Below are 72,089 nucleotides of genomic sequence, written 5' to 3'. Positions count from 1 at the left end.
ACACACACAGATAACAATTAGAAGTGGAAAAAAACATGATTTCCTTCCCATATCTTTTTATTTTTCTCCTCATATTAAGTATGTCAGGCCCTTCACCAATCCCCATTGTAGTCAGCAGGAATCTTTCCTTTCACTTTAGCGTGAGTTGGATGGAGCCCTAAATGACTTTCATGTACCACATCACGGCTCTGGCTGTCCATCAAGATTTCTATTTTCTCTCTACTAATATAACTCAGAATTGGTTCCCACTTTCCTCTAGCTTCCTCTTTATCCCACAGATAAGTTTATCCAGGATTTTTAATGTAAACTACAGAAGTGAGTTGCATAAACTCAGATCCATTAAAATACCCCAATCTTTGTTAATGTGCAGTCTTTTTTATCTCTAACTTATGAACTTGCCCAGACTGGTTGTAAGGGACCCAAGGTTGTTGCTCAGACAGTTTTCCAGTTACTGCTTTAAAATCAGTTTATTCCAAGTACATGTTCTGGTGAATAACTGTCCACTATCTCCAATACTAACCATGGAAGATTACACTGCTTTTGCCCAAACTTGAATTTGTTTGTGTGACCTCAGGTTCTTCTTCTGGGCAGCTTCACTATGCAGGCAGAAATCCTGGAAAGAAAACAGACAAGGGGACCTGTAGGAGCTGTGCTTCCCACCTACAAAAAATGGTATTTTGGGGTCAACAGCAGGAAGTATTCCCTTACGCATTCTCTTGATAACTGAACTCATAGCCTTCTTAACGGTACCTAGACGCTTTCCAAAGCCTTCCATCTCCTCCTACTCTACATTCATCCTCCAGGAATGCATACTGCATCCAACATTTATAAAAAGAAAATGATTGCAGCTCCCATCAAGTTATTTACAAAGCTAAATATATCATAGGATTACTGTGTATTTAGTGAAAGGAGCTGTAGTGAGTGGCTAGTTCTTCAATTCTGCCTTTCTGTCCAGTTCACTCCCTGCTCAAGTTCACCTAGCAAAGCTATTGTATAGGAGCTATGGCAGCAATGTTTGTGTGTGTAGTAGAAGAGGGAAATGTGCCTTTATTTTGCACCATGTTTCATGTCCCCCAAAAAATCCTATCTAAAGGCATGACTTCAAGTGGAGCAAATCCTGAAATATCTACTCAGGCAGATCTCTCATTGACTGCACTGGGAGTTCTGATTCACTGAAAACTGAAGGCCAAGTTCTGTTCTGGGTAATACTAATGTAAATACTCACAGCACAATTTTCTCCTGATAAAGAATTCAAGATCTGGCGTTGTATTTTCCTTTCTGTTTGACTCCCCACCACAAAGTGCCGTGGTTCATATGCTTTCTCCCAAATGCAGAAAAAAACAGCTTTTAAAAAGATCAATATTACAAATTACATTATAGCTGTCTCCTGGTATCTCCCAATATTTACAAACTGGAAAATAAAAATAACCTTCTGATTTAATATAATCTAATGTACAGAAAAATATCAAACTATTTTTTCATCTCTCAATTAAAATGCTGTCTTAGAATGAGCACTTAAAGATAACTCTGCGTGAGCTTTTTTCTTGAATAAAACAATACCTACTGTATGCAGCAAGCTATGCAGCAGATATATTTATTATATTTGTTAGGATGTTAAAAAGCCAGCAACTATTTTTAATTTTGAAGGGTTATATTAACAATTGCTTTATGACATACTTGCTTAAGACTGCAGTTTATAAACATTAGAGACCATTTATTCTTTTAACAGTGTTATTCTCTTATCTGATGTTTCCTAATGGAGTACTTTGTTTAACATGTAGCATTTGCATTAACTGCACTACAATAAAAGTATTCTTTCTATCAGGTTCATCTTTTTAGTAGGCAGTCATGTGTGCATGTATGTATGTTAGCAATTACTGATCCCTTTAGTATTAACCTAATCAGGCTTCAGTTTGAGATTATCTAATCACCGCTTTTGGTTTATGCATTTAGTGAGACATACTAGCCTTTGTACATTATACGGTTGTGTTAATATGTGTAAGATAAAATGCAACAAAAGACAAGATGTACTTACAGTGTTTTGTTTTTGTACTTCTTTCCCTGACTGTTGTCCTAAATATATTTTCAGGCTATGAAGCAAGAAATAATTACATTCAAATTATATCCATGCTTGAGACTAAATATGCATGTAAGCTATGTGTTATTTTAAAACTCCTTATTCTCTAATCTTTGTTCCAACTGCTAAAAATACTGTAAGAATGCTGCTGAAAACTATTTACAGGAAGAAATCCAGTTAGGCCTGCAGAGGGATACACATGATAGTGTCTAAAAGCCCCAGTCAAAGAGTGGAAGAAATGAAAAATTCTACTGTGGAAATAAAACCAAGACCTGGACTGGATGCAATCAGAGAAAGAGCTAAACATATAAAAGAACACTTAACCCTATAACAAAGATTTATTATTTGTATGTACTGCATCTGAGAAGAACTGTTTGTTATGCGTACTCATCTGGAGGCTCCCTGAAGAGGTGTTGACATACATCAGCATTGTGGCCTTACCTGCAAGAGACAAAGAAAAGGAGGCTATACTGGTCATTAATTATATGATTCATGATATTATGGTTATTATTAAACAGCAGACCTGTTTGAGTCAGAGACCATTATAAACTCCACATGAACCCTAGTAGTGACCAATAGATCCTACAAAGTTTGAACAGTGGTTCTCAACTGGACTTGAGACTACCCTTGTTTAGCTTAAAGAACCCCTTGCTTGACTTAAGGCATCCCTCCACACATTTTTTGTGATTGAGCAACACCCCATTTCAAGAACTAATGTATTTATTATAGCATTTACCTCATTGCAGAGGCACTAGGCAGTGGGAGCAGGGTAGTGGCAAAGCAGCGATAAGCCTGAGTCGTCATTTAACTCTTCACACCTACTCATCTCCTTACACTTTGAGGCACCCTTCAAAAGGTCTCACAACTCCCCACAGTGCCCTATCACCCTGGGTGAGAATCACTGGTTTAGAAGATTCACTAGTGCAGGCAGAGTAAAAGCACCATCTGAAGGAGATCCATGAAAGAACCAAAGTATTTTTATTAGTTGAAGAATATGCAAAAGGGAGTAAGGGGTAATTATTAATTAGAAGATGAGCAACTTTCTCGGAAAATTGCTCTCTCCAAAATAGAAAATTTATGATGTCATCTGTATCAAATGGCATCACATGCCCAATACTCTTCTCCAACAGTGGCAGTCAGAAAAAAATAGAAAAGGAATATTTTCTTATCCCCTAAGCAGGGTTCAAATTATGGGGGTGGGGGTGGGGGTGGGGGTTGAGAGGGTTGAGGCCCCTCCCCACACCTCCATAAGAGACAAGAGCTCCCCTGCAAGATTTGAAAGTCACAACCTGGGAGGGTCTACAATTTTATTGGGGCAGCCCAATATTTTTTGCAGACCCCTCAAGAGTCTTGCCCCTAAGTAGCATGTACTGTTGTTGATCAGTACACTAGTCCTTATATACAAGATGCCTTAGATACAAGTTTGTTAGGGAATGTGTGGTTTTCAGTGGTAGGAGTCTGAAATCGATATTACCAAATTCTACCCAGTTTGAAGATTGATCTTGGGCTTCTATCTATTCTATACCAGGTAAGTCTGTAGTACTGTACCTGGTACAGTGCACAAGATCATGGAACAAGTTGAGAATTATAAATGTGTTACAAGTATTAGCTTATTTAGATGATCTAATTATATCCGGGAAATCAACTGATAAATGTCATTTCTGCAGATCAGCTAAGGACATGTATGCCTCTACCCAAGAAATTACAAAGAGCTCAAGTTCTTTCTAGGAATTAGTGAATATAGTTTTTAGCAGCAGCAGCACCAACATGGATTCATAAAGAACTACATACGTTGAAAAGCCACTGAATGTCCTCACCAGGCCAGGAGGAAGAAAAGTAAAACGTCCATAGAACCATCTGAACAAAAATATTAAGATCCCTTCAAATCCTTTGGGAATTGATAGGACAAAAAGATATTGGAAGGCGGTTTGAGAAATCATGACCCAATTTTAGTCTCTGTTGAACTAAGCAAATCTTTTTGTCCTACATACAAATGCCAGTGTGGAAGGCCTAGGAGCAGTTTTATACCAAGAAATTGAAGGAAAGCAAACTGGTGGTCTTTTCCATCTAAGGGTCACAGCCCCAGTACAATGCATAAAGATGCATAGTCATATCTTCTTGCCCATCCCCTAAAAGTGTTACATTAGCATTGGAAAGCTACATTACATTAGATGATTCCCCATTGCTCAGGTTTAATGGTGTTCCTTGGCAAAAGACCTAATTGTACATAAATCATGTTTGTGGTAAAGTAATTCCTATAAAAAGAAGTGGGGAATTCCAGAAAAGATTATCCTATCCCTTCTGGGGGCTAAACTACAATTAAAAGAATGCAGCAGAGAAACCAAACAAGGAAATGTAGCACCAAACACCACCAGACCCTCTATAAAATCAGCTAGACAAATTGTTGCTATCAAAAAAGCCAAAGCCTATGAGCACATTCATTTCAGATATTTGGGAGTGGAAGAACCCTGAAACTCTTGTGGACTTACTGTATTGGCCTTGGATGCTTGAGGACACTTGTAGGAAATATGAGATATGTTCAATGTATTCGAAACTTTATCTACTAGAACTGTGTATCTGGGAAATATCATCAACAGCAAACTTTTGGATCTTATTTACATCTATTTCCTGTCTGTAAACAGACCAGAAACACATGGAAAATATTTTAGTTTCACCTGCCACTTTATCTAACATGCTCAGTCATTCCCAACCAGAAATTACTGTATGCCACAACATTTACTCAGGTATTGTAGAAAAAATACTTTTCAGTATATGGATTTCCAGCGTGATTACACTTAGACCAAAGAAGACATTTTGATGCTCCCCTTTTGATGTTCCCCCTTTAAAAGAAGTACAGTCGGTCACGTCAATCAGATGTTTAAATACGTTGTAGACTTTATGTCCAGAGCAGAAGTCAAACTTGCATATATGACCTAGAAGTTCCTGTCACCTCACCCAGATTGTCTCTTAGGCTGCTACACTTCCTGGACACTCTGTGTATCCAGGGGGAATTACCCTATGTCGTATAAGGCACAAACAGAGAAATCCTCAAAGAACAAAGCTAGAAAATTTACATAATTTTTCTTGATGTCTGAGCAAGAAAGCCAATTACCCAATTACTTATTCTTTGGCATGTTTTAAGTTGGAAACAGGCATGAAACTCATCACTGCCATGTTGCCATGTTAAGAGAGGAATGAAGAGTGGCTGGGACTCATAAGAATTCCGATAAAAATAAGTATATATATGATGTGCTTATTTCAGAAGCTCCTGTCAACGAAAAGAGTTTTGTTATAAAACCTGGCTATTGCCAGCAAGAACAAAATAGGTGCTCACAATATTACCTGTCTATGAAAAGATTATGAACTGTAACAGTCTATAAGGTAAAACTTGAAACTGGGCCCAGTTAAATAAAAAAAGTAATGTGTAAAACCTCCAGTTCATATCCATGAACTGAAGAACACGCTCCATGTACTTCAGGACCACAGCAGAAAAAGGATGCTATGAAGGGCACCACCAAAGGCTTACTGTAAGTTCCTAGGGCCAATTGACTATTGGCTCCTATGGGCAGCCTAGACAATGAATTTAAACAAGAGGATGATAGCACAGTATAACCTGAAACAAGATTGTTGTCTCTAGCTTGAGGTGACCTGACCAATCTCAGTCATTTAAATCTAAGAGAAATAATGTAAATTCACTCCTTTTGGTTTCAGATCTCAAAGTAGAAGTATTTGTGTTATAATTTCTTGCTATAATCCCTGCCAAACCAGCCATGAATAGAGCCAGACAATGCAGATGAAGGACTTCACTAGAAAAGACAGAAAAGAGCTCCACAGCAAGGGTGAAAATAAAGGCCAGCAGTACAGATGGATGGTATTCGTTGAGGCACATCACCTTAATAAAACAAAATCACTTTGCTCAGTTAGTTGTTTGCATCTCCTGGAGGGTTCAGGGGACCAATTCCCTTGAGAATGGAGCCAAACTTACAAAAAGACTGTTGAACCATTCCTGTTCACCAGCCTAAACTTAAATGATGTTTGGTGGATGGGTAAAATAATGCAATCAATTTACACGTAGTACATGCTCACTGGCAAGTATGAAATTAGATGGACTTCTACCAAGATTACTGCAAAAAATGGATAATTTAATCCCTAGAATTTCTTGTACGGGCTCCAGACACTTTAGCTATTTGTGAAGCTAGATGATGGATTCATTGAACAATACTGTGCAGAAAGGGTACAATAATGAGATGATTCCTTTGAATCGAACCTAGTCTTAACTGATTAAAATGTGGTTAAGGAATTATTGTGTCTCTTCCAGTATCTTGCTGCAAAAAATGAAACCTAACAGTATCTTCCTTTCATTAGGAGAGAGCTCCCTGGTTTATAGTTTAAACCTAATCAGTACTTCAATATTTTCAGTTAGTGACATGACCTCAAGTCCCCATTTATGCAAAAGGCTTATAGCATCAAACAACATTTAGTCCTGTCAGAGTTGTATCCCAAGGGACAGTTTGTCAAATAATAATTTTATTGCCAAACATTAGTCCCACCATTACAAATTCTTCTACAGAATGAAATGGGTCACCCATATATGTAAAACTATCATTTCTTTATTCCAACATGTATATGCCAGATTTTGTAAGATTTTTTTAAATCATCATGTCATCATAAGGCTAGTGAGGATGCCACCTTGCTGTGATACAATTTAGAAATCCTCATATTAGATAAATAAATTAGGTAGATAATTGGTTTGTAACAGAGATCAGATCCAAGAGTGCTTGGAATCCTAAAATGTATATTCTATCTCTTTGAATAGAGATGTTAATACCCCCTGTATTATTTCTATGCAAAATGAGGCTAGGATACCTTTGCCTAGGAGATGTAATTGTCTTTTGCAAAAGAGAAAAATGTATAAATTCTAAAGCAAATGTAATATCTTTTGACATAGTTTTAGACCTCCCACACAGTAAGCTATGGGAGCCAATAATCTAAAACCAAGATATGTTTAAATCACTGAACAAAGCTTTTGCCTTTTTATACATCTTGTATTGTGTAATAGAAACAATATGAGCTGGTTGTGGACTATCTAGATTTCTTTAGCCAACTCTTTGTCCATTCTATGACGCAGTTATTATTTTTCCTGATATAAAATCCATTTTAAGTAAAAAGATATAATCTAATGTAGTCTGCCAGCAGACCACCAATATAGTAATGAAAAGAATGTGGTCTATTTTTAGTACCACGTAACCTTTTAGTACCTGATATTAGGTCCAAAATTGCAATGAAACAAAGAATTGATAGTGATACCAGGGCAAGAAAACATTTTGCTGGAACCTGTTTCCTTGTCTACAAATCAGAATCACAGTTGAACCCAATCCTGCAAATGCTTAATATAAAGCATACCACTTATTACTGCCACATTGGTCCCATCAAAACCTCAAAATACAAAGCCCTATGCTCAGCCTTAAATTTTGCTGGATCAGGGTCTATGGAAGCTTATAGATCCAGGTCTATGGAAGCATCACTCGTTGCTGGACCCTGCAAGGGGTGATCTCAGTGGTTCTGGAAATGAATTTGAGTCCATAACTCAGGCTGTAGACACACTGGATGGGGTAAATGTGGAATTAGTTCCTGATTCAAAGCCCATTCCAATCAATAGAATGCATCCATTGTATAGTGATAAAAGTTATAATTTAGAGATACTTCCTAACTTGAAAGTGTTGGGAATTAGGAAATGGCCTCAGTTTGGAAATAGCTGTGAGTCCATTAGAGTGTGGGTTGGCAGCATACAGCCCACAGGCCCAACCTGCAGAGGCACTCCATCCAGCCCACAACACAGGAGGACTTTACTTGTGCGCATGCCAGGCCTGGGCAAAGGAACTGTGCCAGTGCTGAGCAGCTTCCAGCTGCACCCATGTTACTACCAACACTCATCCGATGTGGGCCAGATGGTTTCAGTGGTGCACTACATACATGCTGGGGCCAGGCAACTAGGGGATGCAACTGTGCCACTGCCACGTCTCCCAGGCCCCCACTCACTGGCTGTAGCACAAGTGCAACTTCCAGCCCATGGGGAGTTGTGCTGCGACCAAATATCTCCAGACTGCATCCTTGCTGCCATCACTTCTTCTGTCACCCCCATCTGTGGCATGAGCGCAGCTTCTAGCTAGTGGGGAGTTGGGCTGGGCTCAGACAGCTTCCAACTCTGCCTGCACAGAAGCCAGGGTGGGGAGAGGGAAAGCAGGGAGAAACAACAGCAGTGCAGATACAGTTGGCAGATACCTGGGCCCAGAACAGCTCCCCACTGGTTAGAAGCTACACTCAGACCACTGCCAAGGAAGAGGGGATTTAGGGAAGCAGCAGCAGAATGGGTACAGCTCCCGGTTGCCTGGCCACAATGTGGGTTCAGGGAAAGCCCCCCACCACTGACATGCCGTTGAAGCCACGTGCCCCACATTTGGCCAGAGAGAGATGAGTTGTTCCAGCCAGCGGCTCATTAAAGGTAGCAGGCCCCTGACTCAGAGAGACTAAAGAACTACAGAGGCTTAGCTACTACTCCACAATAAAACTTGTTAGTTCTTCTCATTAATTGTATTCCTGCATTTATTGAACACATTGAATTCAAATCAGCTTTTGATGAGATTCCCAGACATGAAAGAAATGCAATAGAAAAGATCAGTAAACAATAAATATTTATCCAGTTGTACTTCTTTGTTAAAATATAAATCAATTTTGGCTGACAAATATGTTCATCCATCTAAGTTCTAGGAATGCAATATACCTTCTCATGGCTAAATTCTGATACTCCTACTCCTAGGGTGCATCTACACGAGATGCTTTATTGCACATTAGATTAATATAATGCACAGCAAAGTGTCACTATCAGCACGTGCACAACAATTACTGCACAGTAGATTAATCTAATTGTGATAGTGAGGAGTGCCAGACACACTGATACCAGCATGGAAGGATCCCAGGAAGCATGCTAGTCTGCTTGCAAAGAGTGACCGTAAGCCCGGTAAGGATGGGAAACAGATATTCCCTACCTGCAGGTGCAGCGATGCCAGCAATGGAGCAGCATGCACAGCGACAGCCCCATTTCATAAATTTGTGCTCACTGAAGGTTGGCAAGCACATTGGTGCAGATGTCATAAGCCCGTGCCCTGAGCACGCGAGCAGAGAAGGAATGGGACAGCGTGGAGGCAGCATCAGGAGCTCCATGGCAACCAGACTCCAGCTACCCCAAGGCAAGCAGGAAACAGGACCTCCAGAGCCTGGTGGCACAGCCTATTTTGGCATAACTGCCCACACTAATGCATCATTTTCTAATACCTGTAAATACAGGTACTAGAAATAGGTGCATTAAACTAATGCACCGGAGTGCACATGTAGACACTGACTGGGAGCAAATTGCTCAGAGTCAGCCTAGGCAGCAGGGGGCCACAGGGAGTGGAGACAGCAGTCCCAGCTTGGCAGAACACTGCCTGTCAGCCACATGGAGATCGGGACTGGCCCCTGTGCCCCCTATCAGAACAGGGCTGGCACCAGGGGCAACCTGGAGTTCATCCTGGCTGCTGCAGAAGGGCAGGGCAGGGCAGAAGCAGCCCTAGATTTAGCTGCTCCCATCAGGAGCAAATTTGATCCCAACAGGCATACATTCAGATGTGTGTGGGGGCACAGTTTAATGTGCCTGAATTTTTTGCACAGAAAATTTAGGCATATTAATTTCACCTGTAGATGTGCCCACTGATTAGTAATGTTACTATATGAGAAGTCACCATTCCTCTTATCAGGGAATTTTACTATTCGTGGGAAAAGGTACAGTTCAGTGCAATGAAACCAAATTGAGTCAGACCATTACTGTTTTATTTATTTGTATTATCAGCTTCCTTTATATTTATCCAAGGAAGATTTATACTCTTAATACTGGACTATGAAGGCTGATGAAGGAATTGTTTTTATTTATTTTCCCCTCTACTATAAGCATAATAAATGTACTTGTTACATAAACACTAATACTAATAATATAAAAGGCTTCCAAGATAATGTTCCAACATTGTGCCAGAACTTATTCTGGAAAATGATTTCGCCTACCAAACCTTCCCCTTTTGCATAAAAGGTGCTCTCTGTACTTTCTTCAGCAACAAGGCTTTGAGTCAGTCATCACTTATCCAACTAAGAGACAGTACATAAGCTTGGTTTAATCTCCCTAAGTTCAAAAAGTAGAATAAAGTTTAGCTTTCCTTTAATAAAGAAAAAAAAATGAGCTTTTTAAAGGAAGCTTTAAAGTAAGTAGTCTGAATCAGGTTTTAGTTGTGACGTCAGGTATTGCTCTTTCTCCTTGTTAAGCCTAGGACTTGCATAGACTTTGGCAAAATTTTCAGCAAAAGTATAAATAAACCAAATGTTTTGCCACAAGTTATACTAGGGAAACCCAACCACTTACAGTATGTAGATGAGAGGGAAGATGGAAAAAAGGAAAAAGGAGAAGAACTAAAGGTACAAAAACAAATATAAAACAATTCTAAACTTTATGTTCCTCTTCAGTTATCTGTTACAATGCAAATGGAAGATGCACCAAAATATGAGATACAGAGAGCAATGATATGGCTGACCCTGATCAGATCAAACATGACTTAGGGCTCTAAGTGCAAGGGTAAAGAGGACAGGGGCTTAAGTGGTATTCTCCTTGATCGTTCTGGTCAAGTAGAAGGGCCCGGGCAGGGACAACTGCTTCCTGCAGGTCACTGCATGGCATGGGCAGACGTTGTCAGAAGGGCTTTGACTTCTTTGTTCATAGGATGTTGTTCCAAGAAGAAGGATGGCTACGAAGAGACAGGATCCACCTCATGAAGAGAGGGAAGAGCATTGTCACAGACAGGCTTGCTAACCTAGTGAGGAAAGCTTTAAATTAGGTTCTCACTGGGGTTTGGAGACCAAAGACCCGAAGTAAGCGGGAAAGTGGGTGACCTGGGAGAACCGCAAGCAGGAGGGGGCAACAGGAGAGGACTTCTCATTCTTCCTGAGAAAATAGGTCAGTTAGGTAGTTACCTCAGATGTCTGTACATGAATGCACACAGCCTGGAAAAAAAGCAGGAAAAATTGGAAGTCCTGGTACAGTCATGGAACTATTATGTGATTGGAATAACAGAAACTTGGTGCAATTGCTTGCATAACTGGAGTATTGTCATAGATGGCTATAAACTGCTCAGGAAAGACAGGCAGGGGGAAAGAGGAGGAGGAGTTGCAGTTCATGTAGAAGAACATATGAGTGCTCAGAGCTTCAGTGTGAAACTGGAGATAAGCCTGTTGAAAGCCTCTGGGCTAGAGTCAGAGGGGAGTTCAACCACGGTGATGCTGTGGTGGGTGTGTGCTATAAACCACCAAACTAGGAGGATAAGGTGCATGATGCTTTCTAGGGCTGTGTGAAATTTCACCAAGTGTTTCATTTCAAAGCTATTTCAACTTGTTTTGAGCTCAAAACAGTGAAATCAAAATGAAACAAAAAGCTTCAAACAAAATGAGGGCATTCGAAACGTTTCAAAAGTTTTGAAACGTTTTGAGTTTTGAAGCAACCCAGTGGCAGGAGGCAGGGGAGAGCAAGGGCTGCACTCCAAGTAGTTCCACAGCCCCACGGAGTTCAGCCCAGTGGTGGAAGGCTGAGTGCAGCCCTGGCTTTCCCTGGCTCCCACCACCGGGCTGAGCTTCATGGGGCTGCTAGAGCTGATCAGAGTGCAGCCTTGGCTCTCTCCACATCCCACCACTGAGCTGCATCAGAGTCCAAGCGACTCTGCAGCCCCATGGAGCTCAACCTGACAGTGGGAGGTGGAGCACAGCCCTGGCTCTGCCCACCTCCCACCACTGGGTGGCGCTCTGTTGGGCTGCGGAGCCCCACAGAGTGCAGCATGGCAGCGGGAGGCAAAGCACAGCCCTGGCTCTGCCTGCCTCCCACTCCACGGGGCTCCACAGCCCCATGGAGCACAGTCTCATGTACAAGTCCATGATTGGCAGATGTGATGTACATGAAGGTGCTGAGAGAGTTGGCTGATATGATTGCAGAGCTGCTGGCCATCATCTTTGAAAACTCATGGCAAATAGGAGAGCTCCTGGATGGTTGGAAAAGGGCAAATATAATGCTGATCTTTAAGAAAAGGAAGGATGTTCCAGTAAACTACAGACCAGTCAGCCTCACTTCAGTCCCTGGAAAATCATGAAATGGGTCCACAAGGAATCCATTTCTAAGCACTTGGAGAAGAAAGAGGTGATTAAGAAGAGTCAGCAAGGGCAAGTCATGCCTGACCAACCTAATCAGCAATCACCTTCTATGACAAGATGACTTGCTTTCTGGATGTAGGTAAAGCAGTGGATGTGATATACCTTGATTTTAGCAAGGATTTTGATATAGTCTCCCGCAGCCTTCCTGCAAGCAACCTAAGGAAGTATGTGCTGGATGAATGAACTGTAAAGTGGATAGAAAACTGTCTGGATCATTGGGCTCAAAGGGTAGTAATCAATGGCTTGATGTCTAGTTGACAGCTGGTATCAAGTGGAGTGCCCCAGGGCCAGTATTGTTCAATGTCTTAATCAATGTCCTGGAAGAGGGGATGGAGTGCACTCTCAGCAGGTTTGTAGATGACACCAGGCTATGGAGAGTATTAGATACACTGGGGGGTAGGGCTAGGTTTCAGAGACCTAGACAAATAGGAAAATTGGACCAAATAAAATCTCAAGGGCCACATCCAAACAAGCACAGACATTTGGTTCCCTGTGGTGGCTGCTTTTCAGAGGCACGTGCTGCCCATGCATGCGCTGCTCCAGTTTTTTTTCCCATGGATTCTTTGCAGTATGTGGCCTTGCAAAAATGTTTGTGACACCACATACTGCATGGCTGCACTGGTCTGGACACTCCCAACAGGTTCAAGAAGGACAAGTACAAGGTCCTGCACTTAGGACAGAACAATCCCATGCACTAGTACAGGTTGAGAACTGACTGGATAAGCAACAGCTCTGCAGAAAAGGACCTGGGAGTTACAGTGGACAATAAGATGAATATGAGCCAACACTGTGCCCTTGTTGCGAAGAAAGCTAATGGCATATTGGGCTCCATTAGTAGGTGTGTTGCCAGCAAATCGAGGGAAGTGATACTTTCCCTCTATTTAGCACTGGTGAGGCCACATGTGGAGTTCTGTGTCCAGTTTTGGATCCTCCACTGCAGAAAGGAGGTAAATAAATTGAAGAGAGTCCAGTGGAGGGCAACAAAAAGGGTTAGGGTGCTTGGGCACATGCCTTATGAGGAGAGGCTAAGGGAGCTGGGCTTATTTAGTCTGGAGCAGAGAAGACTTAGGGGGGATTTAATAGCAGACTTTCAGTACCTAAACGATAGCTCCAAAGAGGATGGAGCGAGATTGGAGCGGTGGTGGCAGATGACAGAAAAAGGAGCAATGGTTTCAAGTTGCAGCAAGAGACGTCTAGGTTATATATTAGGAAAAACTTTATCACTAGGAGGATAGTAAAATACTGGAACAGGGTACCCAACAAGGTTGTTGAATTTCCATCCTTAGAGGTTTTTAAGACCAGGCTAGACAAAGCCTTCACTGGGATGGTATAGTTGGTGATGGTCCTGCTTTGAGCAGGGGGTTGGAATAGATGACCTCCTACCCTAATTTTCTATGATTCAATCTGGGATGGTATATTTTTACTCTTCTGCTAATCTTATTTTATTTTATGCAATGAAAACACATAGCAGTATGTTAGACATTATCAATACTTTGTAAAGTATGGTTGTCTAAAATTCCTCAACCATGGTCCAATTAACTAGCAATGTGCCAGGATCTTAGGAGCTATACTTCATTTCCATAAAAGAGAACAGATGGCATCTCCAGTAATTTTCAGTACTAAATGCCACCCAAGGAGTTTCTGTGAACCACAGCTCACTATTAAAGATGTGAGACAACACAAGACGCATTCTAGAGTTTGTTGTGTAATGGCTGACCACTCTTCAGACATCTATGCTTTAAGTGTAAATAAAAGATGTGGAACTGAATGAAGTCAACCTGTTGGACTCTGAGCTACATCCTCTGCCCTATTTGAGTCCCATTATACTAGTACATGAAGGGCATGTCTACACGTCACCGTATGACAATGTTACTATGGCACCATGCTTTAGTACTTCCTTTCAGAAGTACTAAAGCACAGCTCAGTATGGGTGGTTACTGCACCATGTGCATGGCACACAGGTAGATTTCACTGCTATGTCACTGTAGTGGCACACTATACCTGGGGAGCACACCATCATGGCAACGTAGCTGGTGATCATGTGTAGACACATCATAGGGTGACATGTAGACACACCCAAAGAAGACATCCAGCAATTTCCCCAACCAGTCAAGATACTTTTTGTGCAGAAGAATCCTTATATGTTGTATTATAAGAATGGCCAGATGCATAACCTTTGCAGTCCCATTGCATAGGGGGACGTGCTACTTGCCTGGGGGCTAATCAAATCTACATTGAATTCTATCGGAAACTTTGACATCATTGATGTCTGTGATCTTTATATCTTGTCCAGGGATTAGAGAAATCAGACTTTCTACCATAGTAAAAGTTTGTACCATGAAATTACTCAAGAAACAAGACAATTCTAATATATGATTTTTTAAATTAGTTTTGCACTCTAGAGGAAATAACTGTAAATGAAGCAAAATATCTCAGTCAAACTAGGTTTTTTTTTTCTGTTATCCAGCCATTTATTTCCCTGTTTCTCATCTCAATAGTCCCTTGATACAAAGCATAGTTTATGTTTTACATTACTTTTCATCTTCTGGTATTTATACTATTTTGCTTCATAGTCTTCTCAGCAAAGCCAGCTTGCTACATGCCTCTGATCTGATGGGACACTTACAGTTTTGTGGACAGATGCTTCTGATATTTCTTGGATCTTCTAACAGTGGGCATAATTTAGAAGTTCTGTAACTACCAGGCCACACCACCCCAAGTCCTCCAATAGAAGCAGACCACTGGGCAGCCAGGAGGGCAAAGTTCACTGGAACAGAAGGGCAGAACAAAAGAGGAAGTGAGATCCTGTAATTTGCTGGTTATGGCATTTCTCTGGGATGGACAAGTCTTACATTCTGGTTCCTGCTGCCACAGTTTTTAAACCAACAACTGTGAAATATAAAATGCATAATCACTCAGGGAGGTAGTAAGAAGGAGTATGATTATGTTGGTCAGTAAAAAAGTCAGTCATCCAGGAGGTGGAAGTTTTGGGGTCTAACCCCAGATGCTCAGGGGGAGCATCATACCTAGCCCACAATTTGGTGGTTAGAGCATTCTCATGTAAAGTATAAGACGTGGCATTTATTTCCCTTAGGGTCTATAACCCAGATTTTCACCACACTCCTATGGAGTGCCCTTCCTATTTGGCAAAAGATCAGCACCAGCACCTTGTGCTGTGCTTTATATTTAGTTCCATGCATGCTCTCAAACACATACTTAGCATGCTTAAATCTTGCCTGCAGATTGAGAATTAGAAAATAGATGCCTCCTAGCACCAATCTGGACTACAATGGAGCTGAGGCAGGAGGAACGCACATCAGCAACAAGTCTGGGTCTCTTCTGGACATGCTCAGTAGCCTAAGTTTAGGCATCCAGAGATCTTTTCAGGCCCACATGGAAAAACCTAATGAATCCAGGTGTTTATTGTGGGTACCAGCCAGGTTAATTTGAAATGCTATTTTGATTTATGTAAGAGAAAAGGAATTTTTTGGATGATATATTTTATCAGACCAACTGCATGGTTGAGATAAAGTTATACACTGTTTTGAATCAAAGCATTCTTAGGCACCTTAATCACATCTAAGTCCTCTTCAGGTGCCTAAGAAGTCAATTAAAACTGCTTCAGTAACTCCAAATTTAAACAGAATTTCAGATCCAGAAAAGCACCCCAATTTTAGTTCTAAGCACCTAGTAGTCATGTAGCTGCACCAGGTCTAGTCAAATGCTTAAACATTGGCATTTGCTTAAAATTTTTCTGGATTGGGACTTTCCACTCCCTTGGGATTCAGGAGAAAACTCCTCCCTTCCCCTCTCCCTTCCACCCCCCACCCCCTCACCCCCCAGTTCCAAAACTGCAAATTCCTCTGCTTTCTCCAGATATAGTTGCCATCACAGTACATTACTTCTGCCCAGGAAGGTGTAGCAATCTGCTTCAACAAAAGAAAAAACATATACCAAACCTGGAAAAGCCTACAAGGTGCTCCAGTGTCAGTGAAAGTCATTGTAAAAGATTCCTTTTGATTTCAACGTGCACTTGAATTTTCAGCATGCAACATTCTTAGGATAGCAAGGTGCAGTATGACAGAGCAAACATAGCTCTCCTCGTAGTTCATGTCAGAAGGAGTTCATGTCTCTACAAGGTGAAGCCACACTTCGGAACATTTGTAGCTAAAACAGCACCAGCTAACTGCAATGATTAAGAGCCTGAATCCAAAAGGAACCAAATAGGTTACATTTATAATCCCTGGATACAAAAAGGTAATCACGCACTATACCAGCTATTTGAAGTTTAGCACTGCATCAATAATCTATTCACATCATACATCTAGCCTATCTTGGTATATAGCATGAGAATCCCTAGAACATTCACAGACAGTTTTTGTGCCTGCCTTTCACCTACCACCTTTTAAACGCAGAGCAGAAAGTATGGCATTTGTGTGCATTCCCCAAGACCCACACAGATTCAAAGCATTGTAACAGCACACTGTTGTTTTTACCAATTACTTTACCTTTTTAAACAGGACAATGCAGCTCTGGAAATAGAGAGGTTTTAGGGTAGATCTGTTGTTTTTTTTAACAAAAGATTTTTATATGGCAAAATAAATCTAAAATCTGTACTAGGCAGGAGAGTGGCAGGGGATAACATGAGCAGGGGGAATAAAAAGAGCTCTGAAGAGCCCATACCAGTTGCTAATACTTAATCTCTTTAAATAATGAATTAGCTGCTCATATCTACTGTCGCTGCTAAGAGAAAGCACTTTCTTTGTGAAGTGAAGTAAAGCTTGAATACCCATGAATTATTCAATATAAAGTGTGCCAGTTAAAATGCCTTGATATTGGAAGTCAAGTGTAAGATTATCTTTTGTCTGTCAAAAAGCATCTCTCCCATCTTACTGAAACTTGAGGGGGTGGATATAGGGGGGCAAGCAGTGCACAAACACATAAAAAAGGGGGAATCATTGTAGTAACACATGGGAACCTCTTTCACTTACAGCTGAACTTCAGTCATACGCCATAATAATACTTTTGAGCCTTATTCTATTTACCATTCCTATCCAGTTCCTTTTATTTAATGATGGGTTTTCAGTCTGTGACTTCAGTTGAATCACCAAACAATATAGTGATGCAGCAAAGTTGCTTCAAGGTTTCTTCTAGCAGAGACACTACCAGGTATTGATCCGTCAGCCTTTGCTGACTTAGAGAAATATATTTCCTTACTCAGGTTTCTAACAGCTTCTAGAGTTGAATGATGACCTTTCTGCTGTATCACAATATGTAATCTAGAAGAATGCATGATGCATCAGAGATTGTTAGTACCATATAAAAAATATCATGCCCAAGCATGTTTCACTATTTACAAATATACCTAGGTCATCTAGCACACCAGTGTGACAAAGAGCCAAACTAAAATATGTGCTAGGAAACTGATGTGGCTTGATTCAGCAAGGTGCTGAGTGCTCTTGCTGAAAACCCATATATAGGGACTTGGGAATCAGGTGTCCTAAGTTCTGTTCTAGACTTTGCTGCTTTCTTGTATTTTTAACTTTGTTTTGTCCCCTGTGAAATGAAGATATGCCACACAATATGCTAGAGGCTCTCCAGATGTAAAGCAATATAAAGCAATATCATTATTAAAAGATTATTTGTAGGACATATAAAGAACACTTGATGAATAAAGCCCTTGGTCTTTTTTTCAGCTGGCTGAATGGTCTTACTTTCTCTAAGTTGTTTACTTTAATTTTTTTTCATTAGTTTTCTATGAATTTATGGAATATATCATTCCTCTATAAAAAATAGTTCATAGCCAGAGGATCAGCTAAAGCAGCAAGGGGAAAGGTGATAAACATCTTTCCTCTACTATTTTGAATAAATTTATTGTTAATTTAATCTAACATTCACCCTCTTTTTAAGGCTTCCTCTTCCTGTATGTCATCTAGTCACTTTCAGCCTCTCCCAACTCAATTGTAATTTTTTAAAATTATTTTATTTTTTTAAAATAAAATGCAATAATGGAACATTTTTTGCTATTCTGTTTTGTCCAGTGGAAGTGGAACTCAAAGTGGCTGTAAGTGTAGAAACTGAAACTAATATATATCTTAGTGGTTTGGGGGATAATCTCTAACTATTCCTCAGCCCTTTAGTTCTTCCCCCACAGCCTTTTTCTCTTCATTAATTTCCCAAATTCTCACTGTGGACTTATGGATTTTGTTTGTTTGTTTGTGTTTTGTTTTTCCTTCAAATACCAGCTATGCAGCCTTGGTAGTTGGTGCACGGATACAATATCAAAATGGCTTATGAACATATGGTCCAATCAAAATGTGCCTCTAGACATTATGAGTGGTATTTTAAAAAATACTCAGCACTGATATATCTCTATTTCCATTGAAGTCAATGATAAAACTTTGATGTCAATGACAGTAGAGTTTGGCCAATGATGAGGATTACTGAAAATCTAATTCTGATTGGGTAAGAGAGCTTTTAATAGAGAGATGATATATTTAAATACTTTAAAAACAGAACTTTGGGTGCATGTGTATTCTGTAAAGTCCTCCTAAGAGTGATCTCTGAGAACTACCATTTTAAATTTCAACTGAAAAAAATGGATAGAACACCAAAAAAGGATATAATCCTAAAATGTTATATGTTCCTTTAAGAAAAACATCTGGAGATTGTACATTAAACTGATTTTTTTCTTATGCTGAAAAAGATATAGAGGATTTATTATATACCTTATAGAACTGGCTTCGCATCTTTGTTTTTCAGTATATTTAGCATAAGTGGGGTTGCCTACGGGACAACTCAATGATACAGTTCAATGCAGATTTGGATACATTTTTAATTAAATCATAATGTATCTTGAAACCCGGTAGAATCACCCTTCTGAAAACTCTATATGCATTTCCAAGTTCATAGGCAGAATCAAGCTCATTAACATACAACAGGCCAGATTCTCTGGCTCGGCAGAGCTCTGTTCAGCAAAGGAAAGGAGAAGGCTTTAAATCACATTCGCACATTGTCAGCCCTATGGCTGCCTGCAACATGTACAGAGGAGCCTAAGGAATCTAATCATGTAGTCTTGAAGCCTGAATGAAGAATACAATAAAATGTCTGTTCACAAATATTACATTAGCAAACAGAATAGGTAAGAAAGAGAATGTTAAAAAGGGGAGATGCTGTCTGGCATAAAGGACCTTTTTTTTTTTAATATTTCAAAATGATCATTCCATGGTCCATTACAGGGGGGCTGAACCTCCAGCCTACAGGCCAGACACAGGTCCAAAAAATTGGTTGTATGGGAGCAGTGGCCTTACTGCTGCCCTCCCCCCACTTCTAAATACTCATACCATGGGGCTGAGCCATGCCTCTTCCCCCCACCCCCACAGGACTGGGCTACTCCCCCTTCCTTTCCATGTGGCCAGGTCATGCTCCCTCCCTCCTGCAGGGCCAGGCTGGGGCTAAGCCATTCCTCCCCACCTGCAGAACTGGGTCAGGGCCAGGCCATGGCCCCTTCCCCCATCCAGCCAGATAGGACTCCCCCCACACCCACCCTGAGTGCCAGATCAGAACCACAGGCCAAATCTAGCCAGCAGATGGACCAGGCATTGCTTATCTGGACCAGGCATTGTCTATCTGGCTATTCCATTTCTACCCCATTTTTACATTCAGTTAGATTGATGTAAAAGACAGATCTCAGTCAGATTCTGCTATCACAAGTGGTCAGTGGGACCACGGATAGAATATGATACTAATTACATGAGAGGAAGGGATTTCAGTCTTTGTTTCCTAATGTCCAGTGGGTTAATGGAGTTTATGGAGTTTTGCTTCAAACCTCACTTTTTAAAAGTGTTTGGAAGGTTCAGCACAAAGATAGTGAGATCAGAAAGGAAGTGGTTGTTCTGTGAAAAATGTACCCTCCTGTGCCTTTAACCTTTATATATATTTTTGTGAAAGTTCATTCTGGTGTATAGTTGCTGTTTGTTAACCTATGTAGTTACCATGAGGGCATTTGGTACACTGGATCAGATGTGTCACATTTTGGGAAAAGCATGTGCAGCGTTCCCTCTAAGCTGTGTGGCATCCATGGCCACGCAGGCGCACCTGGCAGCGTGGCATGAGCGCACCTGCGTAACTGAGCACGCTGTGTAGCTTAGAGGGAACGCTGGGCATGTGTACAATCCATAAATTCTGATGCGTTCGTCAGGCTAAGGAAGCATCTGCAGTTGGTGTATGCTCGGAAGTCTGAGAATAGGATTGCAGGCTCCCCTTGCACTGGCAATATGGCATGATGGGATCTGATACTAGACCCCACAATCACAGACACAAAGAACTTTGTCACTAGAGAAAATTAGTTTCAGCTCTTCATTTTTTTCCTTCAATTATTGTTTCAGTTGTAAGCATATAACTCACTGGAGAGAAGAGAAGTCGTACACGTGCAACTACCTCAATAATCAGGACCTTTTTTTGTTTCTGTACATGAGTCATATGAGTTTCTTCTTGTTCAAATGAGGAAGCACATGAGTCTAATCACTACAGTGGCATATCATTCTCTTGTCTCTAACAGTTCTAATGCTCTAGTTGTGATTGTACCTTCTTTCCATATTATGCTGAAAAAATTCATTTGACTTCAATAAAGATAGTCACATCTTACGCTCATCTACAAAAGAACAGAATGAAGCCCTATGTCTTTCTCACTCCACATACAAGATCATTTCATAGGTAAATATGCATGCTGTATTAGAAAATAATATAGATTCAAAGAAGATGTGTGCATTTAATCTTACTGTTAGGTCATCCGTATTGCCACAATGACTGGAACATCTACCATTTCATACAGTTTTATTTTGTTTTGTTTTTAATTTTACCAGCTCTCACCACTCTTCCTTACCAATACATTCTCATTTGCTAACACAAGTGTACGCGGTTCTGTGATGTCAAAATCCACTTTTGTGGAGACTTACTTTTTATTTGTAATTCATAGCTCATCATTGTTGGTCTCAACTGATGCCCTATTTTGCACTTGTCAAAAAGGGAATGAATCAAACTCTAGTTCTTGACAGTCAGCCAGAACTGCTCTTAAAAGAACCCCTTCTTTGACTAGACCTTCCAACATGGCACCCACCTACTCATACTTGTTGACCATTTTTTGATACATGCTGGCCTTTGACCTCCATGGCTAGTGGGACCTTCCTTCCTATGCCTGGAACTGTCTATACCAGATTTGGACAAATAATCCATAATTTGTAATTACTTGGGCTTCATTCTGGTTACAGTAAAGATATTTGCACCCAACAAAATTCATTTTAAAAATTCACTGAAAAGACATAATAACGCAGAAGAAAAATACCCTCAAAATGAGGGGCCACTCTATGTGCCTCAACTAGCACCAGGGGAAATGTGCTACTGGGAAAAGGCTTTGTGGCCCTCCTCCAAAACTTGATGCTAGGGAGCATGCAGCTATAAGGGTTCTAACCTCACTTCATGTGACCACTGCCCCTCTGGAGCTCTACTAGGTGCACAGACCTTGGTGTTCTAGGAGTATCAGCATTCTTGCTGGTCCTGGATATATAAAAAAAGGGGCAAAAAGTCCCTTGTGCCTTTTTCCCCCTTAACAGACCTATATAGCACTGTCCAGGATTTAGCTCTAAGCTAGGATAGTCAGCAGCTTGCAGGTGTGCAGATGTATACTAACTTATAAACACTTTATTAACCTTTGCCCCCCTCATTTGTTTCTTCTGTCTGCTTATCTATATTTGTATAGAGCCTAGTTTAATGAAACAGAGACCTATAGGTATTACACCACCAGTAATAACAACGATTGCAGTGCATAGATTAATGCATTTTCGCATATACCTTTCCCTGAAACAGGTTTTTTTTATAAAGACATAATCCTTTGGCCCAAGAAAAGCCTCCTTTTGATACAAGGCTCCCTACACTTCCTGCTTTCTGCTATTTGTTAAAATCCGTTTTTCCAGGAAAAGGTAAGAGGCCTTTCTCAGATGTGGATTGGGATGCAGTCAGTTTTGGCAATTATTATGGAAGCACTACAGATTCTGAGTCAACCAGAAAAAATTGTCTTGTTATATTTTATATTTTGTCCTAGGTTCCCATTCTTCCTTCTTGTACTGATGTACACTTTGACAACCAAGTTCTCAGGCTCTTGAAGAAGCAATTTCATTGAAGACTTAGTATAGTATGATATGATCACACATTCATGGACTTCAGCAGTGCAAGAATGGCAGAACTCAGCCTTTAGTTTGCACAGCAACTGTGTATAAAAGGAGTAGGCCTTTGTGCTCCTCAGTCCATCACTGTGGCAAATGGAGGCAGTGTTGTTTCTCCTACTTTTGTGAAATACTTAATGAAGCTACCTGAAATTTTTGGGGTGCCTCCTCTGAGGAGTTTAAAATCACTTGCAGTTGCTTTCTACATACTGACTTACTGACTCTTCCTTACTATTTACATACTATCCAATATGTACGTCTGTTAGAGCAACCTAGTATTGAAATTATAATGCCAGATGTCTTGTGCCTGAAAATACCCACACTAATCTTATTACTACTATCACTATTTGTCTATGTATTAATCAGTTGTCATGTTGACAAGTTATTTACGTTTGGATTGATTTTGACCTAGGTCTAAAAGGTAAAAAGAAAAAGCATGCATCTTTAGTTGAATCACTAACATTTTTGCATGAGATTTTGCAAAATCGAGTCCTCAAAGTACTGGATCATTTGAAATCTACTGTACTGTCTTAGAAAAAAAGATGCACTTTATAAGCATTGTGCAAACATCTGATTATAACACTTTACACTTTTCCTTGGGAAGCCTAAAGTTTGGAATGGTCTTTTCTCTTTGGCATTTTTTTAAAGCAAATATGAGATTTTTCTATGTGTTTTCCTATGGGAATTTAGCCCTGCATATTATACAGATTTCTCTCTGTTGGCTGATCTGACTGATTTACCTGTATTTCTCTTGATTCCTGAGATGCAAACATGGTGAGTTAAAAATAAATTGTGAAAGGTTTAAGCACAAGGTTTGCTCACCAAACTAGAATGGGCCTGTAACCAACCTATTCAGGTGTATTAAATATTTTGAATAAAGAAAGAAAGAACATGTTACAATAACTCTAACAAAAACATTCTATTTCCTCGGAAGCAGCATTAAGAATTCTCTGTTCAAAATATCTGCTAAGCACAAAGAATGAAAAGGATCATATTTGAAGATAACAGTGTTGAGCTCTTCATGTATCAGTATGTTATCCCAAGACCTGGAGATTATAGCAATGAGCCCTCAACCTTAAAAGGTATTGATCTCCTACATAACTGAAGAGGCTGCTGCTATATTTCTGTTTCTTCTCATATAAAGGTAGCATCAGATAAAGGATTTAGCTTGGGGGTACTTCTATAGCAGTGGTTCTCAATCTTTTTATGCTCAAGGCACCCCTTGTTGGATTCAAGGCATCTCTCCATAACTTTTGTGAATTAAAAATGAACTTATTTATTACAGAACTTATCTCCTTGCATAGGGGACAGGCTTTGGGATAGAGGGATAGCTAGGCAGGGAGATCATGAGCCTGCCCTTATTGGCTTGTTTCCAGTGGTGACGCGGAGGGGGCACACAGGGATGAGAGCACCCCCTGAGAGCACCGGTGCACCCCCTCACCAGCCTCACTTGCCACTTAGGTGACAGGCAGGAGGGCAGGCAGGAGTGCTGGCGCCCCCCCTGCAAGCACTAGCCAGGGAGTGGAGTGCCGTGGCACTCCCAGAATCGGCCACAGCCATTTCCAGAAGCGGCCGCAGCAATCAGACTGATCAGCTGTCTTGTGATCAGCTGCAGGGGACTCCCCCCGACCCTGTCTGTGAGATTGGCTCCAAGCTTCTGTGGTACCCTTCAAAGGATCTCACAGCACCCCAGAGTACCCTGACTAAGAATCACTGTTCTACAGCCGTGATCTGCCTTCTCATTTAGGAAAATTCTTGTCATGTTTTGCTAATAAAGCCATATTTTCACCCATCCATAAACACATGTGCAACCTCTTGCTATTAGTCTTGTTGATTCTAGTTCACCTTATCGTCCAGCAAATTGACCTGTTTAGTCCTATGTCAGAAAAGACTGGGATCTCTGAAAAAGCAGGGGTAGAAAAAGGCAGTCTGCTTTTATAGAAGACTGTCTCAAATCAAAGATACATATAGAAGATGATTACATATAAAAAGAGTTTGCCTTTCCTTTATTTATACTAATCCTACACCAGTGCAATGCCATTCATCTTTATGGAGTTAGTTATTATTTAGTCTGCCATGAGGGACATCAGAATCTGGCACAACACTATCCATTATTATTACCATCTCTCTCCCTTCCCTTCTCCCTCCCACATCCCTTCTTTCCTTCCTCTGAAAATTCCTCCCTTCAGAAGCTCAAGGAGGAGATAGGAGTGCGAACACATACCCCATATATAACTATTTTGACCAACCAGCGGTTGGCGGGCATAAAATCTGAGACAGCTGGTTAACCAACCCCTTAGGGCTAACTGCTCCAAAAAGCACTTTTTTTTCACAGCACACGTTCAGATTCAGTATCTCCAAGCTAATTATCAGGGCTGGGATTCTCAACTTAATCATCACTACCAAGTCTCCAGAGTGTGATGGAATCTAAGAGCCGACTCCTGCCTTCCTGAATCATACACACACACAGATGAAGAGCCAGAACTCAACGTACATTTCAGCTGAGAAGTCGTGTACACATAGGTAGAAAGTCCTTGTACTTTACAAGTGGCGTGTAAACTGAATGACACAAGTCTGAGCAATGATTGAAGATTATAGAATGATTGCAATAAGATTATTAATTTTGCAAGACTTCAGGGGGAAGAAAGTTTTGTTAGGATGCTTTGTCTGAAAGTGAATTTTCAGTGGACTCGCTATATGATTAAATTCATTTTATAATTTAGGTGAATAAGGTTATTTATAAAAGGATAAATAACCATTCTGCTAGGTAGGAGTAACTTTGTACAAAGCACACCAATTCTGGTTAAATTAAACAAGAAATCTAGTACATCACAGAATTATTTCTCTCTTTCAGTCTCATTAAATTTCAGTTCAACTAGGAATTGTATCCCTTAGATATCTATTCTGTTTTCAACTTTGTATTTGAGTGGAGCCTACACTGATACATTTCAGCATGTGCTTGCAGACTTAGAGAATGATTTGCAGCAGTATAATGCCAATAAATACACTGCTTAATTGTTTTGTAATATATTCCACATATACCTTTCTTTTGTCAGAATAACAGAGGTACTCTTATCTTCAGCTGGTGTAAATCAACATTGCTCCTTTAAAGTCAATGGAGGTATACCAGTTTACATCAGCTGAAAATTTGGCCCAGAGTTTTTAAAGGCTGAAGCCAAGGCAACTATTTGGCAAAAAATAAATAAATAAATAAAAAATAAAAAATCGACAAGCAAATCGGAATTGCGAAGTTTCCTCTTAGGGCATTTCAGCAGTAAATTACATTTCTTACAAACACTCCAGCTATCTGAATATAAAATCTTGCTGGAATAACTGTGGTAAATTACTTGGTCTGTTGGATGAATGTTATTTGCTACATCCACTTGCAGATGTTCACTCCTATGTGAGGTTTTTTTGATGAAATTGACTATAACAAGCAAATATTTATCACACTTATAGCTGTCCAACTGCTAACTAACTGTGCTCAGGCGGAATAGGACATTTCCTTTCAAGAAATCTACACTAGGTTATTAAGTTTTTGTTAGTGTTTGAGTGTCATCAGCAGTGTTGCCAATTCACACAATTTTAATATAAATCTTGACATTTGGTGTTTTTTTCTTAAAGCCCCAGTTTCTGGAGTCATGCAAATATGTGAGAATTGCTGCTTTCATTTGAAATATATAACAGTGTAACAATCTTTCCAGTCCTCACAGTTATGAAGAAAAGCTTCAAAACGCCATCTGAAGACACCCTGAATGTTTAAAAGCTATCAAGTAAATACACAGGACTCAAAATGGACTCAAAATGTTATCTTTTTTAGGGTAAAGACATATGATACATTTAAACCAGAGGTGCTCAGCCTCTGGCCTACAGGCCAAATGCAACCTGCAGAATCTAGGTGTCCAGCCTGCAGGGCACCCCCTTAGGTCAAGAAATTTGGCAGTGGGGTAGCAGTGGCCATTAATACAGATACCCTCCCTGCCCAACAAATTCCCAAACCCCAAGCCCCACATGGCCTATCAGAACCGGGCTACCCCCTTCACTCATAGGGCTGAGCCACACTGCCTCCCTCCAGATCTGGAGCAGGGCTAGGCCACTCTGGCTCCTGCACCATGGGGCCAGGTTGGGGCCTCCTACTGTGCTCCCCCTCTGCCCCACCACCTGTGCTCGGGTTAGGACTGGGCCATGCTCCCTTTCCCCCATGGGGCCAAGCCATGCCCCCTTCCCTTGTGGAGCTAGCTTGAGGCTAGGCTATCCCCTGGCCCCCTCCTCATGGCCAAATGTTGCCCATCATACCTGCCCCTGGCACCAGATAGGAACCACTGGCCAGATCCAGCCCAGAAGCAGATGTGGCAATGTCCATGTGGCCTAGGAGGTGGGGAAGTTTGAGTACCACTGATTTAAATGAATGTAATTTCTCCTTACACTGGAGTTAACATGGAGAAGATACATGCACTGCTTACAGATGTTAAAAAAAATGGTGCTTTAGTTTAATTCTGTGCACTCCCATGCTAAGCCCAGTGAATACCCAAAAGAGGCAGCGCTTTAGTTGGACCTGACTTGCCCAATGTCTGTATAGATCAGGTGCTTTAGTGAGGCTTTTGGGTGCTTTAATCTAATAGCTTATTGAATCAGCTATTAGATAAAAGTGCCAAAAAGCCCCACTGAAGTGTCTGATCTATACAGATGTTGTAGAGCCAGGTCAAAATAATGCGCTGCTTCTTCTGGTAAAGCGCTTTTTTTTTCGATTTAACGTCTGCAAGCAGCCTTTATGTACATCCCTACCTGTATAAATCACTACTTTGGAACAGAGTTACCCTTCAGAAAGTGAAGTGTTTAGATTGCGTGTCTGCATCTCTAGACAATTTCATCCCAGCTGCCTTTCCACTGCAGCTGTTTGCTATTTGCAAAAAAAACTATTGGAGTTCAAGATCCTAATGAAAGGAAGGAAGGAAGGATGGAAGGACTTGATACTTTGGAGAAATAGTCTGAAATAAATTAAATGATATGCAATAAGGACAAGTGCAAAGGATGGAGCAATCAAATGCACAAATATAAATTGCGCAATGACTGGGTAAGCTGCAGTACTGCAGGAAAGAACCTAGAAATTATAGTAGACTACAAAATGAATATGAGTCAACAATGTGCTACTGTTGCAAAAAAAATGTTTTAAAAAGCCAGTAGCATCCTGAATGAAGAAACAGGAATGTCTGAAGCAACTCACAGGAAGTGTTTCTTCCTCTCTATTCAGGACTGAGGAAACCTTACTCAGAATACTGTGTCCAATTTTGGGCCCATGCTTCAAAAAAGACATGGGCAAATTGGTAAGAGTCCAGAAGAAAGCAATAAAAATGATCAGAGGTCTAGAAAGCATGAAATATGAAGGGGAAATTAATAACACTTTTCAAATAGAGCAGGGTTTTTTTTATAAAGGGATAGCAGAAGGAAGCTGGGGGGTGGGGGGCACAAGAGCATACCTCCCTTCTGGCTAGAGCAGACAGCTTGTGCCAAGGCTAGCCCACTCATCTTGCAATAAGGGATTTGTGGGGGAAGTACAAAGCATCATGGAGTGCTGGGGGACTGTGAGTCAACTTGAATCTGGAGAAGATCTGGGACAGATGTTCAATACACTGATTAACCTAAATCAGTTAAGTCTGATACTACATCCATCCAAGTTTATCTTAAGTTGGTTTTGGCCATTTTGAAAGTGGTTTATGTGCAATGAACTAGGCTAGGGACAGACATTACACATAAACTGTTTGAAATGATCATAAAATGTTTTAAACTTGTAACAGAACAGATGTTCAGGACACATAAACCAGTTTGAAAATGACTGAAACTGGTTTGAGATAAACCTGGTTGAATATAGTATCAGACTTAACTGATTTGGTTCAAACCAGTTTATGCAATGTCTGTCCCAGACCCCTTGCTGGTTTAAGATAAACCAGACACCCCCCAGCATCCTGGCATGCTCTCTGGGCTGGGCGGGGCTCTCTGCTCCACATCAGGGCTGGCCCCTCCCCTCTGCTCCCTGGCTGAAGCTCCAGAGACTAAGGGCTGCTCCCTACCTCCCCCTCACCACTCCCTGCTAAGCAGGAATTCCCCCCTCTCCCCTCCCTCCTCTGCTCTGCCTTGCTGAGGAGGTGTATGTGTATTAGCTATTAGACCACATGCTGGCTTCCGTCCCTGCTGAATCAACAGGCAGCATCAACAGGTAGCTGGTAATGTCTCTCTGTTGTTTTCTTAAAGGGGTGATAAACACTGAGTTAGGGGGTGATAAAAACTGTTATCAATTCCCTGATGGGCTAATCAAAGCATCCTGCTGGGGTCTGACCATACCTTCACCCCCCTCAGCTCAGTTCTGTGCAAGGGATAGAGGGCTGCTCTAGTACCCCCCAGCTTCTAGCCTGAGCCACTGCAGGCATATGCCTGCATTTCTGGGATGTCTGTCTGGTTACAAAACTGATTTATCCTAGCCAGGTTAGACTTACCTGCAAAGATTGAATCAATTCAAGCACAGGCTTTTTGCATGTCTGTCCCTAGCCTTAGAGACTAACTGGTTTAGAGAGGCATGAATTTTCATAGGCAACAACCTACTTCATTAGATGAAGTAGATCGGTGGATTCTTGATTTCCCATAGACAAGTAACTGGGGAGCATGCATTTTACTAGGACATAATAGTATCCTTTGAAATGTCTTCTATTTACATTTTAATCTCTTGTTTGGCTCTCTGGATTTTCTTGCTGACAGAAATGTAAAAGTAGACTCAGAGTTAGATCTTTATACTTGACAATGATGGGTGTCTCAGCATGCATGACAGAAGTCTAATTTCTACATAACACATTGAATATGCATCCTAATATGTCTTCCTTATAGCTACATATCTCCATGAATTGATTACCATTTTTAATAGCTTCCTGTGGTATCAAAAGGAAGCTCTTGCACTTCTGAATTTAGTGCACTGAAGCTCCTATGTCTAACACAAATGAATAACATGGACACTGGGTCCTGTCTTTGCCTCAGTTGTGGCCTTTTGGAGCCTGGATGTTTAGCAATACTCTCTATGAAGAACTCCACACCTGAAGTACTTGCACTGGGCAGATGCTATGTCACAGCATCTATGGCTCTCTCTGTACTTGCCCTGAAGGCTTTATTTAAAGGTAAATTTTCTGTACTGCCACTTGGGTGCCCAGTAATATGTCAAGCTGGTGACCTGCACAACAACTACATATTCTGTGTGAATATAGGATGGCTTTCTTGTTGCTGTCTCCATATTTTGCCATGTTCTCTTTCAAGCATAGAACTATGGAGAGTCAGAAAGAGCAGTTAGGAATCATGGCAATTAGAAATCCTATAGGAAGATGAGGTGGGTCTCATTGGACCTCCACTGGCTTATAAGTTTGATTAAACTTTTAAAGACTTTCTGAAATATACCTCTACTTGATATATCTTACAGACACCAATTTGTGTATACAGTGACCTAGTTTGTGTAGCTACAAAATGTTGTGATGTGCTTGTACACACAATTACCTAATTGTTGTTTGAATCCTGCTAAACTCTTTGCGTATTCATTTAGAGGGTTACTAGGTAGGTTAATGACACCTAGAAAATTGCTCTGAACGAAGCTGTCGGTATACCGTGATGTATCATAAATATAGATGAATACAAAGTAAGATGCTAGGCATAAAATGCAAATGAGAAGGGAATGAAATTCAGTTAGTTGTTCACTGGAGATTCAGACCTTGATGGAGAAGCCTCTGTGGGGCTACCAAACAAAAAACAGGCTTATGCTTCCACTCCCCAGCTAATATTGAGCAGGCACCACAACCTGTCATAGAACACTAATTGAACAGGATGCTGCTAAAAGGAACTGTGTGTATGTGACAGTCCCCCAGTGGGAAGCCATAAGGTAGATTCATAGAAGAACAACACACAAAGAGTACCTTGGGCCAATAATTTAGCCTTGAATGCAAAAAAAAAAAAAAGAAGAAGAAGTCAGGAGACTAAGCAGCCAAGGGAGAGAGCAACACTGTGAATGAGAAAATTTTAAAAAAAAAAGGTTAAAATGCCCCAAAGATTTGAATGGCCTCTGTGTAAGAAGCAACAGAAGGGCTGCCAAAGGGGATAAAGCACTGTTATGGGAAGTAAAAATTCTGCACAACACAACATTATTTCACATTACATTTTTCATACAAACCATGTCCCAGAACACTTCACTGAGTTAAATACTATAAGACAGCAAGGAGGATACAATGCAAATGACAGAAAGCAGCTGGGTAAGATATTGTTTCCCAAGTAAAGCCTCCATCCAGCAGGTCAATGGCAGAAGAAGACAATTAAATATGGCCAAGTTTGTCAGGAGTGACTCTCAGTTTGGGGTATCTTAAGTACAGCAGATCAGAATTTTTTCATGAAACAGCTTCATTGGAAAATGATGATTCATTGAAAGGAAAACGTCACAAAGAAATATATTGATTTTGATGAACTTCACTGACCCACAGACAGACTTCCATTCATTTTCTACTGGGTTCCTTGACAGGCTGCTTAAGAGCCTAGGCTTCAGGGATCTCGGATCTACCAAATTGCTGCGACAGTTGGCTCCCTAGGCTCCTGAAAATTAGGGAACTCCTTGGGCAGCCTAGGGAACCAGTTAGCTTGGCAACCTGGACACTGGCATACCCAACCTCAGGCTGTCCACATGCTGCAGCTGCCTCTGAACTGCAGACACTGGAAGTCCTGTCAGCTGCTGAGTGAAACTGGCAGTTTCACCACTGGTATTCAGTGGTGGACAGCACTGAATGTGACAAAAACCCTTTAAATCAGAGGTTGGCAATGTTTTTAGCTGCAGTGCCAAAAACACTCCAACCTTGATTTGAAGGAAGTTGGTCTGCCAGGAGCAGACAGCGATGGCACTTTGAGGGACCTGAACCTTGTTGTGGCAGTGCAGACCCAGCCTCTTCTCCTCTATCTACCCCAAGGTGTGTGTGCACCCATCACTAGCAATGAGCTGGGCCAGGGCTCTGCAGACTTCAGCGCAGTAGTTTGCAGTCTCCTACCACAGCTGGTCCAGGCTCTGGGCAGGCCCCTGCCACCCACTACAGAGCCCAGGCTGCTCGCACCGGGTGGCAGGGAGGCTGCAAGCTGCTGCACCAGGAGCCACAGAGCCCCAGCCTGGTTCATTGCTGGTGGTGAGTAAGAAACAGAGAAGAGACCTGGAGGGATAACAACTGAGAGGATGGATTCTGAAAGTGAGAACAAAAGAATGTAGGCTTTGGAAGAGAATGGCAGAGAATAAGAGACATGGGGGATCTTGGAAGAGTGACAGAGATGGCATAGGGATCAGAAAGAAACAGATGGAGAAAGACATAACGGGGCAGCAGGGAGTAGGAAGTTTTCCAAACTTGTTGTAGTTTCTGTGCGAGTTCTGAGCAAAAAATCAGGTTGGTTACTCAACTGGCCGCACAAGGTAATCTCTGTACAGAGATTTAGCCACCTCCAGTGATTCATCATGTAATTCAACACTATCAACAAGTCACCTTATTCTTGCCATAAGGCAGCCCCATGAGTTACTTTGTGATCTCCTTTTTCATGTCAGAGAAATCTTACTTATTGGAAGCTGTTTCGAATCTCTGGCAGCTTTTTTTATTAAAGGCACAGCAAGTACAGCCTACCAGTCCAGAGCCTGGGGTCTCCTCTATTAATGGACTGGGGAAATCATTTGTATTCTAGTTGTATGCAAGATGATTTTCCTACTGAATTCTTCTTCTCAAGAGCGACTCTGTTTAGTGACCCCTATCTGCATATTAAAGAAAAAAATTTAAAAATCTATCTGTAGGAAAAATAGACAAGGAAAAACTTGCAGGGGACATGGAAATCTCTTTGTAATGTCTTTGCTAGCTTGGAAAAGGCAGCTATTTGAATATCAACATGTAAGAACCCACTGATGTGATTTAAGAAATAAAATGTCTCTAGGAAAATACCAGTGGTTTTCATTATTCCTCCATCGGGAATTTCTGGCTTTGTTAGCAGAATCAGACGTTGTTGTTAGCAGCCAAATGGTAAACACTGAACAAAGCATTTCTTCCTAAAGTAAGTGTAGCCTGTGAAATATGCAGTCACAGTGCTTATCCTTACTCAGAGGAAAGGGTTAATGGCATGAAATATTACTCCCCTCCATGTGACACAGGGATTGAATTTCAGAAGGCAATATCTTACAGCATATCCTGACTCAGGCATGCTTTTACTGATTCAGCCATAGCATTCACTTGGAAAGCTTTACATCATGGCCTTGGCAGACTCCCAGGCTTTCTCCAAAGCAGGCTGCTATTTTTTCTTTAGCTTACCAAAAATAGCCACAGATAGATTTAGTGTACTTGGTTTGTCGGTGTTTACAGGCAAGAGTGTTGTCAAGTTTCCTCTGGGCAAGCAGTGACTTTTGCAGGTTGGCAAAAAATGAGAAAAAAAATTGGTTCTTTTGGCAGACAGAGAGACACACCCTACAGACTAAGAATTAGAAGGCTTGTGAGCATTTGACCTCTGCACTTTTTTTATTCCTTACACTGGTCTGCTAATATATACTTGTATTTTTAGTTCAAGGTCATTTCTGCATTCTAACTCTCTCTAGTCACCAAGAGGTTTGCCACTCATCAGTCTCTCACTATGGCTCTGGCATATCATTGTACTGTACAGGGAAAACTAAAATAAAGTATCTGTGCCTTTTTGTGGAAGGGAAGGTTGCATAATATTTAGTGGCACTCTTCTTTCAAGGAAGGTGTGTCAAAATTCTGATTCTAAATGTCAAGCAAATTGCTACTGGGGAGAATTAATCTTGTGAAAACTTCCCCCATAAAACTGCTGACCTTAAGACTTTTTTTCCCTGCTCTTAGGAGGACAGACATTCATCTGCCTTCACAGCTGTCATCCATTACAGCTCCTAGGCTGGCTGGACTGCCTTCTGGTTTGTGTATTGTAATACAAAGTGACTAACACACCCTCATGCAATGAGACCTTGTGTATGTAGAGCAGAAAAAATGTGAAGGAATACCAGTGGGAAACTGGTGTTAAGCAACCCTTCTGCTCAACTGCTAATATGGGTATCCCCCATGCACTCGCTATCCAGAGGGTTTTATGAATAGCAGCACTAACATGTTATACTGGACATTACTTGATACAGAAACATATCGAAAGACACTGCAGTACTACTGCCAACATAAAGGTTTCCAATACTAAATCTACAGTAAAATGTTTAGCAAACTAGCAGTGTTGCAAGTCATGAGCAAGAGTAAACTCAAGCCCAACATTTTAACCTTAGGTAAAAGACACAATAAAAAGCAGATTATCTCATATGTCTATGTGAACTTGTAGCTTAGCTTTCTTGGGTTGCTAGCACAAATGTAACTGTATACACAGTACCTTTATTCAGGTTGTCAGTGGTCACCTCTAGCAGAAGGCTAATGAGATCTGATACTCTTTTTCAACTGAAATCCTATCACATGAAATAATGTAAATTTATTTTAAAGTCTGAAAGACTGGCAAAAACTGCTGTCTAATAGGAGAGCCACATCTGTTCACCATGCCCATATCTCATTTATTGCCACACACTTACCTTTCAGACACAATGATTGGTCAGAAAATGGAGTGAGATGCAAGGGGTGGAACAGGATTACATCCTTTCTTAGAGATTTATGATTCCCTTTGGATCCAGATGGAAAACTTTTATTGCTGCACCTTCTATATAGCAGAAGAACAATACAAAATCTCTCTAAAAGGTTGGAGCATAACTCCTTTTTGTGATGACAGAAGGCTAACTTAACAGAAGGCTAACTTCTGGCTATGTAGCATTCAACAACAAAAAGAAAGCTCACTTGATAAAGGTAGAACCAGTAGGCAGAGCAGGAAAGTCCTTTGGTCAGACTCTCATGAGCAATGGTTTATTTGTGTGCACACACAAGAGAATCGATCTAATAAGTTAATAACATCAGCTAGTAAACATTTGCTTTGAGTTTCTCTCACAGCTCAGTGTATGGAGGATTTAAACCTTTGATAGGTTAACCTCTAACTTTTTTTTAACTTGACAGAAGGGTGCTTCATTTTTTAAATCTTCAAGAAGTTGTAGTTATCTCTCTTCCATCGGTTTCCCACTCAGCTCATGTACTGAGGAGAAACTCCAAGATAAAAGGAATACTAATGCTTGCCCTTTTCCTTCTTGCCACGCTGGTATATACATAGAGTAGCCCCAACAATTTGCTCCCTTACTGGATCACCAAAAAGCAAATAGTTGTTTCTCTTTTCAATAGCTCTTACAGGTGGTACTTCCACCTAATTTGCAAGAGGACAGTACATCTGTGACAGAACATTGTTGACTTTCATTTAGCCCTATCTTTTTAAGTGTCCATAAAGCTGGAAAAAGCACTGTCACAGAATGCTGACAAAGCCAAATGCAGCGTACCTGTGAAACTCTGAAAGACAAAAGTGTAGTTTGGATGTGCAACACCCAAGCTTAATGACCAAAAATAAGAGCCTGGGTCTGGACCCAAGTATCTTCTTATCAGTATGCAGTGACAGGTGTAGGAAAAAGAAAATGAGAGTATAAGGCAGACAGTGACTAAGGAAAAGAAAAAAAGATCAGCTCAGCCACACCCTTCTTTTCTAGTGCTCACAGCCCACCCTAAGAAATCCAGTTGTAGTATATGGGGCACTGTATATGGATATTAAGTAACATTCATACAGATACACACACCTGGTGAACAGGTTGATTTTAGTGTTGGTCACTAACCAAATGGATACATTTTTTGAGTGAAGCCTCTATAGTTGTAACAGAACAGTTTAAGACTCTAATCCTCCTTTGCAATAGGATTAATCACTACGCCAGAACATTACTTTCACTCTTGTGTCTCCACTTCCCCCGAGCCTTCAGTTTCTAGGATCCCCCATTTTCTATGCTCAGGATGGTAACTATTTCATTCGGACCACTCTTTCAGAGATGCTGAATTCTTTATTGTTAGGGGAAGTCCTCTGAAAGCAGGCCATGCTTATTCAAGTATCTGAGGCAGGTGCTGAACTTAGATATCTGAGTATAAGTTGGATAATGTCGGCCTTACTGCTAGCATAATAGGGTGCCTCTTATCTTCTCACTTGTTCACGAACACTTCTCGGGTTTGTGAGCACAAAAGCAAGAGAAAGGGACAATTCTTTTTTCAGGCTGGCATCATGTTCAACTTCAGAAATAACTTTTTGATAAGCTTTTCTTACCATCATCGGTTACACTAGCAGGGAAGCTGTTAGGGACATTTTCATCTAACTGAGCTGTTACATGTAGCAGAGTTTGTGGGAGGATGGCCCATCATATTAGCTGACAGTGACTAGTGCTCTCTTAATTATTTCTTAGATGTCATATAAACTAGGAGCCTACAGAGAAGACAGGACACTTCAGACACTCTGAAGAAGATAACTAAACAGGCACTTATATTCACTGGTCCACATTCATGACAAAAAAGTAGAATGTGTCCATAGGAATTCTGGGATTTTTTTTATCCCATCAGACAAAGATGTAGTTCTTGAAATACAGCTGAGCACATTGCCAGTCTATCACATCTTCCAAAGTCAAATCTCTTCAGAAGCAAAAATTAACTGTGATTACTTGATGCAAGACATCACTCAACCCAATCAAATTGTTATTTTGGGAAATCATAAATTTGTATCCACTGTCAGTTTGTCACTCATTAAAAGCTTATAAGAATGATTAGGAAATTATCTTAATAAGTAAAACGTTCTTGTCTTCATTTAATTACTTAAAATATGAGATTACATCATTTGGATCTTATAAGACCTCTGACCACATCATTGGTAATTATTTCTTCAATGCATAATGTCCAGCACAAGAGAGTAGTCTTTTCCTGCATTTAGGTTTGATCCTGCGAGGCATGATGCTTCTTGCGAGGGTACTGCTGCACCTCTGACTGCTACCAAAGTCAAGTCAGCTGCAAATGTTCTAAGGACTTGATCAGGACCACAGGACTGTGTTCTTAATTACTTCTTCGGGCCAGGCACTCAACGCAAGCCTCTGATCTGCCACAGCAAAAAACCTTAAACCGTGCTTAGAGGAGAAGATGAGGAGTTCCTCAGTGTGAAACTGGCATAGCACGTTTTATGCTACTTCTCCTTCTACATCCCAGCACTGAGAAGGGGGGTGGGAGAGAAGAAGGGGAAACTGGATATGCTCAGGTGCCAGGGGCAGAGAGGTACAGGAGCCATTGTGCAACTGCTTCAGTAAGCATTATTTAGAGCAGTACTGTGGCTCCACTGCTATGCCATCAGCTCTTTGGACTATCTGGTTGTCCCAGGCTCATGAAATAGCTTAAAGGTGTTCTTTCCCAGTCTCATAGCCTCACTTCCAAAGCTATTCCAGCTATATACCTCCGTAGGTTCCTTGTACAGTAAAACTACCAAATTGTAGTAGTCTAATGAAGGATGGGTGAGTTGGGCACCAGCCTAGGCACTGACCTAAGGGGTGCACAACTTTAGCAGCCATCACTGCTACTAGCCTGGGTGCTGCTGGTGCCCCAGCCATTGTTTCTGCCCATGGTGAAAAAAAACCTGCTTGTTATAACTCTGTCTAGCTGCTTTTTAACTAGCAAATCATGTCCTTCGCTAGCAGGAAAATCAGAATGGAGAGAAAGCTATGAACAGTACCTGGCCATAGGTTTTAAAGGCTCTAAAGAGAGAATCGCCTTTGGTCAGATTGGCCTTGTGCTGCCTCAATACTGTCTAAGTGCCACCTAAATGTGTCTCAGAGGTTTATGTGGAACTTAAGGGGTACATAATTTTTATTCACCCTCTACTCAGGAATAAATACAATATCCCATTAGCGAACAAAATATTACTTTCCGTCCAATAATTGTGCAATATAGCATCATTCAATTAATATGGGATATACTATGTGTAACAACCTACAAGATTCCTGTAGGTTGGAACAAGTATTGCTAGGGGGTTTATTTGGATGGTGACACTGGGAAGCTCAATGTGCTTGGGAGATTTTGCAATAGTCACAAGCACACACTGCACTTCATAGCTACAAGCACACGGCACTTCAAATAAAGAGCCACATTCTTGCAATCCAAATGGAGTCTCTTGGCACAGAGCCCTGTGCATGAAATACCATGTACATTCAATCCAGATATTCACAAGGTAGAAAATAATGGAGAAATAACAAATCCAATTTACCCACAGGCAGTTACCAGAACTGAGCCCACCAATTAGGAGTACACACCATTGTGAAAATGTGGCAGAGTCAAATATGATTACTTTAATATGAATACAGTAGCTCATACACATTGCTTTACTCCTCCTTGTGTGGAGAACAGTTGAAACCCTGTTGAAATCTGCACTTCTTCAAACTCTATTTTCAAGAGAATAGCTACAGGATACCCAAGGGATTCAAATGCCCAACAGGTTAAGAGATGCTTTATTTAAAACATTGTCCTGCATTACTAAAAGGAAATGGTAATCTCTATAAGGGACCTTTATGATTTGCTTCCAGCTCATACTTGCCTCAGAGTTCAATTCTCTGTTTCTTTCTCTCATATCTAGAAAAAAAAATAAATGCCAGTATGACACTTTCTCAGAAAGTGACAACGTGGTTTAGAAACTGTCAGTACCTAATGAAGCATTTCAGTTCTATTTTATAAGCTGTGATTATCGTGATCATTTTAATGATACATGTATGGATTTGACATCTGCAGCCCTTTAGCCTTTTAAATAATCTGGTCAGCAAAATTGCTAGGATGTAGGTCAATTTAACCATTTCTTTCCTTCCTTTCTTCCTTCCTTCCACTTTGGATGCTTTGGATCAGGCTCACTTGGAGCTGCGTGGGGTGACTCCCCAGCTTCCTATCTCTTTGCTTTTCTGACTCCCACCTGTCTAAAGGTCTCTTGCCTCTGTTTATCTCCCTTTCTGATTCTTTTCTTGTATTTTTGCAGTGTTTTTTCTTCTTTTTCTCTGCTTTCTGTCCCGTCCCCCTCCACTTCCGGTTTCTTTGTCTGTGAGTTGCTACTTTACAGCTTTTTTCTTACTGTTTCTTTTTCTTTATTTATTTCTTTTTTTCTTACTTGTTTGTTGCGGGGAGTTATCTTTTTCTATATCTTGCCTTTCAAGGGGTTCTCTTAATTCCCCCCCCTTTTTCTTTTTTTCTGTTTATGTTTTATTACCCAACCCCCCATATCCTTCCCTGAATCTTTTCAGTCCACCCCTTTTTCAGTCCACCCCTTCCCTCTGTTCCATCCGAGGGGGCTGGGGTCCCTAGCGAGAGAGCACCATCCAGTGGACGGGCTGGGACTATTCCCCAGCCCTCTCCCCTGCCCATTCCACCTACAATGCCCACCCCCGCAGTACAGAGGCCCCACCAGGTGGAAGGGCTGATGCCTCCACTTGCCCCCTGCCTGCCTCAACTGCTCCAGCCAAAGCAGCTGGAGTGGCTGGTGACTGTGGCATTCTCTGGGCTGGGCGGGGCTCTCTGCTCCACATCAGGGCTGGCCCCTCCCCTCTGCTCCCTGGCTGAAGCTCCAGAGACTAAGGGCTGCTCCCTACCTCCCCCTCACCACTCCCTGCTAAGCAGGAATTCCCCCCTCTCCCCTCCCTCCTCTGCTCTGCCTTGCTGAGGAGGTGTATGTGTATTAGCTATTAGACCACATGCTGGCTTCCGTCCCTGCTGAATCAACAGGCAGCATCAACAGGTAGCTGGTAATGTCTCTCTGTTGTTTTCTTAAAGGGGTGATAAACACTGAGTTAGGGGGTGATAAAAACTGTTATCAATTCCCTGATGGGCTAATCAAAGCATCCTGCTGGGGTCTGACCATACCTTCACCCCCCTCAGCTCAGTTCTGTGCAAGGGATAGAGGGCTGCTCTAGTACCCCCCAGCTTCTAGCCTGAGCCACTGCAGGCATATGCCTGCATTTCTGGGATGTCTGTCTGGTTACAAAACTGATTTATCCTAGCCAGGTTAGACTTACCTGCAAAGATTGAATCAATTCAAGCACAGGCTTTTTGCATGTCTGTCCCTAGCCTTAGAGACTAACTGGTTTAGAGAGGCATGAATTTTCATAGGCAACAACCTACTTCATTAGATGAAGTAGATCGGTGGATTCTTGATTTCCCATAGACAAGTAACTGGGGAGCATGCATTTTACTAGGACATAATAGTATCCTTTGAAATGTCTTCTATTTACATTTTAATCTCTTGTTTGGCTCTCTGGATTTTCTTGCTGACAGAAATGTAAAAGTAGACTCAGAGTTAGATCTTTATACTTGACAATGATGGGTGTCTCAGCATGCATGACAGAAGTCTAATTTCTACATAACACATTGAATATGCATCCTAATATGTCTTCCTTATAGCTACATATCTCCATGAATTGATTACCATTTTTAATAGCTTCCTGTGGTATCAAAAGGAAGCTCTTGCACTTCTGAATTTAGTGCACTGAAGCTCCTATGTCTAACACAAATGAATAACATGGACACTGGGTCCTGTCTTTGCCTCAGTTGTGGCCTTTTGGAGCCTGGATGTTTAGCAATACTCTCTATGAAGAACTCCACACCTGAAGTACTTGCACTGGGCAGATGCTATGTCACAGCATCTATGGCTCTCTCTGTACTTGCCCTGAAGGCTTTATTTAAAGGTAAATTTTCTGTACTGCCACTTGGGTGCCCAGTAATATGTCAAGCTGGTGACCTGCACAACAACTACATATTCTGTGTGAATATAGGATGGCTTTCTTGTTGCTGTCTCCATATTTTGCCATGTTCTCTTTCAAGCATAGAACTATGGAGAGTCAGAAAGAGCAGTTAGGAATCATGGCAATTAGAAATCCTATAGGAAGATGAGGTGGGTCTCATTGGACCTCCACTGGCTTATAAGTTTGATTAAACTTTTAAAGACTTTCTGAAATATACCTCTACTTGATATATCTTACAGACACCAATTTGTGTATACAGTGACCTAGTTTGTGTAGCTACAAAATGTTGTGATGTGCTTGTACACACAATTACCTAATTGTTGTTTGAATCCTGCTAAACTCTTTGCGTATTCATTTAGAGGGTTACTAGGTAGGTTAATGACACCTAGAAAATTGCTCTGAACGAAGCTGTCGGTATACCGTGATGTATCATAAATATAGATGAATACAAAGTAAGATGCTAGGCATAAAATGCAAATGAGAAGGGAATGAAATTCAGTTAGTTGTTCACTGGAGATTCAGACCTTGATGGAGAAGCCTCTGTGGGGCTACCAAACAAAAAACAGGCTTATGCTTCCACTCCCCAGCTAATATTGAGCAGGCACCACAACCTGTCATAGAACACTAATTGAACAGGATGCTGCTAAAAGGAACTGTGTGTATGTGACAGTCCCCCAGTGGGAAGCCATAAGGTAGATTCATAGAAGAACAACACACAAAGAGTACCTTGGGCCAATAATTTAGCCTTGAATGCAAAAAAAAAAAAAGAAGAAGAAGTCAGGAGACTAAGCAGCCAAGGGAGAGAGCAACACTGTGAATGAGAAAATTTTAAAAAAAAAAGGTTAAAATGCCCCAAAGATTTGAATGGCCTCTGTGTAAGAAGCAACAGAAGGGCTGCCAAAGGGGATAAAGCACTGTTATGGGAAGTAAAAATTCTGCACAACACAACATTATTTCACATTACATTTTTCATACAAACCATGTCCCAGAACACTTCACTGAGTTAAATACTATAAGACAGCAAGGAGGATACAATGCAAATGACAGAAAGCAGCTGGGTAAGATATTGTTTCCCAAGTAAAGCCTCCATCCAGCAGGTCAATGGCAGAAGAAGACAATTAAATATGGCCAAGTTTGTCAGGAGTGACTCTCAGTTTGGGGTATCTTAAGTACAGCAGATCAGAATTTTTTCATGAAACAGCTTCATTGGAAAATGATGATTCATTGAAAGGAAAACGTCACAAAGAAATATATTGATTTTGATGAACTTCACTGACCCACAGACAGACTTCCATTCATTTTCTACTGGGTTCCTTGACAGGCTGCTTAAGAGCCTAGGCTTCAGGGATCTCGGATCTACCAAATTGCTGCGACAGTTGGCTCCCTAGGCTCCTGAAAATTAGGGAACTCCTTGGGCAGCCTAGGGAACCAGTTAGCTTGGCAACCTGGACACTGGCATACCCAACCTCAGGCTGTCCACATGCTGCAGCTGCCTCTGAACTGCAGACACTGGAAGTCCTGTCAGCTGCTGAGTGAAACTGGCAGTTTCACCACTGGTATTCAGTGGTGGACAGCACTGAATGTGACAAAAACCCTTTAAATCAGAGGTTGGCAATGTTTTTAGCTGCAGTGCCAAAAACACTCCAACCTTGATTTGAAGGAAGTTGGTCTGCCAGGAGCAGACAGCGATGGCACTTTGAGGGACCTGAACCTTGTTGTGGCAGTGCAGACCCAGCCTCTTCTCCTCTATCTACCCCAAGGTGTGTGTGCACCCATCACTAGCAATGAGCTGGGCCAGGGCTCTGCAGACTTCAGCGCAGTAGTTTGCAGTCTCCTACCACAGCTGGTCCAGGCTCTGGGCAGGCCCCTGCCACCCACTACAGAGCCCAGGCTGCTCGCACCGGGTGGCAGGGAGGCTGCAAGCTGCTGCACCAGGAGCCACAGAGCCCCAGCCTGGTTCATTGCTGGTGGTGAGTAAGAAACAGAGAAGAGACCTGGAGGGATAACAACTGAGAGGATGGATTCTGAAAGTGAGAACAAAAGAATGTAGGCTTTGGAAGAGAATGGCAGAGAATAAGAGACATGGGGGATCTTGGAAGAGTGACAGAGATGGCATAGGGATCAGAAAGAAACAGATGGAGAAAGACATAACGGGGCAGCAGGGAGTAGGAAGTTTTCCAAACTTGTTGTAGTTTCTGTGCGAGTTCTGAGCAAAAAATCAGGTTGGTTACTCAACTGGCCGCACAAGGTAATCTCTGTACAGAGATTTAGCCACCTCCAGTGATTCATCATGTAATTCAACACTATCAACAAGTCACCTTATTCTTGCCATAAGGCAGCCCCATGAGTTACTTTGTGATCTCCTTTTTCATGTCAGAGAAATCTTACTTATTGGAAGCTGTTTCGAATCTCTGGCAGCTTTTTTTATTAAAGGCACAGCAAGTACAGCCTACCAGTCCAGAGCCTGGGGTCTCCTCTATTAATGGACTGGGGAAATCATTTGTATTCTAGTTGTATGCAAGATGATTTTCCTACTGAATTCTTCTTCTCAAGAGCGACTCTGTTTAGTGACCCCTATCTGCATATTAAAGAAAAAAATTTAAAAATCTATCTGTAGGAAAAATAGACAAGGAAAAACTTGCAGGGGACATGGAAATCTCTTTGTAATGTCTTTGCTAGCTTGGAAAAGGCAGCTATTTGAATATCAACATGTAAGAACCCACTGATGTGATTTAAGAAATAAAATGTCTCTAGGAAAATACCAGTGGTTTTCATTATTCCTCCATCGGGAATTTCTGGCTTTGTTAGCAGAATCAGACGTTGTTGTTAGCAGCCAAATGGTAAACACTGAACAAAGCATTTCTTCCTAAAGTAAGTGTAGCCTGTGAAATATGCAGTCACAGTGCTTATCCTTACTCAGAGGAAAGGGTTAATGGCATGAAATATTACTCCCCTCCATGTGACACAGGGATTGAATTTCAGAAGGCAATATCTTACAGCATATCCTGACTCAGGCATGCTTTTACTGATTCAGCCATAGCATTCACTTGGAAAGCTTTACATCATGGCCTTGGCAGACTCCCAGGCTTTCTCCAAAGCAGGCTGCTATTTTTTCTTTAGCTTACCAAAAATAGCCACAGATAGATTTAGTGTACTTGGTTTGTCGGTGTTTACAGGCAAGAGTGTTGTCAAGTTTCCTCTGGGCAAGCAGTGACTTTTGCAGGTTGGCAAAAAATGAGAAAAAAAATTGGTTCTTTTGGCAGACAGAGAGACACACCCTACAGACTAAGAATTAGAAGGCTTGTGAGCATTTGACCTCTGCACTTTTTTTATTCCTTACACTGGTCTGCTAATATATACTTGTATTTTTAGTTCAAGGTCATTTCTGCATTCTAACTCTCTCTAGTCACCAAGAGGTTTGCCACTCATCAGTCTCTCACTATGGCTCTGGCATATCATTGTACTGTACAGGGAAAACTAAAATAAAGTATCTGTGCCTTTTTGTGGAAGGGAAGGTTGCATAATATTTAGTGGCACTCTTCTTTCAAGGAAGGTGTGTCAAAATTCTGATTCTAAATGTCAAGCAAATTGCTACTGGGGAGAATTAATCTTGTGAAAACTTCCCCCATAAAACTGCTGACCTTAAGACTTTTTTTCCCTGCTCTTAGGAGGACAGACATTCATCTGCCTTCACAGCTGTCATCCATTACAGCTCCTAGGCTGGCTGGACTGCCTTCTGGTTTGTGTATTGTAATACAAAGTGACTAACACACCCTCATGCAATGAGACCTTGTGTATGTAGAGCAGAAAAAATGTGAAGGAATACCAGTGGGAAACTGGTGTTAAGCAACCCTTCTGCTCAACTGCTAATATGGGTATCCCCCATGCACTCGCTATCCAGAGGGTTTTATGAATAGCAGCACTAACATGTTATACTGGACATTACTTGATACAGAAACATATCGAAAGACACTGCAGTACTACTGCCAACATAAAGGTTTCCAATACTAAATCTACAGTAAAATGTTTAGCAAACTAGCAGTGTTGCAAGTCATGAGCAAGAGTAAACTCAAGCCCAACATTTTAACCTTAGGTAAAAGACACAATAAAAAGCAGATTATCTCATATGTCTATGTGAACTTGTAGCTTAGCTTTCTTGGGTTGCTAGCACAAATGTAACTGTATACACAGTACCTTTATTCAGGTTGTCAGTGGTCACCTCTAGCAGAAGGCTAATGAGATCTGATACTCTTTTTCAACTGAAATCCTATCACATGAAATAATGTAAATTTATTTTAAAGTCTGAAAGACTGGCAAAAACTGCTGTCTAATAGGAGAGCCACATCTGTTCACCATGCCCATATCTCATTTATTGCCACACACTTACCTTTCAGACACAATGATTGGTCAGAAAATGGAGTGAGATGCAAGGGGTGGAACAGGATTACATCCTTTCTTAGAGATTTATGATTCCCTTTGGATCCAGATGGAAAACTTTTATTGCTGCACCTTCTATATAGCAGAAGAACAATACAAAATCTCTCTAAAAGGTTGGAGCATAACTCCTTTTTGTGATGACAGAAGGCTAACTTAACAGAAGGCTAACTTCTGGCTATGTAGCATTCAACAACAAAAAGAAAGCTCACTTGATAAAGGTAGAACCAGTAGGCAGAGCAGGAAAGTCCTTTGGTCAGACTCTCATGAGCAATGGTTTATTTGTGTGCACACACAAGAGAATCGATCTAATAAGTTAATAACATCAGCTAGTAAACATTTGCTTTGAGTTTCTCTCACAGCTCAGTGTATGGAGGATTTAAACCTTTGATAGGTTAACCTCTAACTTTTTTTTAACTTGACAGAAGGGTGCTTCATTTTTTAAATCTTCAAGAAGTTGTAGTTATCTCTCTTCCATCGGTTTCCCACTCAGCTCATGTACTGAGGAGAAACTCCAAGATAAAAGGAATACTAATGCTTGCCCTTTTCCTTCTTGCCACGCTGGTATATACATAGAGTAGCCCCAACAATTTGCTCCCTTACTGGATCACCAAAAAGCAAATAGTTGTTTCTCTTTTCAATAGCTCTTACAGGTGGTACTTCCACCTAATTTGCAAGAGGACAGTACATCTGTGACAGAACATTGTTGACTTTCATTTAGCCCTATCTTTTTAAGTGTCCATAAAGCTGGAAAAAGCACTGTCACAGAATGCTGACAAAGCCAAATGCAGCGTACCTGTGAAACTCTGAAAGACAAAAGTGTAGTTTGGATGTGCAACACCCAAGCTTAATGACCAAAAATAAGAGCCTGGGTCTGGACCCAAGTATCTTCTTATCAGTATGCAGTGACAGGTGTAGGAAAAAGAAAATGAGAGTATAAGGCAGACAGTGACTAAGGAAAAGAAAAAAAGATCAGCTCAGCCACACCCTTCTTTTCTAGTGCTCACAGCCCACCCTAAGAAATCCAGTTGTAGTATATGGGGCACTGTATATGGATATTAAGTAACATTCATACAGATACACACACCTGGTGAACAGGTTGATTTTAGTGTTGGTCACTAACCAAATGGATACATTTTTTGAGTGAAGCCTCTATAGTTGTAACAGAACAGTTTAAGACTCTAATCCTCCTTTGCAATAGGATTAATCACTACGCCAGAACATTACTTTCACTCTTGTGTCTCCACTTCCCCCGAGCCTTCAGTTTCTAGGATCCCCCATTTTCTATGCTCAGGATGGTAACTATTTCATTCGGACCACTCTTTCAGAGATGCTGAATTCTTTATTGTTAGGGGAAGTCCTCTGAAAGCAGGCCATGCTTATTCAAGTATCTGAGGCAGGTGCTGAACTTAGATATCTGAGTATAAGTTGGATAATGTCGGCCTTACTGCTAGCATAATAGGGTGCCTCTTATCTTCTCACTTGTTCACGAACACTTCTCGGGTTTGTGAGCACAAAAGCAAGAGAAAGGGACAATTCTTTTTTCAGGCTGGCATCATGTTCAACTTCAGAAATAACTTTTTGATAAGCTTTTCTTACCATCATCGGTTACACTAGCAGGGAAGCTGTTAGGGACATTTTCATCTAACTGAGCTGTTACATGTAGCAGAGTTTGTGGGAGGATGGCCCATCATATTAGCTGACAGTGACTGGTGCTCTCTTAATTATTTCTTAGATGTCATATAAACTAGGAGCCTACAGAGAAGACAGGACACTTCAGACACTCTGAAGAAGATAACTAAACAGGCACTTATATTCACTGGTCCACATTCATGACAAAAAAGTAGAATGTGTCCATAGGAATTCTGGGATTTTTTTTATCCCATCAGACAAAGATGTAGTTCTTGAAATACAGCTGAGCACATTGCCAGTCTATCACATCTTCCAAAGTCAAATCTCTTCAGAAGCAAAAATTAACTGTGATTACTTGATGCAAGACATCACTCAACCCAATCAAATTGTTATTTTGGGAAATCATAAATTTGTATCCACTGTCAGTTTGTCACTCATTAAAAGCTTATAAGAATGATTAGGAAATTATCTTAATAAGTAAAACGTTCTTGTCTTCATTTAATTACTTAAAATATGAGATTACATCATTTGGATCTTATAAGACCTCTGACCACATCATTGGTAATTATTTCTTCAATGCATAATGTCCAGCACAAGAGAGTAGTCTTTTCCTGCATTTAGGTTTGATCCTGCGAGGCATGATGCTTCTTGCGAGGGTACTGCTGCACCTCTGACTGCTACCAAAGTCAAGTCAGCTGCAAATGTTCTAAGGACTTGATCAGGACCACAGGACTGTGTTCTTAATTACTTCTTCGGGCCAGGCACTCAACGCAAGCCTCTGATCTGCCACAGCAAAAAACCTTAAACCGTGCTTAGAGGAGAAGATGAGGAGTTCCTCAGTGTGAAACTGGCATAGCACGTTTTATGCTACTTCTCCTTCTACATCCCAGCACTGAGAAGGGGGGTGGGAGAGAAGAAGGGGAAACTGGATATGCTCAGGTGCCAGGGGCAGAGAGGTACAGGAGCCATTGTGCAACTGCTTCAGTAAGCATTATTTAGAGCAGTACTGTGGCTCCACTGCTATGCCATCAGCTCTTTGGACTATCTGGTTGTCCCAGGCTCATGAAATAGCTTAAAGGTGTTCTTTCCCAGTCTCATAGCCTCACTTCCAAAGCTATTCCAGCTATATACCTCCGTAGGTTCCTTGTACAGTAAAACTACCAAATTGTAGTAGTCTAATGAAGGATGGGTGAGTTGGGCACCAGCCTAGGCACTGACCTAAGGGGTGCACAACTTTAGCAGCCATCACTGCTACTAGCCTGGGTGCTGCTGGTGCCCCAGCCATTGTTTCTGCCCATGGTGAAAAAAAACCTGCTTGTTATAACTCTGTCTAGCTGCTTTTTAACTAGCAAATCATGTCCTTCGCTAGCAGGAAAATCAGAATGGAGAGAAAGCTATGAACAGTACCTGGCCATAGGTTTTAAAGGCTCTAAAGAGAGAATCGCCTTTGGTCAGATTGGCCTTGTGCTGCCTCAATACTGTCTAAGTGCCACCTAAATGTGTCTCAGAGGTTTATGTGGAACTTAAGGGGTACATAATTTTTATTCACCCTCTACTCAGGAATAAATACAATATCCCATTAGCGAACAAAATATTACTTTCCGTCCAATAATTGTGCAATATAGCATCATTCAATTAATATGGGATATACTATGTGTAACAACCTACAAGATTCCTGTAGGTTGGAACAAGTATTGCTAGGGGGTTTATTTGGATGGTGACACTGGGAAGCTCAATGTGCTTGGGAGATTTTGCAATAGTCACAAGCACACACTGCACTTCATAGCTACAAGCACACGGCACTTCAAATAAAGAGCCACATTCTTGCAATCCAAATGGAGTCTCTTGGCACAGAGCCCTGTGCATGAAATACCATGTACATTCAATCCAGATATTCACAAGGTAGAAAATAATGGAGAAATAACAAATCCAATTTACCCACAGGCAGTTACCAGAACTGAGCCCACCAATTAGGAGTACACACCATTGTGAAAATGTGGCAGAGTCAAATATGATTACTTTAATATGAATACAGTAGCTCATACACATTGCTTTACTCCTCCTTGTGTGGAGAACAGTTGAAACCCTGTTGAAATCTGCACTTCTTCAAACTCTATTTTCAAGAGAATAGCTACAGGATACCCAAGGGATTCAAATGCCCAACAGGTTAAGAGATGCTTTATTTAAAACATTGTCCTGCATTACTAAAAGGAAATGGTAATCTCTATAAGGGACCTTTATGATTTGCTTCCAGCTCATACTTGCCTCAGAGTTCAATTCTCTGTTTCTTTCTCTCATATCTAGAAAAAAAAATAAATGCCAGTATGACACTTTCTCAGAAAGTGACAACGTGGTTTAGAAACTGTCAGTACCTAATGAAGCATTTCAGTTCTATTTTATAAGCTGTGATTATCGTGATCATTTTAATGATACATGTATGGATTTGACATCTGCAGCCCTTTAGCCTTTTAAATAATCTGGTCAGCAAAATTGCTAGGATGTAGGTCAATTTAACCATTTCTTTCCTTCCTTTCTTCCTTCCTTCCACTTTGGATGCTTTGGATCAGGCTCACTTGGAGCTGCGTGGGGTGACTCCCCAGCTTCCTATCTCTTTGCTTTTCTGACTCCCACCTGTCTAAAGGTCTCTTGCCTCTGTTTATCTCCCTTTCTGATTCTTTTCTTGTATTTTTGCAGTGTTTTTTCTTCTTTTTCTCTGCTTTCTGTCCCGTCCCCCTCCACTTCCGGTTTCTTTGTCTGTGAGTTGCTACTTTACAGCTTTTTTCTTACTGTTTCTTTTTCTTTATTTATTTCTTTTTTTCTTACTTGTTTGTTGCGGGGAGTTATCTTTTTCTATATCTTGCCTTTCAAGGGGTTCTCTTAATTCCCCCCCCTTTTTCTTTTTTTCTGTTTATGTTTTATTACCAACCCCCCATAATCCTCCCCTGAATCTTTTCAGTCCACCCCTTCCCTCTGTTCCATCCGAGGGGGCTGGGGTCCCTAGCGAGAGAGCACCATCCAGTGGACGGGCTGGGACTATATCAAGGCCCTGTTGGATGATGGGGCTCAGGCCTCCTCCCAGCCACCCTCCACCTTGTCTGAAGTGGCTGGTCCCAGGGAGGAGGGCCAGGAGCAGTCTGGCCTGCCCCCTATGAAGGATGGGCTGCCTGCCACTAGGAAGAAGAAAAACAAAGAGAGGAAGGTGAAGGGAGCCTCTCAGGACACCCCATCCCCACTGGGACCCTCCTCTGCTGGCACCAGGGGGCTCCTGCTGGGGAGCCTGACCCCATTCCAGCTGCCATGCTGGTGACCCTGTTACATGTTACCACAGACGGGGATGACTTGGAGGTGGGGGAGGTGACAGTGGGGGTCACCAACCCCTCGCCTGTCTCCCAGCTTCCAGAGTTGGGTGGCTGTAAAAGTGACACACAATACCTCTCTTCTAGAGGCCTGACCCAGGGGGCCACAGAGCAGTCTGCTAACCTCTTGGTCACATCCCAGCCTACTGAATTGGATGAGAAAGCTAGTGAGATGGAGATCCAGCTTTCTGAGTGTTGCAAGTGACCTCGAGAGCAGGATGACCTCTCTCCCCACAAGGTGGGGATCGCTCTCTTGGAGCCAGTGTTCGACCTGGACAATGAGAGGAGGCTGATGTGTCTAGACATTAAGGGTGTAGACACTGCATTTGTGGGTGAGCTCCCACCTGGGGTGCAGCCTCACCGTGCTTCTGTCAGAAATCTCCAGTCCATGTTGGCAGACCCCCCCCGGGTTGATCCCAAATATGGGGGTCTCCTGGCCTTTTTGAAGCAGACCAAAGGACAGAAGAATGTAGTGGGGCACATCACCCAGTGGTGCGCAGATCCTAAACTCCTTGTCAAGGCTGCCAGAGCTGTGGCCAAACTTATGCAACAAGATCTAAGCACTCGGCAGATGGCTTACCATATGGAGAAGCTTGCACCATGGGTAAGAGACAAGTGGGGCCTGGGGGGGTCCCTGGAGTAGAGTAGGGCATGATAGGCCTTCCCCAACCTATCTCTGCTTTTGTGTTCTGCTCTTGGGTGCTCACTCTTCCTCTCCCATACCCACACCCATGGAAGCCATGACCATTGGCACTTTTAACATCAACGGCTGTAAGATCCACTGAAACAGGAGGCTGTCCTGGAGCTCCTGCACCAGAAGTGGCTGGCCAACACCTTCCTCCAGGAGACACATTCTAATGGGCTCAACCAGGTGGCTTGGCATGCTGCCTGGTGAGGCCACTTGTTCCTGAGCCATGGCACCAACCTTAGCACCGGGGTTGCAGCCTTCCTATCACCACAACTACAGCATGATATGGCAGTGGTGCAGGAGGTCATCCCTGGCTGCCTGCTGACTGTCCGTGTCACCCTAGCACAACACCACCTGCTACTCGTCAGCTTCTACACACCCACTGATGGCCAGGAGATGGTCGCTTTCTTTGAGACCTTGGCTGCCCTCCTGCATGATGCTAGTGAGGATGGTGGAGACTTTAATTGCACCATTGACACCTCACTCGATCACACAGGGCCTGTGCCTCACCTGTTCTCATGGAGCAGTGTCCCAGAGCTGGTGGAGACTCACTCGGGGCAGGCAGCAGCTCCTCCCCAAGGTGACGCAAGGCAGGGATGGAAGCTGGGGCAGGGGGCTGGCATGGGCTCTGCCGGCTTCAGGAAAGTGCTCCACTCCCCAGCCCTGATGCGGGGGAGTGGAGCACTTCCCTGGAGCCAGCGGAGCCCGCACCAGGCTCGCGCCCCAGGCTCCCACCCCAGGCTCCCACCCCAGCCTCTCCTGGTGTGCAGCCTTGAAAAGGCTGTGCGCGGCCACACTTTTAGTTGTGCACAGCCACACACATGCACACCTTAGAGGGAACCTTGCTGGGAGCCCATGAGGCTGAGCTACTTCTCCTGGAAGCTATGGTAGGATGTGGGCAAGGTACAGATCTGGGCTTTTTGCCAGCAGTACACCCAGCTGGCCACCAATGTACTGCACCGCCACATCCAAGAGCTGGAGGAGGATGTGGCAGAGCTCAAGGCTGTCCTGCTGGCTGCCAGCAGTGATGCGGTGCTGTGCGAGAGCCTCCAATTCCACAGGAAATGCCTGCCTTACTTGTCAGAGAGCGTGGACCATGGAGCGAGGATCCACACCTGCTACCAGGAGCTGGCAGAAACCAATGCCCCAACCCACTTCTTCTTCAACCTGGAGCAGCGGCAGGCAGCAAGCAAAGTTTTAGATCACCTCAAGACCCCTGAGGGCAGGGTAATCACAGACCCAGGTGAAGTACATGATCCTGCCATCACCTTCTATCGTGACCTGTTTGCAGCTGAGCCATCCTGCCCTGAGGCCATGTGGGAACTCCATGAGGTCCTGTCATGTCTCTGTGCCCTGAAGGCCAGTGAGCTTGATCAGGAATTGTCTCTGGAGGAGCTGGCAGCCCCCGCAGCTGGCCTCACCTTCATCAAAGCCCCGGGGCTTTGATGGGTTACCTGCTGAGCTCTACAAACCTTCTGGCCTCTCCTCAGCCCCTGCCTCCTGTGTGTTTTCCAGGAGAGCCTTGCCGACAAGGTCCTGCTGATCAGCTGCCACCGAGCAGTGCTCACACTGCTGCCTGAGAAGGGAGACCTTGGCTGCATTAAGAACTGGCAGCTGTGTGCAGACTACAAGATTCTGGCCAAAGCGCTGATGACTCACCTCTGCACCATCATGGCCTCTGTCACTGGGCCTGAGCAGAGCTGCTGTGTGACCTATTCACAGCCAATGAACTCTAGACATTGGCCTCATCTCTCTGAACCAGAAGAATGCCTTTAATTGGGTGGGCCACACCTACCTCTCTTCTAGACCCTGGAGGCCTTTGGCTTTGGGCCCCTCTTCACCAGGTCCCTCCAGGTCTTGTATCAAGACACCTCCAGTCTGCTCAAGGTGAACAGTGTGCTCTGTATCCCATTCTCCACACACAGGGGCATCCATCAGGGCTTCCCCCTGTTGGGCACACTCTATGCCCCGACCATCAAGCTGCTGCTGCACGCACTGCAGCACCACCTCAGTGGTGTGGCCTCCCCATCGGCCATGGGCCCATCCATTGGCCCTCTGCTTTGGCTGTCAGCATATGCAGACAACATGACCATCTTCCTTAACACCCAGGAAGATGTGTGGGCCCTGACAGACTGCCATCAAGTCTATGAACATGCCTCCTTGGCCTGTATCAACTGGGCCAAGAGTGATACCCTGCTGGATCAATGCAACCCCCCTGGACATGCCAGGGGGCCTCAACTGGCTCTGAGAGGGCCTCAAGGTCCTGGACATGTTCCTGGGACCACTGACCTTCATGACATGCAACTGGGGTGGCCTTGAACAAGGGTTGGAGGCCCACCTACAATGATGGCACTGGTGCCTACATAGCTTCTCCTACCATGGGCATGTCCTTATTGCAAACAACCTGTTGGCTGCAACCCTGTGGCACTGGTATAGTGTACTCGACCCGCCACAGGACCTACTTGAGAGGCTCCAGTGCCTTCTGGTAGATTTTTTCTGGGATGGGCACCACTGGCTCCCACAAGCCATCCTTTACCTACCTGTCACTGAGGGGGGCCAGAGCCTAGTTGACCTGGTGAGCAAGGCGGTCACCTTCCACCTGCAAGCCCATAAGCAACACCTCTATGGTGAGGAGTACCTACCCTGGCAACAACTGGCATATTGGTTCCTGCAGAGGGTGGGGGCTCTCAGCTTCCACCAGGAGCTCTTCCTGCTGGACCTCATGCTTCTGAACTGTGTGGTGCTTCCAGCCTTCTACCATGGCATGGTACGAGCATGGCAGACCACCTTCTGCTTCCAGCCCCAGACCCAGCACCTGCATTTCCCACAGATGCTGAGGGAGCCCCTGGTGCACAACCCAACCCTGAGGTGCCCCGTGTGAGGCCTGGCCTCCACCAACTTCATGCCCGCCCTTATCCAGGCACGTGTCCTCCACCTGAGCCATCTCCTTCACCCTGCTCAGTTGGCCTGACTCTTGCCTGAGGCCCTGACCACCTGGCTAGGCATGCACTCCATCCATAGAATGGGCTGTTTCCTATGTGACATCCAGGCTGCCCTCACACCAGAGGTATCTCTGGGCATGCCAGGTCCCCCGCATCATGGATTCCCTGAGCGAGGCTTTTCCTGCACTGCCAGTCACCCTTGCTGTGGCTGGCAAATCAGCTAACAGGGTTGAAGTTCTGGACTTCAAAAAAGTGAATTTCAACAGGCTCAGGGCAATAGTAGGGGAAGCATTGCAGGACCATTGACTGAAGGTGAAAGGAGTGCATGAAGAGTGGTCATTCCTCAAGTACACGATCCTCTAAGCACAAATCAAGTCCATTCCCATGTGGAGGAAAGGTAACAGAAGGGCTGGTAAGCCCTCTTGGCTTAATAGGGATTTCATGGTCCTCTGGAAAAAGAAGAAAGATGCATACAAACAATGGAAGCTTGGGACAGTCCCCAAAGACGACTATACAACAACAGTCCGCACTTGTAGGGAGCAGATTAGAAAGGCTAAGGCAACGATTGAATTTAAACTAGCAACAGAAATCAAGGACAATAAGAAATCCTTCTTTAGGTATATAGGGAACAGGAGGAAAACAAATGGAAGCGTAGGGCCACTGCTTAACAATTCAGGACAGCTGGTTACTGACACTCAGGAGAAAACTAAACTCCTGAATGACTACTTTGCTTTGGTATTTCACCGGACTAAGGGGAAATCATACTAGATAAGGTTCAGAATGGGCATGGTGGGAATGACTGCCTTTTTACTGTTGACATTGAGCAGGTGCATAATCAATTAGAAAAGTTAGACATTTATAAATCAGCAGGGCCAGATGAACTTCATCTGTGGGTGGTGAAGGAGCCCTGAAGTCATTGCAGGACCTCTGGTGAAACTCTTCCAAAACCCATGGTGCTTGGGGGAAGTCCCTGAAGACTGGAAGAGGGCCAAAGTTATGCCCATATTGAAGAAGGGGAGGAGAGAGGACCCAGGCAACTGTAGGCCAATTAGCCTAACTTCTATCCCAGGGAAAATCCTGGAAAAATTCATCAAGGAATCTATTTGCGATATGGTTGCAGAAGCTAGGATTCTGAACAACAGCCAGCATGGATTTGTCACAGCCAGGTCTTGTCTTACCAATCTCATCTCCTTCTACGACCAGGTAACTTGCCACCTGGATAAGAGAGAGGAGATCGACATTGCATACCTAGACTTCCAAAAGGCCTTGAATCTGGTATCCCATGATGTTCTCCCAGGAAAATTGGAGAACTGCGGGCTTAACTGCTTGACAGTTAGGTGGGTAGGAAGCTGGCTGCAGGGTAGGACCCAAAGAGGTCTAATGAATGGATCTGTGTCATCCTGGTGAGAAGTGTCCAGTGGTGTGCCTCAGGGCTCTGTGCTTGGTCCAGTGCTTTTCAACTTCTTTATCAGTGATTTGGATGTGGGGGTGAAGAGTTCACTAGCCATGTTTATGGACAGCACCAAGTTATGGGGGAGCATGGTCACACTTGAAAATAGGCTGCAGATACAGGCAGACCTAAACAGGCTGGCAAGTTGAGTGAATCGAAAACAGATGAAATTCAACATTGAAAGGTGTAAAATGCTCCATCTGGAGACAAACAATCCCCAACATAATTAGAGGCTTGGTGGCACCATACTGACTAGCACCATGACTGAAAGGGACCTACAGGTAATAATAGACCATAGTATGAACATGAGCCATCAGTGTGATGCTGTAGCCAGCAGGGCAAACAATACTGTGGCTTGCATTAACTGATGTATCTCAAGCAAAACCAAGAAAGTGATTCTTCCCCTTTATTGAGCATTGGTGAGACTGCATCCAGTTCTGGGCACCGCATTTCAACAAGGACTTGGAAAATCTTGAGAGAGTCCAGAGAAAAGCCACCAGAGAAGTGTCCAGACAAGAGCATGACTTGCAAGGTAAGAGACTTGCAAGGTAAGCTATATGAGGAAAGGCTGAAGGACTTGGGCCTCTTCAGCCTAAAAAAGAGAAGGCTGAGAGGGGACTTGGTAGCAGCTTACTACTACATCGGGGGAATACATCAGGGGCTCGGTGAATAACTGTTCACCAAGGCACCCTTGGCGAAAATCAGGAGTAATGGCCACAAATTCCTGGAAGACCATTTCAGGCTTAACACTAGAAAAAACTTCTTCACAGTCAGGGTGTCCAGACTGTGGAATAAACTTACTCCAGAGGTGGCACAACCACCTACCCTGGAAATCTTCAAGAGGAGACTGGATGGTCACCTCACTAGGGTCACCTAACCCCAGTTGTCTTTCCTGACTAGTGCATGGGGGCTGGACCCAGTGATCTTGTGAGGTCCTTTCCAGCCCTTTACAGTTTATGAATATATGAATCCTTATATGTTCTGTCCAATGGAGTCGGTGTTGTATAAACATGGCACCAATGCTGGTGGTGTTTGCTTGAGCCAGAACATTGGCATTCATTCTTCTGTCCTTCCAATTGATATAGAGGATTTCCAACGACATTGTTGATTTTATAGCTTTCAGATAATTCTGATATGTTATCCTAAGATTCACACCCATACAAGAAGGTAGGTTTGACAACAGCTTGGTAGATGAAAAGTTTGGTTTGCGTCCTGAAGTCACGATCGTTCAAGAACATGATTTCAGAGACATCCAAAGGCAGCACTGACAGATTTTATCCAGTGTTGAATACCATCATCTATGTTTACTTTTTGAAAAAGGTAACTACCCAGGTAGGAGAAATGCGTAACATTCTCCAAGGATTCTAACTACTATATATGGAGAAGAAGCTGGTTGGTTTGGAGTGGGTTGGTTTTCATGAGTTGACAGTAGGTCCAAGAATTTCATATGCTTCACAGAAGCAATCATGAGTGACCTGGAGCTCTTCAACTGAGTGGGCACACATGACACAGTCATCAGCATACTGAATATCAGTAATGGAGGTATTGGTTATTTTGGATTTGGAATGTAATGGGCTGATGTTAGAGATGCCCATATATGCAATATTGGATTCTGACTCCAGATGGAAGTCTCAGCAATGAGATGTGGAATAGCTATAGATAGAAAAGAGTGTTGGTACAATCGTGCATCTTTGTTTTACTGGTTCTAATACTGAAGGGGTCTGTTTCTGTCATGTTGTCATGAAGAAATCTGATGATGGTAACAAATTTTGGAAAGTATCTGAAATGGGGCCCCAACTCCATTACTGAAAAGGAACTGTTAGGGGTGGAGAGAGGACTTTAAGAAAAGTGGCTGCTCACCACAGGTACAGGAAACACCATCAGGCCTGTGATTGACACGCCTGGTTGGGAAATTGGTGGGTCAGGTAGCCAAGGGAAGTGTGACTACAGGCCAGGACCATCCCTGAGGCCTCAGACTGGATCTGACCTGCCATGGCAAAGGAGCTCAAGGCCATAGAAGGACAGAGGAAACTCAACAGCATCAGGCATCACAGGTAAATTCTTTTTGTTATATGTTTATTTGTTATCACTGTGGTTTGACACAGACCCAGGGTAGGGGCCAATTTTAGTTTGAAAGCAAATAGCTTATACCTATTGTAGCCCGGGTGTACATGGGTTTGTACTTTCTTCTCCAATTGAGGGAATTATTGGCAGGGCAGTGTGCTGTGGAGGGACACAACAGCCCAGTGGCCATCTCCGTCCCCTATAGAGTCAGGTCCAGTCAATAAATTACTTAACTATATACAGATTTATTATCACAACAAAACCATTAAAGGGTAAGGACATAGAATATATATATATGTACAAGTTTACAAAACAATAAACCCTATAATATATATATATATATACACAGATATACCACACCCAGTTGGGGGGGGGGTCCCTCCCCTGTGGGGACCCTCTCTCCAGGGTAACTTACTACTACTCCGCAGTCCCAGAGGGTTGCCTCTTGCTCTCCAGGTCAAGCTCTGTCCCAGGTTTTCCTGCCGCCTGACTGCTGCTACCGTCCTGGCTTAAGGTCACAGGCACCACTGTGTGTATTGAACACTTCGCTTTGTGCTAGGGGTTGGAGGCCTGGACAGCCTTGTGCTTCATCGGGACTCGGTCTGTTCCTGGAGCCTCTGGGCTTTGTCATCTGCACTAAGCTGCTGCCCCATGTCAGCAGCTGTAGACCCGAGCCACCTCAAGCGGCTCCCAGGGTCTCTCACCCTCTATGCAGTGCCTCCTGCACTGAGCTCCCAGTCTTGTTCCAGGGGTTGAGGGCCTGAACCACCCCAGGGGCTCCAAAGATCCTGCTCCGTGCACCAGCCTGTGCACCATGTCTCTGGCCGCACACCAGAGGTTGCAGACCCGAGCCACCTCATGCAGCTCCCAGGGTCTGGATGCTGTGCGCCGTGCTGCACACCGAGAACCTAACCACTGCAGCCATCCCCTGCACCCTGCTGATAGAAGTCTTCAGGGGCTCTTCCTGGGCTACTGCTTTGCCCTGCTGAGCAGCTCTCCTCAGCTCTTCTAAACCCACTCTTCTCTCTCCTCAGTCCCAGACACATCTGCCCCTTGTGCTGGGCACACAGCTCCTTTTATATGCTCCAGGGCTCTGCCCCAAAGTCTTCCAGACCTGACAGTTTGCAGTCTTCAATCAGGTCTGGGGGAGCTCTTCTCCCCCTCGCCTCAGGAAAGAGGCATGATGTTATTTCTCTTGCTGCCTCCTGATTGGTGGATGGGCTCCACCAATCAAAACAGCAGGATCTCAAGCCTGGGATTCAACCCAAGCTCTGAAAGGTAAGCCTGCTACACTATGTTTAACATTATACAGGAGGACTGGGAGCATCTGTGAGGGGGAACTTGGAGACAACAGGGAGCACAAGAAGAGTAACTGCCATTGTTGCTGGGAGACTAGACTGCAAACTGGGGATCTGAGCCTGCAACTAATCATGCTGTGTGCGCGGGACCAGATGCAGAGACAGCAAAGGGCAAGAAGCCCCAAAGATTGTGTGAGTAGGCCCAGAGCCTGAAAGGGTGATCCTGGGGCCATGGGGACCAGATTCTGAGAGGCCAACACCAGGGCTGGGGCCCAGGAGCCAAGATCTAGGACAGGGAACTGGGCTGAGGGACCCAACCAGAGTAAAAGGGCTAAGTCTGGAAGGCCAAAGGCCAGACAAAGTTTTAAGGCCTGAGGGGCCAAATGTTGCATTGCAGGCTGGGGGGCTCCCTCCAAATCTATACTGAGTGACACCTATGAGGCATGGACATGGGTACAGGGGAGGATGGAGGTCATGATTCTATAACATAATTAGGGCAGTGGGACAGGAGACCTAGAGACAGAGTGACTATGTGGTCAGGGTAGAAAGAACATCCCAACCTCACTGACCTCTGAGGGCAGCTTCCCCACTTTAACATCAAACCATGGCAGGTGAGACAGCAGGGTGGGACCCTGAGAGGCTGGAGTGGGTGGGAAGGGCAAGATCAGGGCAGCCATTAGGGGATGATACAGCCACCCTCAGGGCCTGTCCTGCTACAGCATCCAAATCTTGTCAGGATCTTCCATAAGACCTCTCTGTTGATTGCATCAAGGACCTCAGTCGGGTCCATGAAGGCCATACAGAGGTCTCAATGTTGCTCATGACACTTCCCCTACAGCTGTTTAGCAACAAAGATCATATCCACAGGACCCCTGAGTGGTCTGAAACCATATTGGGGCTCACGTAGAATCTCTTTGGTGAGGAGAATGAGACTACTGAGGAGAATGCGGGAGAGGATCTCCCCAGCTCTGGACAGGAGATCCATACCATAACTACTGCCATCCAATCTATCTCCTTTCATGAATACAGTAATGATTCTGGCATCTCCGGTCCCCGGGAATCTACATGTTTCCAGATTTCTTTTTTTTTCCACCATGCTTATACATTTCAACTACTGTTCTATCGGGACCACTTTTTTTTTTTGTTCTTCATCTGATTAATGGCTTTCAAGGACTCTTGATAAATTGGTGGATCTTGATAATTTGGGTACAAGTTAGTCCTTAAATGGGGTATTGTGTGTCTTTTTTGGCTTTTCCTTTCCAAAAAAGGATGTAAACATGCCACCTGTAAGCTGTCCTTCCCTTTCATGTTGAGTCTCACTAAGCACAGCAATATCAATACCAAATCGCATAAGTTCTCTGGCCATGAGTGCTGTCCTTTGCTCTCACAAGTCACTGTTACAGTTGTCAGTCAGGGTGTGAACATTCTAGGTTACAAACTTCATTATTCAATTTGAACTGCTGATAGATTGATCCCACTGGACATGGTTTTCCTGTGAGATGAAATAAGACATACTATGCTTTGGGCACCTTTTCTAGTCCCCTGCCTGTACAGGGCGAGCCGAGTGAATCCTAAACACACCTCAGTCATGACTGCAGCTGCTGAATTAAACACCAGTCCCAGTTCCAAGTACAAAACAACCACCATAGATATATCTGATGTGAATATTGCCACATGCAAGTAACTACTATTTAAATGAGTACTGATCCAGAAAACCACTTACATTTGTTCTGTATTTTAAGTGAGCAGTCTTACTGGAATCTAGGTAACTTCCATTTATTTCATAAGTGGAACTGATTTCATTTTTTCATACTACCATGCTTCAACTTGCAAAGGAATAAAGAATTAAAGGAGTGGATCTTATCTACAACTTGATTTTATGAGCTGTGTTAAAAACAACAAAAAGCTGATAAGTGTCCACATTCCATAATTAGTACCAACATTTTGCTGCTCATCTCAGATAATAAAAGTAACAGGTGTCTAAGTTTCCTAAAGCTGTTAGTTTCACTAGAAAAGAGAGTTTTAAATTGCAAATGCAACATTTCATTGTTCCAGTATGGACATTTCTTGCTAAAATCAGAATGTATGGCTTATTTTTTTAATGTTATTTATAATGCCAGAAACAGTCTTAAGCACTAAACAAGCTTAAGACAAAGACCTTGATTCTTCCTTTCCTACTCATATTGAGTAATATTTACTTGAGAAAATACTATTATAGAGTCTATTTTTGTCCTCTTTGAACTCACAGGAGTTAAAAGAGTAAAGGGAGTACAGCTGATTGCATCAAGCCCAAAACTATTACATGAGTCTGTTTAGGACTGGAGCAGAATAACCACCAATACTATGGGTGGAAAGTATGATGCAGAGATACCTCTACACTAGGAGTCCTATATGACATGCTTATGCTGCTGATAAAATGCTTGTTTACAGCTCACACTGTGTGGTTGGTAGCCTTCGTCCACACTGCCAACCCTCACTCAGAATATTAACATTACCAACATTACTAATATAGATCAAAGAAGGTGATGCTCCCCCTCTATGCAGCACTGGTCAGGCTGCACTTGGAGTATTCTGTCCAGTTTTGGGCGCCACACTTCAAGAGGGACGCAGAGAATCTGGAGAGGGTCCAGAGGAGGGCCACTCGCATGATTAGTGGCCTTCATGATAGCCCCTATGGGGGGAGGTTGAGAGAGTTGAATCTCTTCAGCCTTCACAAGAGACGGCTGAGGGGAGATCTTGTGGCCACCTATAAATTTATTAGTGGAGGTCAACGGGGAATAGGCGACGCGCTGTTTATTAGGGCGCCCCAGGGAATGACTAGGAATAATGGGTGTAAACTAGTTGAGAGTGGATTTAAGTTATATATTAGGAAGAAATTTTTCACAGTAAGGGTGGCCAGGATCTGGAATGGGCTTCCAAGAGAGGTGGTGCTATCACCTAGCTTGGAGGTCTTCAAAAAGAGGCTAGATAGTCACCTGGCTGGGGTCATCTGACCTCGGTCCTCTTTGCTGCCAAGGGCAGGGGGTCAGACATGATGATCCATTGTGGTCCCTTCCGACTCTACAATCTATGAATCTATGAACAATTCAGTGCAAGCTATAAGCTAGTCTTTTGGAGGCTCCTAATTGTGGAGCTAGTGCTAATGTTAAAAACCCATTTAAAGTGTCAAATATGTATTAGCTAAAACTTAGAAGTAATTTTGCTACCAGCAACTGTAAATTGTACCTCTGAATGGAATCACCCACTGAACAGCCAAGCACCAAACAAAATTGAATACTGTCATAGGCAACTGGTAGTGGGCGCACGGGGGTGCATGTGCCCCCCCCCAATGGGGCCGGTGCCCCCCCAATGGCCAACACTGATGCTGTCAGTAGGGCTGGTGCCCCCCATGACAGGGTCAGTGGCTTCTGCAGGTGCCTCCCTAGATTCACGAGGCACAAGTCACTCATGCATACTGTCATAGTGACTTTTCACATTAAAATATGGAAGTTCATGATTTTGTAACGCTGAAACCTTATTTTGAAAATTCCATCTGAAAACACTAATATAAATCCATTGTTGAATCAGGGCCATACATGTAATAACAATTATTTGTCTATGCCGTCACCACACAATGAGCTTCTCATCTTTGCTTGGCAAAGCACTTTGGGATGTGTCCTCAAGAAAAGGTGACAGATAAAATCAAATTCTAGTTACTATGTATTTGTCTTATATACATTCTTGAAACAGGAACCATCTTTTTTTTCACATAAAACAAGAATAAAATTTTCATAAAGCAAGAATCACAGATGGGAACTTTTTTTTCTTCAATCTTCTCCATAAACATATTTTTTCCCATAAAATATTAAACTCGTTTCTGGAACAAAAAAGAGCACCTCTCAGATCTAAAGGATCGTGTTTATATTATGCACAGTTACTATTTAAATAAATAATAATGGAAATGGTAGTGTAAGAGTGATGTTGTAGTCATGATGGTACAGAAATTATGCGAGAGACAAGGATTTCTTAGGATATCTTTTATTGGCCCAACTATGTAATTGAGATAAAAGATATGTCTATGTAGCTGGGATAAAAGGTATGTACTACATTAAAAAGCTTATCTAACTTTATCACAAATACATAGTGGGTCCAATAAAAAATATCACCCTAAGAAATCCTTTCCTGTCGCATGATAATCGAAAAGCACACAGGGACTTAGTTTACTATTGCTCAGGTCAAAAGCTCTTCTAAATTACTAAAACTTCTTTAACCATCTGCTAGAGCTTAAATAGTGATATACATTATATTAACTACTAATTGGAAGCCTGATCTCCTCAGCTGGTGGAGAAACATTAATACCATTCTAACTTATATCCCACGTGTTTATAAATGGGTTATGATTTCAGAGGAAGTTACTCCAGTAACTGGAGGTGAGTTTCACACTGAGAAACTGGAGATGAAAAGCTAGCAGCCAAGTATGTGTTAAAAGAGCTGTCCACTAGAATGTTGAATGTTACACATTAACCTCTTTCTCTGTTCAAAAGCTCTGAATTCCCATGTTCCAACTGGTTCACCAGCATACAACTAAATTCTGATTCTACCTAAAGTCCTAAGCAAGAGGCTTCATAGTGTTGTCAATCATTAGTTAAATAGTAATTCTTTTGATTCAGTCTGCCTCCTGAGTTCGCTCTTGCTCTGAGAGGGAAGTACCCTGTGTCATGTCTATACCCATCTGATCTTGCATGCTTCTGCTCATATTTTGAGACAGAGGATACGGTATTCTGCAGAGTTCACATGTCTCCTTGTGCTGCCCTAAAATGGAGATCCAATGCAGGGCTGTAGAGTCCTTCCCCCCACCCCACCGCACCCCCTCCATATTCCCTTACAGGGAACTGCAAGCTAGACCATGATTTGACCCACAGTAAGGTCATGGTATGAAGATGGGAGGTTTTTCAACAGTCAAAGTGCATCAGGTAATATGCCAAGAGTTTCTGTTCTGTTTTTTAAATTGTACTTTAAGTAGGTATTTCTTTACTTTCTATAACTGCTGTTTTTAAGGAGGATCAGAAGTCCCCTTGATTTTTGTTCTTACAACATATTCCAATCCTAGCACTAAAGAAGAGTAAATATTAGTGCAGTGACTTCAGACAAGATGAAATCAAGCTGACCTAAAAGGCCATGAATATTGGAAATCTCCTTTCGCTTTATTCATTACTTGAATTCAGCTGATCTTTCTTGCACTGACATTAAAATTAGTGAGCACGTTGTTTCTGTCCTCTTCTGTTTGCTGCATGTTTGAAGACAGGATCATTACTGACTCTATAGAGTGTGTTCTCTCTCTCTTACACACACACACATGCACAAAGTCACAGCTTGTCAACAGCTTTAGCAAAGTAAAATACAAATGATAATTAGAAACATGTGACCCCAGAAAAACAGCACAGAAACTAAAAGGTCATCTTTTTTCCAAATGACCTCATTAGAAAAGCCTGGAGTGTTGGCTACAATATAATGGCTTTACACAGCATTTTAACATAGACTTCCTGTTTAAAACAGTACAATTTAATGCTCCTGCAAAAATATGAATTGGCATTTCATGCCAGCAAAATTAGGCCTCACAACAGCACCTGCCTCAAGCAATCCCCAGGATGTTAGATCTATCAATTGAGTGTTACTGATTTACCAACCCATGATGACCATTTAGAATCTAATGCCAAAATTGCTGCTAACTCACAAGAGAGTCTGAAGTGGTTCCTTAATACCACCAAATAGAATATACATATATTAATAGCATGTAAGAAAACAGACCACAACCCTCCTTGTCCCCCATTTCCTGGACATTTCATCTGGCTATTACATCTTTTCTCCTCTACCATTTCTTGATGAAAGCCAAGACATGCTATATAGATTGATTGAACGATCTATCTATCTAGATCTATATATATAAATCTCTCTCTATATATAGATCTAGATATATAGAAGGGAAGGTTTGAAAAGAAAGAAGAATAAAAATGGAAGAAGGATTAATCTCTATGCATTCAAATGTTAGTTTTCTAGCCATATAAGTGGCATTTATGGCTACTGAACATGTTCAGTAGGCTCTGCACTGTTTGGACTATGTATGCACATAACTGAGCATAAGTCCTGAAAAAATGAATTTTAGCCACAGTAGCAGAGTAGTTAGAGCACTTAGCCAAGAAGCAGGAGACCAAAGGTCTAGGCACCCTTCACCCAGAAGGGCCTTGAATCTACATCTCTCTGGGCTCAACTACACATGTGCAATTACTGTGCAGTAATCAAAATTACTGGTGCACATCTACACATGCATACCCGTACTCCACAGTAAATATGGTGGCTTATGCCAATTTGAGCATAAATTTGATACCTGCATCATGCAATAATCCAGGGGCCTCCCTGCCGGGTCTGCCCAGGGTTCCTGGCTGGCTGCCTCTCCAGGCTTCAATTTGAGACTAAAATTAGTCCCAAGTGCTGGCAGCCATGTGGCCAGAGGCTGGAGCTTCCCTCCCCCAACCCTCACAACCCCAGTGACCACAGGGGCACATGGCAGGCTGCTCTGACCTCAGATTAAATTTAGTCCCAGGTTATCTGCATGTGTAAACACCAGCCTATTCATGCTTACTGCACAGTAATTTACTGCACAGTAAATTTAAGCTGGCATAAATGCACATGTAGACATGCCCTCTGATGCCAAAAATGCCACTTACACAGCTGGAAACCTACCATTTGAGTACATAACAGATAATAGATTTTGTCCCATTGAGTATATGTAAAGTGCTATTTTCAATCGCCGACAGCTTCTGCATTCTTAACCAATCTTAACTGAGCCCATGGGAGTGCATGATCTTCACTGAGGGTTAGGTATATGCCAAATCAAGCTTGCTTTGAGATTTCGTAATGGAGAAAGAAGCAGAAGTTATATTTTTAAATTAAAAAATGGTTTAAAAATATATTAACTTGATGATTGCATGACTGAATCAATATATTTATTTGTTAGGTTGAGGGTTTTATTTTGTTTTCTTCTTCTTCCCCCAGACTGAAAACAAATGTGACATTTTAGCCTCAGAGGTGCCTTTAGAATGAAAGGCACTGAAAATAGTTGTTATAAAATGAAGGTGTCTTTGAATCATAACTATGACGGCAAAAGTACAATGATAGTGTTCTTTGTAAGTCACTCAGAGGGTAATGCTGTTTGTTATAATGGAGTTATCTCATTCACAATTAGACTGGGATATTGAGAAGTAGTTGGTACTTACAGTACATAGTACTAGTACAAAAAAACTGTAATGCTAACAAAATACCATAACATTTATAAGATAACTCATGCAAATGCTAGGTTACACTTTTTGGAGCTCCACTGCATGTGGCAAATTAGCTATTCCACTCCTGCCAACAATAACAGGAATTGTTTTAGTCTTCCATGTGCAGCTCTGAAAATGTAGCCCTTAGCCTCAAGAATATATCTTTCACCTAAACCGAATCAGGTCCCTTTAAAACATTCACACCTGCATGGGGCTGTCTGTTGATTTCGGGAGAATCAGGTCACTAAGACATAACTTGGTTTCAAAGACTGAAAGGTACTAATTTTACATGCCAGAAAATCCATCAGATCACAAGGAAAGTGAGGAAATGCTTTTATCTTTAAAATGACAGGCATTAATAATGTTACCAGAATTTCCCTTATGTATAACTTAACGATTTGAGGACTCTTCAATACCTGTACAATATGAAAGCTCCTGAAATTTGAAAGACAGTGTCCCTTTCTGAATAACTGACATTGCCAGCAAGGGTGTAGGAGGATGAAATATGTTCCCTTGAAACAGGAAAGGGTTGGACAAAAGAGAGTCAGAAAAAAAATAATGATTAAAATACAGGCAAAATATCCATCACGTATGAAAAATATAAAAAGTTGTTGCAACCAGAGCATTCAACATCTGAATATTTGCCCTGCAACCACAAAAAAAGACAAAATAATATAAAAGAAAATATGGCCCATGATCAGTTCCAAAAGGGAAAGGTTTTACTTAACCTCATCTTAATCTCAGTGTGATTTTCAAAGGTTCTCAGTGTTGGCCAGGCTCTACTGTTATCAATTTTAATAGAAGTTTACTGCTGACTGCAAAAATTAAGTCAATGCTGAGTGCTTTAGAAAATCCTACTTATGTGTGCCCAAAATTACCTAGCTGAGAAGTATCTTGACAAACTATCAAACATTATAATCATTGCATTTGGCTTCATGATTGCCTGAACTAGATTCTGGGAATGGTATTGTCTACTGACTTCTGCTTTGTATTAAAGAGGCCGGAGAGACAATGGACTTCATTTGGCTTGCCAGCTCTGATTGGACCATCCCAAGATAACAGAGTTTGTATTTTTTCAGCAGATTTGGAAAGGTAACAAAAAACTTTGTATTTTTTGCTCTAATTGCATGTGTTTTTATTGCATTTCCTACCATGTTTTTCCTATAGATAGCTACTGGATCAAGAGAATAAGTATACAAGAAGAATGCAATAGATGTGATCTATCCCTACCCTAACTCATGGAGCTATTTATTTCATGGCAGGCTGCCAATATGTCTCTCAGTTGGAGAAAGACTAAATGACCACGTCTTGATCTGAAATGAGGCTAATCATTCCATAAACTACATGAGGGAGACATTTATCCTGTTATATGTGAGAATTAACAGGAGGAAAATAGCACATGGGCAGAATATAATACAGCAATAAGTCGTATAGGTTCACTAGACAGTCACTGAGATAATACTTACTCCTGGATTACACCATGCACTAAGCATTTAGCAGCACATCTGAATCTTTACATTTTAGCTCTTTTCTTCCAAACCTAACAGATCTAGAGAACATTTCAGTAATGGAGCTCTGCAGGGAGTTAAAGTGTCACTGTGTTTTTTCTTCTCACCTTACATAATCACCTAGCTATCTAATATAGGAACTGAATCTTTGCCAAAATATGGCAGAGCTCCGAGGGTGGGAGAGAGAGATCACAGAAACAGCAAACCACATGAGTCCTTGAGTTTGCAGAGCTAAATAGTCACTATTACCATACACCTGCTTCTCTTTAAAAATCAATGAAAAAATCACCATAAAATGATACAAGTGAATGATTAGATTTATTTACTGAAGTTCCTGTCACCTGAACTTCTGTTCTCTGCTGTTCTGCTGTTCAGTAAGCACACAGTGATGTTTTTCAATGGCTGAAATTCACTGTTTTTCTTAAAAGCTATTTTAAAAGGTGCACAGACAAGATCTATACAAAACCTAACAGGATATTCCACTTGGTTCATATGATCAGGTTTGCAGCAGACTGTATAGTCAAAGCATCCTATTTTTGTTGGAAATACTACAATCTATAATATTTGTATTAGTTATAAGGTACAGATAAGGAAACTGAAGGATAGAAGTGCTTCTTCCACTTCACACTTTCAGTCGCCCACTCTCTTTCTCTCTCTCTCTCTCACACAGACACATACATACCATTAATTTCAGTTCTACTTTTATTTTCTTCAAAGCACAGATTTAGTTTATCATAGAAGTTACCCATTCTAAAGGTGAAAGCTTTCTGCTTTGTTTGGCAACAGAAAGCTTTTTTAACAGGTTTGGGCTTTCAGAGTTCATGTTTCATAAGTTAACTGCATGATTTGATCAAGGCAGACTTAGCAGGAAAGGTAACACTGACTAGTTTATTGACAAAGTGTCTGATTTACAAAGACTTTTCACTGCACAGAAATCCTGATTATGAACTAATTAGCATTTTTTTCATCTTCTAATTTTTACTTTTGTACTTGGTAAATTTAAACTCAGCCTAGAGAAGTAGCAGCGTCTGTCATTTCTGCTTGATTATTAGTACAGGCGGTGGGGTTCAAGAGGTGAACACAAAGAAATAATTTGTTTCTGCCTACCCATTAGAATACAAAAACAATCTTTCATTATAAACTCATTTGAAATATTGAGTGTTTGTAGCAAAGAGTTAAACCATAGACTGGGCATCTCGGACAGGCATCCAACTTGTGGCTGACAAAGAAATGTTGCAAAGATGACCTATACCTATAGGTCAGCATCAGACCCAGGAACTCATATTTCTGAAACTGTCTCAGGATTCTGTATATTATGAATGTCGAAGAGAAGATAGGAAGAGTAGTATGAAAGAACTGAGTTCCTATTTGGGGTCAGAAGGAGAATCATTGGGAGTAACAGTCTTCTTAAACTTAATACTTAAATTCTTCAATTGCTAGGAAATTGAATATAGGATTAGTTCCCCTGCTTCATAAAACTGACTCATTGAAGGACTAGAAAATACAGTTATATTCTTTTTTTTTTTTGAAAGTTTAGAAAGAGCCTCATAGTCTCTGTGACAATAATAAGGAAGACACATGCTGGGTTCAGTCTTGAGAGTCTCACCTACAGAAAATGACCTTTAGGTTTGGTCTTAGGGAGGAGTCAGCATTAGTGCTGTTATAGTGACACCTACTGGGAAATTTGTGAAGTAAAACTGGAGGCCACTGGCAAAACCCTGTTGCTCTACCTCAGTAGCTATGGAAAATATTACTGCTAGATCTAAAACTATCAATAGACACTTTTGGTAAGCAGGTAAAGAAAAAATCTTCCTCTCCAATTGTTTTGATTAGTACCAATGTGAAAGCCATTCCAGGTGATTTCTTTGTAAGCAAAGGGAGAGTAAAATGGTAGACAAACAGATTGGAGCACAATGCAATGTGAGATGTATCAAATTAAAACGGATACTCTGGCATGGAATTAAGAAAATGACAGAGCCGATTTTTTAACTGAACTTGTCATTTCGTACGTTTTCCAGTCAAAGCACTATAAAATTTATGTCTGCAATTAATCTTTGTTGCTATGGTCCCTTGCAGATTCTTCTACAAGAATTCATTCTACATCTTTCAAGAGAAAGGCACAAAAAACAAAGCATGGTAAATGGCAAGTGGAAGAGGAGTATATTGTCTTTATTACGTACCAATACCCAGACAATGAATAATGCCATAAATAGTGCATCAGGCTGACCCTACTACCCTCTCAGGTTGTGTCAAGAAAACTATGTGTTAAAGCTTTTGATAGTCATGATAATCACACATTATATGTATATATGTAAACCTATTATACTTGTATTAATCAACATAAAAACAGAAACGTAGGTCTTGTCTACTAGGATCATGTTGTCTGCCTAACTAAGAGCCTTTTCCCATTAGTCTCTCATAGAGATTAGTTCTAATGGTAAATTAGAGTGATGGGTTTCAGATCTATAATCAGATTTTCAGAGACATCTCTGAGGCACCCAAGTGAAGTGCCAAGATTTTCAAAAGTGCTTATTGCCTTGCAGCTCCCCTTATAGTTCTTCATGGGAACTGCTAAGTGCTAGGCATTTTTGAACTGTAGCTTCGAACAAAAAAAAAAAACCAAAATCAATTCACTCAGCTCTAGTTCCAAGCACAATATTATTGTTATTAGATATGAAAAGGACATTAAAGAAACTTGCAATGTCAAGTCCACAGAAGGTAAGAAAGGTCAGAATTAAGATTTCCCATGAAATATGAATATATTGTAAAATCTTAGGACTGAGAGGTCCTGCCTAGGGTCAGGGCTCCATTGTGTTAGTCAGTAAAAATCTTAAAAAATCTTTAAATCTATACCAACCTTTCACTAAATCCCTTCTCAGTATAAATGGTCTAGAAACTATAAACTATGGGATCAAAAGTAAAAGTTGATCTCAGTGTTTCCATGGGCTCCCTGCAAAGGGGTCAGGTATGGTCTCATTTTACAAGTAGAGATGGCCCCACAAAGGAAAACATGAATGCTGCATGTTCATGCTATGTTCATGGAGGCACTGTATGTTCCTCAGGAAAAATATTTCCATCCCCTTGTTAACATCATGCTTGTGCTTTCCTACTAGGATTTTTAAAGGAACCTTAGGGTTTGGGTAAGGACCACCTTAGGCATAACTGAACTGTTAACCAGCCCTTCATGACACAGATTCTGAAGTCTTTACTCAAGCAAATCCCCAAGGAAATTATCTTGAGTTTTCCTGGATAAAAGCTGAGTAAAAACAGTATAGACACTTGAATAAGGACCTCAGGATTTGGTCCTTTGTTTTTAATTTATAAATGCTGGTCTTACCTGTACATGAATTAATATTTTACTAACACTCAGTGATTACTTGAGTGGGATGTACCAATGAAATGTATGTGCTGAGCAATTTTTTAAACAAGATTTTTAATACTTTCCTAAAGCATAGTTCTTAAGAAATGGATCACCTGATCACAACAAACTTGTGGTTGGGGTTGGAAGGGCTAAACAGAAGTTCATTCAACAAGCTGTAAAAGCTTGGAATATCCCTTGTTCAGCAGTGGCTTCTGTAGCAAATTGGGGATGTGCATGATCACCATCATATTTTATTGAAGTTGGTAACAATTTTACTAATTATCAGCAGTGGGAAACTGAAAAACATTTTTCTTTCCATTAAGTTTGTTTCTTACCTTTCCTTAGAGGCAGAACTGAATATTCATGTGTAGGTAAAATCTCTGTTAATTTGGCTTGCTGCTATTTTTTTCACATAGACTGTTAACCCATCAATTTTATGGCACTTTTACAGAATTTGCTACATTTATAGAATAATCACTGGTCTGTTTAATTACTTGGAAGTTTTTTTTTAAAAAGCTAAATAAACTTTTTTCTAAATCAAACATTTATAGCCGAAGAATCATACACATAGCTTCCTTATTTGTTCCTTCAATTTCTTGTTTGGAATCAGCTGCATGCAGTAATTTGGCAGTAGTTTTTTCAGTATTTCAGAACTGATCTTCAAAATTAAACATGTAGCATCTGTAGTCATAACTGCCTGTATGAACAGGTGATTAGAATATTTCTGCTTACCTATTTAGGACCCAGTCCTTCAAATTCCCACTGACTTCAATAGCAGTGTAGACTGTGATTTTGCTTTGGGTGCCATAAGGCATGCTCATGCACAAGGATGGTTAGTTCAGGAACCCTCAAGAAGGGCTGAACTCTTGAACTGGTGTCCCATTTAGAAGGGATGAGCGTGTGTAGTTGGATCTTGGATAGTGGCAGAAAAAATCCTGCGGTAAATGTGCACAGGCACTATGACTGACAGCAGAACAAGTGCCAAAAGAGTAACAACTCGAATGATTGACGGGCATTGTCAGCACAGGATTGAGTGAGCGAGTGGCATGATGAGATCGTGAGTTGCTGAACTAGTGCTATAAAACAGCACTGCAGAAGTGCCTCGCATGCAGCTGATGTGTCCAGGGAGACTGGTGATCTCCTTGGCGCATCTGCTATGTTCAAGTTGAAGAGTGGTGATCTTCTTGGTGCACCTTGGGAGTTCAGTGTGAGTGATCACTCCAGAACTGAATGTGTGTGAAGCTGGGTCCATGTGTGGTGCATCCCTGGACCAAGGAGAGTATAGTTTCCTAGTTTCATAGTTGGTAGGGTCGGAAGGGACCTGAGCAGATCATCAAGTCCAACCCCCTGCCATGGCAGGAAAAAGTACTGGGGTCAAACGACCCTGGCGAGGTGTTCGTCTGACCTCCTCTTAAAGACCCCTAGGGTAGGAGCCAGCACCACTTCACTTGGAAGTTGGTTCCAGGTCCTAGCCGCTCTGACTGTGAAGTAGTGCCTCCTGATGTCTAGTCTGAATCTACCCTCTGCCAGCTTGTGACTGTTATTTCTAGTCACTCCTGGTAGTGCTCAGGGGAACAGGGACTCCCCCAATGCCTGCTGGTCCCCTCTGACTAGTTTGTAACAGGCCGCTAGATCTCCCCTCAGCCTTCTCTTGTGGAGGCTGAACAGGTTCAGGTCCCATAGCCTCTCCTCGTAGGGCCTGACCTGCTGCCCCCTGATCATTTGGGTGGCCCTCCTCTGGACCCTCTCAAT

This window comes from Alligator sinensis, unplaced genomic scaffold (assembly GCF_000455745.1).
Source record: "Alligator sinensis unplaced genomic scaffold, ASM45574v1 scaffold218_1, whole genome shotgun sequence".
Taxonomy (NCBI): domain Eukaryota; kingdom Metazoa; phylum Chordata; order Crocodylia; family Alligatoridae; genus Alligator; species Alligator sinensis.
The sequence above is the reverse complement of the archived record's forward strand: the minus strand, read 5'-3'. Positions refer to the sequence as shown.